This window comes from Monomorium pharaonis, chromosome 6, assembly GCF_013373865.1.
Source record: "Monomorium pharaonis isolate MP-MQ-018 chromosome 6, ASM1337386v2, whole genome shotgun sequence".
In the NCBI taxonomy this organism is placed as follows: Eukaryota; Metazoa; Arthropoda; class Insecta; order Hymenoptera; family Formicidae; genus Monomorium; species Monomorium pharaonis.
Genome location: NC_050472.1, coordinates 3,954,431 through 4,026,519, shown reverse-complemented (window position 1 = coordinate 4,026,519; position 72,089 = coordinate 3,954,431). Strand labels below are relative to the sequence as shown.

The 72,089-nt window shown below is 40.7% G+C and overlaps 4 protein-coding genes across 8 annotated transcripts in view; 1 reads left to right on the top strand and 3 right to left on the bottom strand.

Annotated features, from left to right (window-relative positions):
- LOC105837925 overlaps nt 1-33,738 on the top strand; it is a 93,168-nt gene extending 59,430 nt beyond the window's left edge. The window contains exons 2-4 of the mRNA XM_012683117.3: nt 3,488-3,701; nt 5,825-6,025; nt 6,360-33,738. Coding sequence (XP_012538571.2) covers nt 3,488-3,701; nt 5,825-6,025; nt 6,360-7,201 — 1,257 coding nt within the window. The 3' untranslated portion in view covers nt 7,202-33,738. The remainder of the gene's footprint in view (nt 1-3,487; nt 3,702-5,824; nt 6,026-6,359) is intronic.
- Nucleotides 33,739-38,800: 5,062 nt separating this feature from the next.
- LOC105837924 (cryptochrome-1) lies at nt 38,801-56,840 on the bottom strand. 5 transcript variants are annotated; one of them, XM_036288686.1, is made up of 12 exons: nt 55,495-56,840; nt 54,899-54,997; nt 47,368-47,601; nt 46,320-46,571; nt 45,503-45,687; nt 43,436-43,665; nt 42,557-42,724; nt 42,094-42,234; nt 41,310-41,461; nt 40,462-40,664; nt 40,207-40,233; nt 38,801-39,604 (listed from the first exon to the last, which is right to left on the bottom strand). In XM_036288686.1, the coding sequence occupies exons 3-12, from the start codon at nt 47,583-47,585 to the stop codon at nt 39,450-39,452; spliced, it is 1,731 nt and encodes a 576-aa protein (XP_036144579.1). In that variant the 5' UTR covers nt 47,586-47,601; nt 54,899-54,997; nt 55,495-56,840; the 3' UTR covers nt 38,801-39,449. The 5 variants fall into 5 exon arrangements, with proteins under 5 accessions (XP_036144579.1, XP_012538568.1, XP_012538569.1 ...); XM_012683114.3 differs by having other exon boundaries at nt 54,899-56,840; XM_012683115.3 differs by lacking the exon at nt 54,899-54,997.
- A 5,547-nt stretch (nt 56,841-62,387) lies between these two features.
- On the bottom strand, nt 62,388-67,748 carry LOC105836266. The gene is made up of 4 exons (XM_012680192.3): nt 66,730-67,748; nt 65,424-66,296; nt 64,832-64,960; nt 62,388-64,421 (listed from the first exon to the last, which is right to left on the bottom strand). The coding sequence occupies exons 1-4, from the start codon at nt 67,073-67,075 to the stop codon at nt 63,073-63,075; spliced, it is 2,697 nt and encodes an 898-aa protein (XP_012535646.2). The 5' UTR covers nt 67,076-67,748; the 3' UTR covers nt 62,388-63,072.
- A 145-nt stretch (nt 67,749-67,893) lies between these two features.
- On the bottom strand, nt 67,894-71,701 carry LOC105836267 (translocating chain-associated membrane protein 1). Its single transcript, XM_012680194.3, has 7 exons — nt 71,377-71,701; nt 70,693-70,869; nt 70,494-70,609; nt 70,206-70,418; nt 70,027-70,136; nt 69,646-69,933; nt 67,894-69,537 (listed from the first exon to the last, which is right to left on the bottom strand). Exons 1-7 carry the CDS (start codon nt 71,506-71,508, stop codon nt 69,440-69,442), a joined length of 1,134 nt encoding a protein of 377 aa, XP_012535648.1. The 5' UTR covers nt 71,509-71,701; the 3' UTR covers nt 67,894-69,439.
- Nucleotides 71,702-72,089: the final 388 nt, after the last annotated feature.

Here is a 72,089-nt window from a genome sequence, read left to right as displayed (position 1 = left end):
TGAATTGATTTTCTTTTTCGGCCATCTTTAATGATACACGCGCGAACGATGCGAATGCTCGCATAATTGGATCTGCGAATTTTTTCCCCTCGCGAAACGGGAATATCTGTTCACGAATTGAAAGAGAAGAACGCAACTTGGTTGGGGAAACGTTTTATTTTATTTCGGAGCACGCCCCACCTTCGGAAGCGCAAACCTCTAAATATCATCTTTATCATTCTTGAGTATATTTTAAGAGCGAGCCTTCCAAGGAAGAGTAATCTTCATATAATCCCAGCAGCGGAACGGAAGAGTTTGAGACATCTGAATTATTTATACTTGGCTTTTAAGGCGGTGCAGGGACCCCCTCGGGACACGGGATGAGGCTCTAAGCTGTACTCTGATTAGCCTAAATGATGAGATAAAATCATCACTCTTTTAAATGTGTCTTAAATAATATTTGCGACGTAGTAAATTGCGCATAATCCGGTAGCGGAGCGAAGTATTTTTTTTTTTTTTTTTTTTTTTTTTTAAGTTGGAGATATCTGCATTATTTATAGCCGGCTTTTAAGACGGCGGTGCAAGGCCCCGGCGGGACACAAGACACAAAGCTGGTACTCTGGTTAGCCTATTTATATAAATCCGACCCTGCCCCGTATAGCTTTGCTTATACTTTTGCTACAATACTTCCTGCTCTCCTTGCTCTCCGCGGAGCTCCCCAATGCGCAACCTTTTCCCAACGGAAAAACAGCGACGACGTTTCAACAGCGTTGCTTTTGACATCCACTCGCCTTTCCCCTCCCCCCCGGGCGCGAGGACGAATTTACACCGGCGAATTTAATGAACTTTCTTCAAGGAATAATGCGAAAAGGCTCAGATCTGTCGGGCGTTTCGAGAACGAGACGTTTACCTTCTTTTTTGGTTGATTTAAACATTCAGATTCCCCGTGGCGAAAGATCAATTGCGTCAATCGAGAGAGGCGCGCTGTTCGACTTTGTTCTCGCTCTCAGCAAAGGATTCATCCGGCGGTGATTAATCGCTTACAGCTCGTTTAAAATCAAAAGATTTCGATAAACGGCGGGCGCGCGATTTAAATTCGCGCCGAGGGAAGACCGACGACAAATTTCGTCGCGGATCAAGTTTTCTCTTCCCGGTATGCAGGATGGATCCATTAGAACCTATATATGTCTCTCTCTTTCTCTCTCTCTCTCTCTTCCTCAGGGCTGAAGGTATAAAAGAAGAAGTTCAAAGTTGGGTAACTTTGAAAGGCAGCGCGCATTATGCAAAGAAATTTTTTTCCCCGGGACTATTTTTTCATCCATCATCCGGAGGCAAGAAGTGCCTGCTATTAATTCGCGCCCATCTTTCCCCGCGCGACATAATCGGACAGTTAGAGGCTAATCCTATCGCGTGAAATCATTTCCTGAATTTCAGCAACTTCATTTCTTTTTGTGCCCTCAAATTCCGAGAGACCATTGCGGTACGTTTAATCTAACTTCGGCCAGTTTTCATGGCGGGGCACTCAGCAGAGATTCCGGGGACAGTCCAGCGGTGAATAAAAGATCCTGCGGAGTCGGTATGTAATTATAGCATACGCTCCCGGAAGGGATGCGCCTCAACGTGGCGCTTGAGGTTCGGCTATGTAGGTCAGACACCGACATCCGCTTTATTGCCTATCCCGGCTGACCTTAAAGATCCTTGATATTTCGACAATCCTCGAAAAACACGTGGGTCGCCAGTCTGTCCCGCGAGAGGCAGCTAATTTGGACGGACGGACAGCTAGATCGACATCGACGTCGATGCTACGCCTGCCTCTTCTTCTTTTTCTTTTTCTTCTTCTTACGCGGTGCCCTTTTGCCGTCAACTTCCGTTTTATAAACGGATCCGATCTATTCCCGTGATCTCCTTGGGGACGTCAAGCGATGGAATCATCTTGCAACGAGCTTTTACTCGAATTTCAAGCATATTCGATTTTCGATATGGCTCGCAATTTTTATTTCAACGTATGCTTATGATACGAGTAAGTATGATACGAATGTATCAATTTGCAATCGATGATCTGGTGATAAAACTCGTAGTCGTTGCGAGAATCGCCATACGTTTTATACACAGAAAAATAATGTAATATAGCCAATAACATATGTGATTGCGGGCTGCCAACTACATAAAATACTCAATACAATAATATTTGCTATTAATGCAAGTACAATGTTGATACTGCAATAGCATACATTATTGTATTGAGTATATCTGTAATTGGCAGCCCGCAATAACATATCTTATTGAATATATTACTTGTTTTTTCAATGTAGAGAAGAGTTTCTAACAAATACGCAATGTTGCCTAAATTGTATCATCACAAATTTTATTACAATAATATTTATGTAAGACTGATAATCACAGCGCTAATAATTTTTTAATATGATTAAAAGTGTACTTATTATGAAAATTCAAGCCAGTTTTATTTCCGTGCTTCTATCTTTTCATTATTGTTATTTGTTAATTATTAAATATTTGCTTCTTTTTTCGATAAATGATTAATAAAATAATTAATGGTTTCTATTTTTAATTAGTTTAATTCATAAATATTTTCAATGGTAATACGATTTAGGAGACCCGCGGGTACGATTTGGGCAACTGATAGTCGCCTAAATCATATCTTTTGCATATGTTGCAAAAAAGCTTATAACTAATTTGTTATTGGTGAAGGGTTAAATATAGTAGCAATAGATACCTGAAACATTAAGCTATATTTCCAACGTTTATTACAAATCAATATCAGATGGGAAATGTAATAAAAAATTGTATATATGTATACTTAAGTGGTATATATTCGACAATTCTTTTTCTAAATCTTATAGAACAAAAAATAAATTAAATATCTTTTAGACTGTAAATAAAATATTTTAATCTTGTTACTTTAAAAGTGATTCACTAACGTAGATTAAATCGAATTATTTTAAAGCAAATACAATTATTATCTCGAAAATTATTGCATTACTGTTTACTCATGCATACGTGTTTAACAATGTTTATTTGTAAAAAAGTTACGTTTTTAACAAACGGATGAAAGCTTTATGTTAATAAGAAAGTACATTAATTGAGAGACTAGATGATAATAGCTTGCTTAATACCCTTGAAGTCGTTAGTTTATCCATTTTCCGCTTTCTTATTTTATGCTTTGTAATGTAGTCGCAATATCTTTCGCTTGCGTTAACCGCATCTTGAATAACACAAGAAAGCTGAAATGTAGAAAAGCGTGTATTAAAAAGTCAATAATACAAAATTTTTTACTTAAATTTTATCGTAAGTTTTTTATTTCACTCAGACTAATCAAGGTAAAATTTCGCAGTGGGAATAATTTGTGTAGAGGTGGTTAGACAAATCTTTAATTTCATTTTACATATATTCTCTCTCTCTTTCTCTGTCGTATTTCTCTGTGTATAATAAAATTGTAGAAAATCGTAGGAAAAGATTGACTAACGGTGCACGATGATCTTAATTGCAGGAGGCGTATAGGAAATGGGTGTGCAGCTCCCTGGTGCCTTACTTTGCTCACGACCCGAAAGAGGTGGAAAACTTGGAGGGCAGCTGGACCAGATTAAGGCCCTGCCGATCCATTTGCCAGACCGTGGAGCAACGTTGCCCCTACTTCCTTCCGGGCGATCGTGCCCCCGCATACCCCACACAATACGCCGGCGAGCCCACTTTTCTTTGCAGAGGTAAAAAAAAAGAAGAGCGAAAAAAAGAAAAGCAAAAATGATAATCCGAAACTAAGGAACAGTTGTCGTTTTGAATTTGATCGAAGCGTCCGTTCAATTCGGTTTATTTTTCCGTTTAACGAGCTAAATCTTGAAGAAGGGTACAAATGTTCAGTTGGCACCCTGCTCGCTTCGCAAGTTTGCGACGGATAGCATGAGACACACGGGCAACCGGTATCCGTCACGCCGCCCGTCCGTCCCTCCTCCTGTTCGCGCTCGCACGACGAACGTTCATTTTGCCGTTCATAACGTAGCGTTAAGTCCGCGGCATAGAAATTTACATGAGGATACGCATAAACGGTCGTTGGAGCGTCCTGCATAAGCTCCGCGAAACAATGCGGGCGCTTTATGCCGGGGGGGGGAGGGGACGGAGGGGAGCGGGAAAGAACCATCCCCCGTACTCGTGTAAATTATTATTGCCATTACTGCACCACGTCGTAATATGATCAATGACATTTCAGGCTCGCGCCATAAACCTTCCATAACAAGTAACACGAATTAACCTTCAACCCTCACTCAGCAGATCGGCTCGTCTCTGTATTTCCGAAACGGAATTTTTTTTGCGCGCAGCGTTGTCGCCCGGCGGCACGATACCGGTCTCTCGCTATCTGACGTGTTGTCGTTCTGCCAGCATGAAACGCTTCACTCACCGTCAGCTCCGTTGACTTCGGTAATCTTGACTCTTTACGCTCGTTGCCACGAATATCCCAATACGACTGCGTTGAAAATCATAAAATAACAGCGACAAGTTCGAAATATAGATATTTATTAAGAGATTTATCAATTGGAAAATTTAATGCACAATGATATAACAATGATTAAAACAATAAACAAAGAAATAAATGTACGTGGCAAGGCAATTATATAATGACACACAATGCAATACCGGTTCATATATTTCTCCGTAAATTGAATTGTAATTTTATACGCAGAGATCTCCTCAATTTGCATCGCCGTGGCAGAGCGCGAAGGGTTAATACATCCGAGCATACACACGGGCGGATGTCCGAACCGTCGAAATACCTCCCCTCCCCCCATCCCCGTTTTTCTTTTTTTCCCCATGAGTCGACGCAACAGTCGTAAAACGGCGGAGGTGCGCGCCGCCGCGTTTGGATATAAACTGCGTTAAATGGGACGCGTGCCGCGCGGTTATTGGAGGATTGGACGCTTTATCGGGCTTTATATTTTTTTTTTTCATCCCTTGCACCCGCGCCCAAGATCGCCCGATGTAATCCCAGCTCGAATGCAATTCAACCCTTCACTTCCCGCTGTCGCATTTCCGTAACAACTAGCGGAAATATTTCTTTCTCGCATCTCCTCTTTTTTTTTCTTCTTTCCTCTTGTTGTTTAAATCTTCGCGGCGCAACGGCGAAATTTTAAAGTTTATATCTGACGTAGGCATGATTGCGAGACGTAGAGCCCTCGAGAGATATATGGAGAGCAGCGCAGATTAAAATAAAGAGCGAATTTAGTTTATCCTGTTATTTGCGATGTTTGTCACAGAGGAAAAAAAACGAAAATCTAATTGACAGATATGATAGGCAAGTTGGCACGTCGCTGATTCGCAGTTCCTCGTAAGAGTCGATTGCCAATTAGTTGCGAACGAGAGCCGTCCTTGGACAGATCGATCTTAGATTAATTGATAATACGGCCTTTACAGAAAGTCTGGCGAGTTGTTGTCAGTGGCTACGTGCCAACTAATCCGCTTTTAATCAACCGGATCCGGGCTCCCCGTGTGCGACAAGATCGCATTGAAAATAATAATGCGCGCGTGCGCACAAAGATAGCGCACTGAAATGTTTACGGAATTGCGACTCTTTCACGGTGTTTTTGTGATGTGATATATTATTTGGCATTATTTTACTTATGTGGTTGTTTTTACCTTCTCCTTCTCCTCTTTCGAAAGAAAAAAAAAAAAAACTTGTCAAGACACAATTAAGTTGAGCTTTATACGTGTTCTCCAAAAAATACACCTCCCGCCGCCTTCTTTCCCCGACGAATTTCCTCCCCGTGGCTGGTGAGAAGAACGATCGTTGTACGCGTTCGTCCGTGCACGAGGTCGTTGGAAAATGCAATGATTTCAGACCCGAACATCCTTGAGACCGGCGAACAGGCCGGAAGGTCGTTGCACGGCGTCAGGGACGACGAGTGCTGCTTCTACGTATGCACCGAGGATGCCAAAGAGGGTATCTGCAGCAAATGCGAGGAGCCGTGGAAACATGGCTTAATCGACGACAGGGCGACAGCGCCTCAGTGCGAGAGCCCCCCTCAGCCTGGTTCTACAGGTAGGCGTGAATAGGGTGATTTCGGAATCAACGAACGATTAAAACAATCGCGACGAATTACAGGAATTCTGGAGAAAAATTCCGTCAGGATCAAACATCTTAATTGTTACACTTTTTATTTACAATTTCAAATAGAGTAATTTACGATATTGGTAGACATTTGAATTTATATTTGAATACATTTGCAAATTGGAGATTCGCAAGAGTAGCATTATCCGTATTTGAATAACCTATTATCCAGTTCTCGATATCGAGAGAGGCCGCAGAATTTTCCGTTTTATTTCCGTTTGATCGATATAATCCACGTCGACGCTCGACGTTATTCTGCCCGCAGGTCCGGGCTCGCAGGCGGGCCAACCGGAAACGTCCACGGACAGCGGCGACGACATCGGCACCGCTCCCTCCTCGTCGAGCACCACGGCACCCTCGACCACCGCCGTTGGTCAAAAGGACACGGCGTTCTGCGGCAGCGGCCGCATAGGCTCGATATCGAGCGCGTCCTCGCCGGGCCGGCCGAGCCCGCCGATTGTCCTTCAACTTTTCTGGCTCTGCTGGATCCTGATCACCCTCCCTGCGAACGCGCTGCAGTTCCACAGCACCGTGTCCTGGAGTCCTTCCGGGTTCTTCCCGCTGATCGGTTCCGGCCTGCACCTTTCGGGCGCGGCGCTCGTCCTGAGGAGGGTCTTCAACGATCTTCGCGTTTCCTTCAGTTCACGCACGACCGGGATCTACCGGCTTGCCGTTGTGCGTTGGCTCCTGTTCGTCCTCGGGATACCCGGCCGGGCGGTGATGAAGTGCCGTTGTCGCGGATGGTGGTGGTGGAGGTCCTGGAGGAGGTCCAGCAGCCGGCACTTCCGCTGGAAATTCCTCCGTCGTTTCGGGGTCGCGTCCCGGCGGTCCGTCTTGCGCGACGTGTCGACCGCCATCCTCGAGCTGTTCCTCAAGTTCGCGGCCGAGTGTCGGTGCCGCGATTGGTGGTGGTTGTGGCGTCGGTGGCGGAAGTGCGGATCGACAGGCGAGCAGTACCACACGGGGCTTGTCCCACGGAGAAAACGTCGGGTGACTCGCGGCGGGATGGCACATCGACGACGCGGCAGAAGAAGAGATCTTTCCAGGGTTCTCAGGATGGACGTCGCAAGTTCGACCAAATCGATATCCAGGAAGGACCCGCCATAGAGCGGCCAGCATCGTTCTCCTGGATAACGCAGGATCGTACGGGTTTTCTTCTAACGCGGGGTATCTCCGCGAGAGCTTGTCTCCGCGATGCTCCAAAATAGCACGCAGACTCGATCGAAGCGAAACTCGATCGAGGAAAACACAGATCGACGTAGCGAAACGTCGGGCGAAACACGAGCAAGTATACGAAGGATCAGGGGATGTCCCCGGGATATTGTACGGGTAGAAAGAACACCAGCACTGCGAGGAGAATAGTGGAGGAAGAGGACAGCGAGGTGCGAAAGGAGGATCCAAGGAGGATCAAGTAAAGGAGCGTGGGCCGGTCTCGTCGACGCCTTCGGTTCCGCAGATTAGAGCAAAAAAAAAAGGGGAGGAAAGGGAGATCAACAAAAGAACAACTTCATCACAAAACAACAAGAACAACCGAGGGAAACGTAATGTCTAGAGCTACTAATAAAGATAATAATACAATAATAATGAATAAAACAAAATAATAAATAATAAATAATAATATAGTTAACAATAATGATAATGATGAGAAATAATAATAAAGATTAAATAATGAAGTAAACGATATAAATATATAAATATATAAATATATTATATATACATAAAAAGAGAGAAACGATTGGAGAGTAACGTTACAGTAAATGATAGAATGATAACGACACAATTATTATTATATATTAAATTACGTTACACACCATGCGAGTGAATGAAAAATAATGAGAGAGGAAAGAGACAGAAAGAGAGAGAGAGAGAGAGAGAGAGAGAGAGAGAGAGAGAGAGAGAGAGAGAGAGAGAGAAAGTGTAGGTGTGTGTGTTCGTGTGAAAGAGAAAGAGTGATAAAAGGAGGAGAAAAAGATTAGATGCAGATTCCGATGAAAGCAGACAGATATAGATACACAAAAGTACACATACACATTGGGGTATAAGTCGTTAAACTCTAATGAGCAACATTAAAGAAAGAAAAACCGTAGATAGGTAGTTTCTTCGGCCAGAGAGGGGTATTTTGAACGCATGGGGGAGGAGTGGGAGGGGGGGGATTGGTATATTCTTATATATAGCTGATGTGGACCTGCTGAAGGGTGAAGGAGGAGGAGGAGGAGGAGAAGGAGGATGTAAAAAAACGCGTGGCACGGGAGGATAAGTAAACACGACGTTATCGATTATAATATGTGTTCGTTTAGATATTACTGCAAATAATAATCGTAAATATTAAAACATAGATCTGTAACGAGAACTGAGTCGACGAATGGAGAGGGTGTATGCATGTGTGTGTATGCATACGTGTATATGCATCTGTGCGAATGATAGAACGCGAGATTGGGAAATAAAAAATAAAGGGAAAGCGTGGAGAGAAAGAGGAAGTGAATGACAGGCTGTGAGAGAAATGTAGGAACGAGAACGTGGAAACGTCGGGCGAGAGTCATCGCGGTGGAGGAAGGGATGATCGCCGCGAAGGGCGCGGAGCGGGGTTGAAGGGTAGGGGAGCGAAAATTTTAGAGTCGACTCTTTTTTTCCCGTTCGTCGCGTCGGGGAAGCGAAAATACGCGAAATCCCGAGAAAAACTCTCAGGCTTCCGTCCTGCGTTCCGCATTTCGATCCTCGGGGTGCATCGCCTCGACGCGAGGCGACGCGACGCGATGCGTTCGATTATCGAGATCGACCATGCGGAAGGCGGTGTCGGCGGTGAACGGAGTGAAGATTGGTCCTCGCGCGAAATCACATTGGTGGATTCGTTTCGCGCGAAGAAATGTCAGGAAGTCCTTCGACTTCCTCTTTAGGCTCGCCGTGATTTCAAGCGTCGTCGATTTTTTTCCCCCCCTTCCGAGTGTTTGCGACAGATTTATTACATTTCGAATTCGAATCGACCGTGCTTTCTCCTTTTACGTCCCTGCACTCCATTCTTCATTTCGTTCTTTTCGTTACTAGTCGCATTATCGACTTTTTTTTTTATTCTTTATTTTGCTCGACGATTTCTCCTGGAAACTCGTGCGTGCGCGCTTGGGATATTTCGAGACGTAACATCTAGGGATGTAGTGTGTCTAAAGATAAGATTGCTTCATTTATCGCGAGGATAGAAAGATTGCGAGTCGATTTTGCAGGGTGGGGACGATAAGAATTAATTGGGCCAACGACAAATTCCAAACGAATGCGGAAGGGAGTTCAGGGACGGTCAAAGTTTGGCTGAGTTACGGAAAAGTAAAGATAAAAAAAATAAAATAAAAATCCTACGAATGTCTCCATCGAATTGAAGAGAGATACGAAGGAAGTAGTTTAGGAAACAAAAGTGTACGAAGTTAAAGCCACTCCGTACGACGAGGGAGGAGGGAGAGGGACGGGGAGGGGAAGTACATCGAGGGGATGCGACCGACGAAAAGGAAGGCGAACGACGCAGCGCAGGGTGTAACGAAAGACTGGGATGTAGGATGTAGTAACCAAAGGAAAGTCGAGTTTTCGAGGGGACGGGTCGTTTCGTTTGTGTAACGAGAGACTCGGTGTAACCCTTTCCCGAAGAAGAGAGAGAAAGAGAGGGGGGAAAAAAACAAGATACCGCCGGAGAGTGTCCAACGGCACGGATGCACACATATACACGCGCATACACATACACACGTACATGCGCATGGAACCACCATCCTCGACGTAAAATAAAACAATAGAGCAAGGAAAGAGGATGTCTTCGATCACGTAGAATAGGGCGCGGAACGAGGGGGACGATGTATTCGATCATGTATTGTAAAATAAGAAGCGTGACAAGAGGCAAGGGGGAAGTTCTCGATCCGCGCGGTGCAACGCGGCGAGAGAGGAAGAGACGAAGAGATGAGAGGGGAGTATATAAAAAAGGAGATCACACGATACGCACAAATTCGCCCACCGCCTAAAGAACTCGTTAATTGTTCGTGTTGTTTCTCATTGTTGAGCCGAGCGAAGCCACACGCGAGGCCGGAGACAGGAGTGAAAATGACGGAGAGAAAAAAAAAATAGAAAGGTAGAAGGACCTCGCGAAAGAGAGAGAACCTCCTGAGAAAAATATACCTGTATATATATATACACACATCTGCCATCGTGGAAGAAAACCTCGGACGGTTTCGATCTTGCGGATCGTCCTGTCCTCGATCTTAGGATCGATCGCACACGCGCACGTTCACGTCGCACATTCACGTCCATACACGAATAAAAATAGACTGTACATACATGCAAAACTCGCGCGTTCGCTCGCTGACACGATCGCATTTTGCACGAGACGTGCTGCGGGAAATGTCTCGCGCGTCACACCTGTTCCTATCGGAGATATAACAGGTGATTTGACTCGAGAAATAACACCGAGACGCCGACGGCTCTTTCTGAAAGGAGGTAATCACCCTCTGCCCTCTTTGGCTTGCCCCCCACCCCTCTTTCTCTCTCTCTTTTTTCTCTCTGCATAGATTTCTCATCGCATTTTCTATCTCATCCTCGATCGCGCAAATCCCGTGGAAATAATTGTTAAGAGCTTCTCTATCTCGATCATTTATCTTGGTTTTATACGTAAAAGCACATTTCGTTCGAATTTTTAGTTTAATAGAGATTTAAAGAGAGATACACACACAGAGAGATACATTATTAACAATTATATTTATGTTACAGTAATTATTCACACCTTTGGACTTTTTTGTGAAGAGAATAGAAATTGAAATGCTTGTCATTATTATTATTGTTTAATATCTATCAAATTGAACAATATCTCAAATGTAACATTTAGCCGGGAGAGTTTGAAATAAACGATCGGACAGTTTCACAGTCTCGTTAATAATTAATACTGCATAAATTGCCCGACAGGCAAATACGGTCTAATTACGCCGAAGAGGCGAAGCTCCGAAGAGTATAATTTTGCAATCAACTTCGATCCACGCGAAAAGCTAGAGAATGAAAGAGGATAGAAAAGCCGAGTCGCGCCTTCGTGCTGAGTCAGAACGTCGTGCTTTGATTAATCGTCGTCGAATCCGATTATAATCTGTTACGCCACGGTTTCAAAAAATTGTTGCAAGAGTCCAAAAAATTCATTTATCGCGAATTCTTATTTTAATTTGGAAAAAATCTGTGGCGACAAATGGAATCGAATCGAGAGAGTCAAGAGCCAAATCCATAAACTAATTATTCTTCTAATTTCTAATTTATAATTTTAGAAATTTATTTTTTTCTTCTAAAAGTTATTTCCATGTTAACAATTTTTTCCAATTTCTCTTAGCTTTTTATATGTACATAAATTTTTATACAGAAAATATAACATTTCTGTTAGAAGTACTATTACATTTTTCAGTGAAAATTTTATATTGCAAGGCAAATTGATACATATACATAGCTCTAATATTAAAAATTATATTTATTACACACGATATAATTTACTTATTACACACGATACAAGTTTATTTATTTACCACATAAATCAAAGTTTTATTTAAATTTTTCTAAAATTTGAATATGTTTATCATCTCGAAAAAGCCGGATAATAAATTGTTCGGGAACGTAACTGTGGCAAGTTAGTATCTGCATTTTACGTACGCATCTATATTCATGTAGACATAAGTGCATCATATGGGCGCGGAGAAAATGCCGGGCGGAGGAGAAATTGTTTCGGGGTGAGTTACGATCATCCATCCCGATCGACCGTTTTACTATTTACTCAGTCTAGCGGCGATGCTAAAGAGTTTGCTCGTTTGTACCTACTTTTAAATTATAAAAATTATAAACGCGGGTTGCGCAAGAAAATGCGTGGTGTATATAATTGGAAAACAAATTTAATTCAATTCCATTTCGTTTATTGTGTACTAACGAAATTGAACGACATGCAAAGTAGGCAAGTACACAAAAAAGGTGAGGTTAATTGCGTGCCGCACGCAAGTAAAATCCGGGAAAATGTTGCGACGTTTATTGAAGAACTTAATCCAATTGTACATCCATCGTAATTAGTTTTTTTAAGTAACAAGAATGAACCACTGTTTTAACGAGACGTGCATTATGAAATTAGACATGTAACGTTATTTCTGTTCTGATTAAAAAATCTCCATTTATAGATATAAATATTTAAATATTTCATAATCACAGAAAATATAAATATGCTTTCATAAATACCATGTGTGAGTTTATATATATATATATATAAACAAAGTTATATATATATATATCTATACATATAACTTTGAATCTTGAAGCATTTGCAGACTGATAGTCGGAATCGAACCTGGAATCCACTGACTACAAGTTGGATGTTTTTACTCACAGCCACTCGTCCCAACTATTCCATCGAGGATTAATCGTGATGAAAATTCTGATCATTTTACCGCAGAAATTTCTTCCAGTTAAGGAATACATTTCGCCCAATAGATTATAACGTCTGAGGTCTGTGCGATAAGAACTAAGCAAGAAAATGGGAGATAAAAGCGAATGGTACACGAGTGGATAAATAGCAAACGGTGAAATAGAGTCATCGCTACACAGGAATACCAAAAGAGAGAAAGGCAGAGAGAAACGGAGAGGGAGGAAGTAGAGAAGGAATGAGCGAGAAGAGAAAAGGGAGGGTGGTCATTGTCATCATCGTAATTGCAGGAAAATAGGGTGTGTCCGTCGCACGTCACGGGGCAGAGAGGCAGAGGGAAAGGCGGGAAGGAAAGAGGCGTCCGGCTTCACGCGCGTGTTAATTATGTTGTTAAATATGTTGTCCAATACGTGATTGTTATTCATTTACACTTATAAAAATAGAAATACGAAAAATAAAAGGACATCTAAAAGGAGATTCGTATCCTCGTCGCGAAGAAAGAGAAAGAAGATATATGTATAAATAATATAAATATATAAGAAAATATATAGACATATAATACTATAGATGTATAAACAAAATAGCGAACACAGGAATAAGGAGTTTCTTGGGGGGGGGGGAGGTGGGGGAGAAGGTAAATAGAGAGATAAAGCAAGAAATGAAGGAATCTTATCGATCACGGGTGATCGAGAGTTTTCTTTATCCCCTCGAGAGTTTCCCCTACTTTCGATTTTCTTTCGCGCGTGATTGCATGTAAATACGTATACATCCGCGTATACACGCCTGTGTGCCACACGTATGATGAATATACTTGGCTGTGCGTAGGCGTGTGTATGTATGTATGTATGTATGTATGTGTGTGTGTGTGTGTGTGGTGTGGTATGTGTGTGTGTGTGTGTGGGTATGCGTGTAAATTAGAAAAGAGATGTTGTTTACCGAGCGGCAAACGGCAACGAACGCGTGCATGTGTGTACCAAGCGAGGGACGAAGAAAGCGAGAAAGAAAGAGATATTGCAGCGCCGTGTATGTGAGTATAAGCCGGGATGTGAGAAACGTGGCGAACGAGGTGGAGGTAATCGACCAGGAAGTCCTTCGGATCCGCGCGCGTTTAACTCTCGCTCTGGACTTACAGATGTACCGGGAGAGCTCCTGATATCGAAGCCGATAAATTGCGTCCCGCGGTGTCCGCGATGTCCGATTTGTTCTGAAATTCCTTGGGCAAATGCGCCACGGTAGTCGAGGGTTAAGTGGACAAGTTTCGAGAGGTCACGAAGATCGAAGAGCCCTGGCAGCCTCGTAGCGGGGAAATTTACGCCACCCAGTCCCCGGGACTGGGTTGGACTCTCTCTTTTTTTTTTTTTTTTTCTCTCCAATCTATCTTTGCCGCCGATCCTCTTTGCGGGCGATGGATGTTAAAGAAACATGTCGATCGCACGTCAATTTACCGATATGGGATTCGCACCCTCCTTTCTCTCTCGTCTCCTCTTCCTCTCCCGATATTTTCCATCTTCCTCCCTGTTACCTCGCTCTGCCATCTCGCTTAAAATATTTTTCTAAATTCCATCGGTAAAGAGAACGTCGATCGCGCGCGTTACTTTATACACATACAGCACACACCGATACGTCCCCTTCTTTCTTCGTTTCCGTTTCCCTCATCTCTCGCTCTCGATCGACAGGTCCATTTAAGGACATCAAGGAGAACAGGGAAGAGAGTAGGACGTGGCGGTCCTGCGGTCGTGGCTCGCGCCGCAGACCGGGAATTCCGGGTCCTGGTCCCGGTCACGGTGACACTTCCCGTCGCGCTGCAAAACCGCGTTGCACCAGCCGCTCGTAGCCGTAGCTTAATGATATTACAGTGGATAACGGTATTATAGATAATTCGACACGGACTGGCCCCGCCATGGCCGACTACATTCGCGTTAGGTTCCCCCCTTTCCTTTCTATTCCCTTCCCTTTTGAGCATCCTTGCGCATCGAACGGTCCGCAATTTCTATCAAGTTTTTTCTATCTGCAGTTTCAAGAGTATAAGTCATTTAAGCAATGTGATTAAGATCTAAATATTTAATTTTTGGAATTGAGGCTGTTTCCTGAGTAATTTTTCTTATAATTTGATTGACAGATATATTCAATTTTCGTCCAACTCTCTTCGACATATATATCTTAAAGAGTTTAAAGAAAATTGAGTCCTTCTAAATCAAACGGCTGAATTATCCTTTGTATCTGTTACGATATTGTTTGCCACCTTGAGCCACGTCTACGCAGTACGAACGGCAAATGACGGTGCTGTCTCGACACAGTCCTTGATTAACGGCAATTAACTAACTGCACCGTGGAGCAAACGAGGAGGGGAACCGAAGGGGACGACTTGGCAACCGTCTCGTTGCTCTGAAAGTGATTGAAAAGCAGACGCGAAAAAGCACGGAATGACGTGGAACAACGTGCGCAGCATCTAGAGAGGAGGCTCTCTGTAGCCAATGTCTACCGCATAGTTGTATACGTGTGTATAATACACCGCACGTGTACAGGATGCCTTATCCCGAGTTCCGACGTCGCATATATCTCCGAAAGTCTTAACGGGTCTTGAGCGCCAGAGGCACTCTGAGTGAATATAATTTAAAGCCTACACACGTGCCTTTGCGCTCAAAGACGTTCAAGACAGAAAGAGAGAGAGAGAGAGAAAGAGAAAGAAAATGTAACACCACATGTAAACGCACAAAGGGTATCTATCCGGAAGAAAAAACCCGATAGAGTGTTCACGAAACCCAAATCACCTGCCCCTCATCGTCCTTCTTATCTTTAATACGTCTCGAAATGTGCGACTTCGGAGCTCGAGGCACGGTAATCTGTATCCTCTCTCATACGGTTATATAATATATTTTACATATATTTTGTGTGTGTGTGTGTGTGTGTGTGTGTGTGTGTATGTGTATGTGTATGTGTGTGTGTATGTATATACATAGAGAGCGATGTCAAGTAGGAATACATGAGTCTTAAAAGCCCTCGTAGGTATGTGCGATTTAGCAAGAATGAAAGGGGGGGGGGAGGAGTGTGCATGTGAAGGAGAGTATTACGTAAGGGAAGAGTATTATGTAAGGGCAAAAAAGGGGGGTAAATCGAGGAGAGAGAAAGAGAGGGACGGGGAGCAACTCCGGCGACCTTCGATCGACGCCGCGATACGCGAGGTCAGGAGAAGATTGTGCATAAGCGGATCGATGCTAATTAGTTTATTAATTATTTACTCGCGCGTCGAGCTTGCGGATGGCGCCAAATTAATCATCGGTCTTCCCCGTAACGTAGAAATTTGCGGGAATTTGCTTTGCTGGCCCGCCTGCATTCGTATAGCGCACGATTGTTTGTTTACCCTCTCAGCGTGCTATTAACGCGTTAAACGCCATCAATTGCAACTTTTTGTCGCGGCGAATCTACAGTACGGTTTATTTTTAATCTACACGCGCTCTTAATGCAGAATTGAATCGGAATGGAACGTCGATATCTGTTTTTAAGTAGTGTAAACTTATGGGAGCGCGGAAAGTCAATCTACTCGTAAAGTTTCTCTTTGGAAGAGGAACACGCCGTCGCTGAGAATCGCTATAAAGTATAAAGTTTGCGAAATTCATTCTGCTCGAAAGTAGTACGACATAATGCACATTCGTGAAAAAAAAAAAAAAGATGTCAGACACGATCTCGTGTAATGGGAGACGTGATCGTTCAAAGCGCGAGACATGATTTTCATGTAAAAATGAAATCCCTTCGATCCGCTTGTAATTGGACGCGCGAGTACAGCACGTTCTCTTCTCGTAGATATCGATATCCTTCAGGATAGCTTTGTTTGGCGCCGTCGCGAGTGACACGTTCATCGACGAGCAGTTAACGATTTAACGCTGCTGATTTTTGTCTTTCGTCTTTGCGACACCCACCGCGAGGATCCTCTTTATTATCACTTATCATCATCGTCATCGATCACGTCGATTGACTTCCGGTTGATTTCCTCCTCGTCGACGTGAGAAAAAAACGATCGAGACCTCTGGAAAATGATAAGCAATGTCTTCGGACCAGTCGATTAAAATATTTAAAAAGAAAAATGCGATGGAAAAAAGGGGACAAAAATATATACGAGGAAATCGCAGTGCGGTGCGAGGGACTGCACTTTACCGCGTGTGCAGTGAGAGATTTGCGACTGGGGAAAATCCAGGAAGAAGAAGAAGGTACGGGTGGGAGAGAGGAGAGCGAATGAGAGATGTGAAAAACTCGTTTCGCAGTTTTCTGCGTTATGCGACGCGAAGAACGCGTCGACTACGTCTATACAATGCAGACTAAGGTTGTATTACGTCTATTTTTAGAATAACGAAGGAATTACAGATTCTACATTGAAATTGTTATACAAACAAACTTCACGACGATTTTCTGTCTGACAAAAATTATTTTAACAAGTAGAAATGTGCTCTAATAAAAATGTATCAAAAAATAGTGATAAAGCTCTAAATATTTTATATAAGTATTGTAAGTATTTAAAATGATTTATGTAGAGTTTTATTGCGATGCAGAGATTAGGTCTGGCGATAAACAAAATTTATTAAAAAAAAATTTTTTTTATTTACAGACAGCCAAGCTCAGAATTGGAATAAACTTTTGCATAAATTGTCTTGAAATATTAAAAAATGCTTAAAATATGGATGCAGGTTTAAGATTTCTGTTGTTATTTTTAAAATTTTAGTGGTACAACGATAAAAAATAATAGAAATATAATAAACTATAAAAATGTATTGTTTAAAAATAGAATGTTATAAATACAACTTTTATATGTATGTAGCTTATTTGATGCATGAACATTATCATATTTGTAGAGAAATGGGTGTAATACATTCTTAAAGTCTCGTCCCGTGCGCGCGACGCACTTCGGGAGAGGGGGGGGCAACTCGCGCACGAATTGTAATTCCGCGCGAGTCGCAATTTGGCAGCTCCAGCGCTGCCGCAAGATACAGTCGTATTTATTAAATACGTCGCGATGTGCCGCCCCCCTGAGAAATACCAAATCGCGACACGCGGAGCGCGGAATGTTGATAATTTCGCGGTTGTTACGAAATACAAACGGGTAGAACAAAGTAAAGCCAGAACGCTACGTGGCGACAAGCCGTTTCATTAGGAGGCGACAATAGATTCGAGATACAAAATGTCGAACTTACACATTCTTAGCTTAGGGATTTTTTCAGTGTGCTTTGCGGTTACAAATTGGACGTAGATTTCTAGCGCGATTGTAGCGTCGATTTTATCAGTTCTTCTTTTCTTACGATACTCTATGCGCAAAATGCCACGGTGTGATAGCGACTGCAGCACTCGCTATGAACCCCGGTTTTCCCCCACCCTTCCCCTCCCTCCCTCCCTCACGGTCCCTCACTCGAATAATTTGCATTCCGCTTCTCTCGCGAGCGCCGCGAGAGAGAGGGAGCGGAATTAATATCCCGCCATTGTTCTCTCTCGCGAGCATCTCTCCCATCGGATACAGCCTAATGCGCGCGATTCGTAACTCGACTGTTGAAATTTTAATCACATCCAGCTGTGTTATCCCGCATTGTCTGTTGCCACGATTTCCGCGATAAAAACGCCGAGACAACTCGCGCGCGTTCGTTCCATCCACATTGTCTTCTCGTCGAGCGACGGTTCGAATATTTACGACGCGGTTTTACGACGACTCGAATGCGAGTTCTTGTGGAAGTAGTATAGTCAGCGGATAGGTCCAACTCTCACAAATACCAGGCTCCCCATGCAAAGGGGATCAAGCGCCAGTTTGAACTGTCTTCGACTGAGAGAACGTTTTGGGAAATAAAAATATGTAACGAGGGGAGAGAGAGCGCTGTATATTCGTATTCCGGAAGAATCCAATAGGCTGTGACAGTTAATACCAGTGTAAATATTGTCGCATTACGCCATAAATATTGACGGAAAATATTGTCACATCTTCCTTCCTCGGGGAGGGCATTAGCAGCTTACTTCTTGATTTTATTGGAGAGGTGTCTCCTTCTGGTTATCTTTATATAAAATCCGCTGAAATTGTGCTATATACTTGAAATTTCCCTCCCCCTCTTTCCCCTCGAGCTACACTGTTGTAATAAAAGTACAACATCGCGTCGCGTTGAAGCGGTAAAGAAAGAAGGTATCCACGAACTTCCTTCAAGCGCTCGAGGATCGCGAAGGATTTGTCGTATTGAAGCGGGACCTCGAAGTTTTTGGGCTTCTATTTCAGACTTTATTTTTTCCACTCGTCTCATTCCGATGAATGGCAGCAATCGTAGAGAACCACGGTCACATTCACGCACGCGATGCTTCTAATAAAAAATTTCTATAGTACACCTCATTTTTTCTCTTTTGTGTTTCCCATTTTCTTTCTCAAGTTTTTCCTGGTTCTTCCATTTTGCCTCTTGTCATCTTAATTCGACACGTGCAATTAATTCCTCCTTTACTTATGTAACATGCCAAACGTTCTCGTAATATTATATTTCTGGTTAATTCTATCTTGGCTGCTTCTGTTTACCTTATCGGATTTTTTTTTAGTACAAAAAATATTCTCTCTTTTGTTAGATCTTTTTTACCTTGTTACTTATTGCTCTTATATTTTCTATCTGCCTTCTGATATCCCAAGCTGAAAAAATCTCAGGGCAGAAAATAAATCGCTATTCTGCTCCTCTTTCCCTCTCGCGGGTTAAAATTCTCATTCAGATTTTTACTCCTCCGTGGATTACCTCCCCCCCTTCCCCCCGCAGACCCGCCGTGAAAAATCTATTATCTCGAGCGCGACATTCCGATGCGTATCGAGCAAAATGGTCGTAGTTTCGCGTGTGCGACCATTCTTGCGGTTCTAAAACGTCGCTCTCATTACGATCGTTACGCGTATCGCGGCGGGCAATTTCTCGATAAATAATCGCCTCAACATTTTATTGCCCAAGTCGTAAAACACGGCGACGTGAGATACATCGGAGATGGGCGAGAAAACACACGTACCTTTACGGGGCTGTTTGTTAATAGGCGTGTCTCGCGAGCGGGCAGTATTTCCGAGTCGATTCTCCCCTGATTAAAATGTCAAGGTGTTACTACGCTTTAAATCATACCGATTGCATAAAACAGCGTTACGGCGTTACTTTCGCGGTGAGGAATTCGCTTTTCATTTCGCGCATAAAGACGCTCTCGGTCTCCCACGAGAACCAGCCGTCGCATCATTTCGCGCTCTGAGGTTTCAACAATCGCGCCAAGAACAAGAAGACCGATTCGTTATCGCTCTCCGCGACCGCGAACGCGCCCGGAGACTAATACGAAAGTTGTTTGAATCCTTGAAAAATGGCATCGTTACATTTTTATCATCGAGTGTCATCGAATCTCATAAAGTCGCCGCGCTTTCGTAAATAGAGTCGAGATCCCTGCTCTCCCCCAACTCGGACATATAATAAAATTCCTCTGGTCGGGGACGCGCGATCGTGCTTTACGTTCCGAATTCATACGGCGCGACACTAAAACCGCAGATTTGATCGACCAACGGCGTGGAACTTTAATGAATTGTCGGATCGATAGACCGAAATAGCGGGCACTCGTGTGGAAGAGGTGCAAGAGGAAGTGTACAAATAAAGGCGGACGCGGTTAATAAAGGAATTGCAGGCGGGGTGACAGATATAAAGGAAACGAATGTATAATGACACGGGAAGAGTAGGGAAACTGATTAGCCAATAATTAATCACGTTGCTGAATAATAACGTCCGCGACATCGCTAACGGCGAGCGAGATATGGCGAATAGAGACGTACAACATGACCGCGGCGCCGTCGACAGGAACTACGTACGAGCGCGGTAATGGAGAATAATGGAGAAAGTGCGCACGACGACGCAATCTTCTTTTTAGAGTGTAGAGAAAGAGAGAGAGAGAGAGAGAGAAGGGGGGGGGGATCGGAGGCAAAGGCGCGAAGGAACGAAGGAGGATACATCTTTCGGCGCCGAGGGTTAAACGCCCTTGATATCTCCCGGAGATCGGGAGGTCCCGGCAAGGCTCCTCGCGCTCTCCCCCCCCCCCCTCTCCGTCTTCGTCATCCGAACCACCATTTTTTTTTACGAGCCCGACAGGGTCGCGCGCGAGTCCCGAAAAACATCCCTGGCACCAGCCAAGTTTCGGATTACCTATTCTATGTACGACGGTCTGCTCTTCTCTCGCTCGCTCGCTCGTTCGGTGGGGGTTGCGTTTTACGACGCGTCACGTGCGAAACGAACGAGCGAGCGAGTCCACCCTCTCGACGCGAATCATTCACCCGGGCGTTAAAATAATAACGGCAATAAATCCCGGGCGGAAGGGAAGAATGGTCACGGTAGAGAAGAACGCGCGCGCCGCGAGCAGAGCGACGAGAGAGCGAAAAGGGGTGCAAGGTAGTAGTCGAAAGAGACGAGGCGAAGGAGAAGGCAGTGGCGGCTTAAGGGTTGCGAGAGAGGGTGCGGAGAGCGGTGGCGGCGGCGGCGGCGGCGGCGAGGAGCGGGCTCGGCAAGGGTGAAAGAGTGGTGGTAGGTAGGTCGGAGGAACCAGAGTCGGGGGACCGGTCGGGTTTCGGTCGTGGCGGTCTCTCTCTCTCTCTCTCTCTCTCTCTCTCTCTCTCTCTCTCTCTCTCTCTCTCTCTCTCTCTCTCTCTTGCGGGAGGAACGACGGGAGGGTGGACAGAGGAGGCGAGAGCGAGAGAGAAAGGGAGAGAGGAGACTAGAGTACGTATTGATCTCACACACACACATACACACCTACACAACCCACACACACAGGCTCACTCGGCACACAGCGTCCGCATAAAACAGGCCACCGTCGCCGACGTCGTCCTCGACGACGCCGACGTCCACGTCTTTGCGTCCTGCATTTTTGGAGATCCTTACGAGGCTGATTTCTAATGAGAGACAGACCTCCTACTGTAGGGAGGCGAGGCACGCGCGGGCGCGAGAGAGAGAGAGAGAGAGAGAGAGAAAGAAAAGGAGACGGAAACGAAGCGAGAGGAAAAGAAAGAGAGGGTAGTTTTCACTTCTGAATTGGTCAGCCTCTCGAATCAATAGATTTGATTTGATTTAACTCTTAACTGCTGACGCGGACGATCCGGCCAGCTCCTTTACCTCTCTTTTTTTGCGCTCGTCCATTTTCTAATAAACTTTTTTATTGATATATAACGAGGGAGAGAAAGAGAGAGAAAGAGAGCTCGGACTTTTCTGTTATCTAAGTCTAAGAGCGCTCGTGGAGATTCCTGTAACGCTCGACGATTCTTTCCGGATTCTTTTGACAGCGTTGTAGTCTGCAAGATTGTAATGGACTCGCGTTACCAGTTAAGAGTCTAAAGCTTTGTAGCTTGAATCTAAAGTAATCACGGGAGAATAGAATAACTACGAGTTAGTGAACGTTATCTTCCTGTTTCGCTTCGCTAATTTCGATGTATCGACCCGGATGTGACATCATTAAATTACTCGAGAGACAGATCTAATAGGATTTATCTGGCTTACACCTCAAACTAGTAATCAGATGTTTTTTTCAACATCAATTTAGGTAATTTCGCCTGGAAACTAATTCCGCTCACCGCGTCGCCCGTTTTCTTCGGTTAATGATATCGTCTTTGCTTCTGTAAACTTCGTTATTCGTGATATTACCGCGGCCGACCCAGTTGCGAGGGATCCCGAGCTGGAGCGTAAGGCGGTAGGGGCTGGGGACGCGGGGGAGGGCCAAGATGGAGGAGGGAGGGTCGCAGGAGCGGTCATCTCGCGGAATTTTCGACGGTAACCGCGCGATTGCTTTGACGCGCGAAGAAGTAGAAGAAGACGGCAGCGAAATGTCCCGGCCTCAAAGGGTATCCTAATTTTAGATTAAACGCTCGTATTCCGCTTTTCATCCCTCGGCTTTCCCTCCGCGGCGGAGATGTGCGGGAAAGCGGACCGAGAATAGGAACCGGGGAGAGATGGGGGTTAACGCTGGGGAGCCGCGAATGTGCGCGAGAGTGAGTCGAGCGACCTAAAATTCAATTTCACGCGCCGCGGCTTTTCGTGGCTGCCGCCGCCGCCGTCGTCGTCGTCGTCGTCGTCGTCGGCGCGATGTGTGCCGCCGCCGGCTGTTCCTGCACTTTTTTCCGAAAATCTCGGATGAATGCGTCCCGCGCGCCGAATGTCTCGTCCGGGTCTCGACAAGTTCCTTTAAATTGCCGACGAATTTTCGATCGAGCAAGGAAATTTCCCATTAAGCGACAAAAGTCGTAATTTCTTTAAAGAAACTTTTTTTAAGTGATTGAAGCTATCAAAATAATCATACAAATTTGAGTTTGGTATTCTCTGACTAACGGGACGCAGTTGGAATACGTGAAATGGGAAAATTTTTTGTTGATTCGCATTTTATTTAAAGTTCTATTTGGAATAATATTTTATATTCTATGACCTATATATATATATAAGTGACAGATTTGCGTTGGGATAAAATATTTATATTAAGAACCTTCAATTTCGATTCTGAGAGCAATTTCATGTCGCAGCGAAGTTTCGCGGCGCGAGTTTCCGTGTATCGAGGATAGCGGTATAATGCAAATTCAACGAAACTTGACTGTCATCTTCAAGTGGTCCATAGTCCGATTAATAATAATTCCTTGTGTCAGACTTGGGAAAAATTATGACGGCGCGTTATTACTTTGTCGAAGCTCTGTACCTCCGAGCAATATTGTGGCAAGTTGGAGGAATAAAAATTTCAACTCTTTTGTTGCTACCCAGTCAAAATTATTTTTTTTTTGTAATCCTACATTTAGAAAAATATACAGTGAATAATCGCCGTGAATATCCCTAATATTATTTTCATCTTTAAAACTCTTACTCGTATCGTTATTCGAAGTAAACTTGCGTATCGAAAATCGTCGTACTTATTTGTCGGACAATTGCGATTCTTCGCTCTAAATTTTATAAAATATTCGCTCTGAATATCAGCGAAATGATATTCCCCGGGACTTAACGCTACAGCTCCGAGGTACGAAATCTTTTCGTTTTCGCGCACGGTCGGACGAGCACGGATGACGAGCGGATTTCTCTCGTTTCGACGAGGCCGGAAACGACGAGGGGGAAAGGCGCACTCGGTAAATACTCGTTGCGGAGTAATAACAGCGCTGTCCGCGGATTTCATAATACTCTACGTTATTGCGAAAGGTGTGGTACGCGCGGGCCGTGCCCCGGTCTTATTATCGCTATTAGGTGTCATCATAATGTCGCCCTCGCGATACAATGGAGAGCACGATATTCTCGCCGCGCGTTCTCCCAGCGGCGTAATCACGTAAAACTTTTACCACGATGGCCGCAATATATACGCTGTTTAGCTTACAGAGGTTTAATGTAAAAAAAGCCACTTTAATCTCTCTAACTAATTGTCCGACTACAATGTTGCTTACCGCGCTTTGTTTTAAATTCAATAGAATTAACAGACGGTCATATTCGCCTTGGGTGAAAACCCGAATGGAAAACGAAAAAAGACAAGAAAAGTCGGTGAGTGTTACAGGCAATGGATTTCTAGATACCTGCAGGTTTACGTTTGCGGATGATTGATCGGTCCGTCGAGGAGAAATAACTGTTAATTCAGGTTTAATAAAGTAATCCCGTCAAACTTATTACATCATTGTCAAAACCTTTAATCTGACACGCGGTTTTTACGCTCATCTTCTTATCGCCTCTCTCGCCCACGGTCTACTTCATTAATCACAGCGGATCTCCGCTTATCCTGATTTTATCAATCAGACAGAGATTACGCTCAGCTGGGTTAATAATTATGGAACGAGCATTGATCTTCCGGTTCAGCGACTAATTCAGCGCTCGCGTTGACCGCGTTGTTCTATCTCTTTCGCGAGCCCATAAAGTCGACTCGCAATTATTAATGTGAACCTCAACGCGAACGTCGAACAGTCACGGGAGAAAGTGAAAGCGATTCGATTCGAATTTCCATCGGATTCTCGGGGTGGGGGAACAAGGTGAGGAGAGAACTTTGACACTTTCTTTACGAATCGTCGATTCTCCGAATGGGAAGCGCGTATCATACTCGGTACATTTACAGATACACAATGAAAAAGGAATCGCATTCGCGAATCAAATCTCAGAAATCTAATCGGGAGCTGATGATCAATTTCTCGTTCGGACTACGCGTGCACGTGTCTAGTGAATGTAGAAAAACGAATGACTGTGTATGAGAGAGAGAAAGAGAGAGAGAGAACGAATGGAAGAGAACGAGTGAGAAAGAGAAAGAAAAAAAAAGAGCCACTGCCTTAGCGACAGCAGGATCCGTTAGCAACAAGGCCTTAGAAAGTAACAAACCAGAAACATAATTAGAGTTAAGTAAGTCTGTTGTTGTTAACAAAAAAAAAAGAAACAAAAAAGAAGAAGAAGAAGACGGCGGAGAGAAGGAGGACCGAGAGGAGCGGGGGAAGAAGGAAAAGCATGTGCACTTGCAATTAGTGAGGGAGGAGCGGACGGACGAAGATGTTGAAGGATTGTAAAACTAATTAGCCACCATTGTATCTAAGCGCGTAACACGTAAATATATATATAATGTGTATTATATATATATTATACCTTAACCCCTCGTGTTGTGTGCCCGTTACTTAAGTAGGCCTCTTAAAGCGTAGTTTAACGTAGTGTGTACATATATATTACATATGCTTGTCGCAAAAGAAACCGGGTGTGACAGTGAATTGGAGCGAGCGCGCGGGAGAGAAAGAGAGAATGTGCGCGGAAGGGCCGAAAGCGAGGGTGGGAGAAAGAAGGGCGGCGAACAAGCGAGAGAGGACGACGAATTTTCGGAGTGCGATATCGAAGGAGCGTCGAGGCGTTCGGAGAAACGACGACGCGTTTTCATCTTCCACAAACAGACTTACATCCTCTCCTTTTAATCCCTTTACTGTCTCATTAAAGTACTGACGTCCGACGATTTTTACGTTTGCTGCTTTACCGCGTTTAATTCCTCTTTTTAAAAATCTCAATTAATTTGACGATGACGTCGGTCTCCGGGTCGTTGAAAAGCGGCAAAGCGATCGGTGCCGCAAAAATCAAGGGTTCCCGTCGAAATGTAACACGTTACGAGAGTTGCCTGAGCGTTCGAGCATCGACGAAACCGCGGCCGAGTCCGATTTTGAGTTTGTACGGCAAATTTGCAAATGACTATATTGTGTGCACAGTCGGTAGCGTAGCTGGTTGTAACTGCTGCAACGAGAGAATGGAGTATATTTGATTACAAAACACGGTTAAGGTCTTATTTAATAGAGCGCGCGCGCGCGAGAAACTCTACCGCTGAAAATTCACGTCGACACCCCGACCGGAGGGCGGCCGGCTCTCAAAACAGGGATTGAATTTAACACTTTGCACCCTCGTCGACGCGACAACGTAACGTCGTCCCTATGATAATTGATGCTAACTTTACGGAAAATTGTGCAAAAATGCATACGTTGTTACTTTAATAAGAAGGTTAGGTCGCAATTTATTACGTTCCCTTCACGTTTTTCGTTCGTCAAAATTGATTCCCTGCGAATTTCGATGAATCGCAATAGCGCATTTATTAATTGCTGTGCACGAGTTTAAATTATGTTAATTTTCTAGTTATATTAATGTGGAAATTAATGTCTTTGAAATACGAAACGGGGCTTGTGTCGCAAACGCAGGATGATGCGCGATCGAGATTTTATCGGTTTCGCAGATGTTTGACGATAAAGCAGCTCTCGATGCCGCCTGTGTGATCGTAGCCATATAAAATTACTGATTCATACTCCGGAGACTATTTGCAACTGATTAACACAGAGGAAGTCATCAGGGATTTCATTCAATACTCGTTGCAATTGCGATATTCTGTTTACTCCTGCTTGCTAATTGAACAAATAGTTAAACAAATATATTAAATGGCTCGTATAAAACTTAACAGATAAATGAGTGTAAAAGGCTAATAAAACGAGCAAATGTTATATAATAAATGTCAATTTAATAAAATTATATATTTAAAATACACTGTGGAAGTCACGGAACGACAACTTGTCTAAGTCTTCTTCAGCCGACACATAAATTCAATTAAAATGTATCATTAAGTGACAAGGAGCATGTGACAATAAATCGAAAAATTAATCGAGTTAGTTGACAGTTTGCTCGCGACGCACGCATTCTGAATTCGACGAGGAATTCGGTGCCGTGTCGTTTTTCACGCCGGGACTTAAAGGAAAGAAGAACCGAATTATGCAAATAATCACGGAATCGGAAAAAGGGAAAAGAGTTGCAACTTTTGGGGCAGAAATGAGTTTCGCGGCGTAAGGAAAATGGCATAGAATAATTTGCCTCTGGTGGAAAAAAAAAACCAGTAAAGAAAGAGAGGTTCCGCGGTTTAAAGCTGCAGTTTAAATTTGAAGATATTAAATTGTAGACATTACGCGATTCACGTTCGAAAAACCGTCGTAAAATATGTAATTGCAGCGAGAGAGAGGAGATGGGGGAGTCTCGTATTCTCCTCTAAAAGGAGATACACCTCTTTGATTAGAAAGTACAGAAAGACGCGCAATTATCAAAATTGCAAATTAAATAATTCGAGGATAATTCGCGCCTTAGAAACATCGTGGAGCTCGTCACACGCACTCGGAAGATGATTTCCGCGAGCGCACAATTGACAATTGATTCTGTCGACGCGCGCCCTGCAATTCTCTCCCCGTACACGCCGAAAGATCCCGTGCCTGTTTAATTTATCCGATGAGCCGTGTAATTACTTCGTTAGAGCGCGGAGTAATAATGCAATGAGCAGGCCGCAGAAATGAGGCGCGATTCGCCCGCGGAAGTGAAGACGTTGGATGTTCAGAGATTGTCTGAATGAATAGCGACGTCGGCGGGGAAGTTACGCTCTCTCACAGTCGTATTAAGGCACTCCGACCCGTCTCGTTTCTCATTCTTCCCCCGCGTTTCTCTCCCTATATCCGCCCTATGGATTAATCCGCCGCCTCGGAGCGGGACTTGCTACGGCTTGCGAAATCGATAATATCGGCCACGCTGCGTTTTCGCGGTTCGACATCGCGGCGCGCCTCGATACGCGCTGACGCGGCTGCGACAGGAGGGGGGCTGCGACTCGATTTATTATGCAATGAGAGCGAGTAACCGCGAGTTTAAGCCAGGAAAAATGGCGGTTATTTTGTTGGCATCTTGCGCGGCTCGAAAACTGTTACGTGGCTTCAAAAAAGAAGGATTTTAATTTTAGATACTGAAATGTTTCATTTCCGCCTCCAGTTTTTAAACATTAAAAAATGTTTAAGCTTTAAACATTTGTATGCTTAGATTTAAAATACTAAAACGTTTAAAACTGTTAAATAGCTTTGAACGTTGAAGTTTAAATTTAAATTAAAACATTTAAATATTTAAAAACAGAGGCGGAAATAAAACATTTCTTACTTAAAGTTAAACACCTTTTTTTTTCAATGACAATAATCCGCGAAATATCGTATCCGAAAATGATAGTCTCTCCGGATGAAGAAGAGAAGAATCGTCTTAATTAATTACGTTATCAATTTAATAGTTTATTTTTGTTTAACATTTCTACCCTTCTTGCTTCTTTTTTTTGAATGGGGAATGTCGAGGGATCAAAAAACTTCCTGTTTGAAGCGTCGGGAATTACTATATGGTGGTCACTTCAAGGAAAGTATACGCGTTTGAGGAGACACCATTAGAACATGCTACGGAGATGCGAATGGCGCGTAGGTGGCGATGGGAAGAGGGTTGAAACAACGTCCGGTCGGAAGTGCCCCTTTTTCCTTTCGTCATGGTAGATTTACCATTCCACTTCCACCGCTACTTCCTCATTCCGACAACTTTGGACCGTTATCCACTTTGATCTTAAGCTTTGATCGATAACGTTGAAGATTGATTTACAACGTATTGTAAGTTATTTCAAGCTTAATAATTGGAAGGGAGTAATAGCACACTTTAAAAAATATTTTTATAATTTCCGCAATTTTATGATTCGCCTTTTCTACTATTCATAAACATCTCTGGATAATTCATTGAAAATATTTTTTCTTATTTCATAAGATAAGATTTCAATAAGATAATTTTTTGCAAATTGGTCGACTTGCAAACTTTATTCTACTTTGTGTGTTTTTAATATTTTCCAATTTTGCTATTTCAGCATGATACATTGTTAAATTCATCACGTTCAATTGTATCCAATTTGAATTATTTTTTAATCATTCCCGTGTCACCATTGCTCCTACGCCATGTCGTTTTATTTAACTGAAATAATTGAGTTAAACAATTTAACACGAGAAATTTAATTTGACTGAAATTTAGTTGATTATTTAAGTGCATGTATTATTGAACATTGTTTACTTTGAAACTCAGCAATTCAATCATAGAAATGGGTTGATTAAATGCAGTTGTCATTTTAACCACATGTTTTATGTTAAAATAATAAATGTTGACACACATGGAAATTAAAATTAACTTTACTTTTTAATGAAAACTAAATAATTGAAATGCTATTTAACTCAAGGAATTGGTTTAAACTTGATTCTTTAATATTTGACGGTACGTTTCTTTTATTCGATAAAAAAAATAAAGCGAATCTATGTTATGTAACGTACATATAACACGTAACACCGCAAACATGGAATTTCGGCTATTAAAATTAATTGTTTCTCTAACAACATCGAAAGTGAAAAGAATCCGTTTTGGGCGTGATAGAATAGGTTACTTAGGGTAACGTGAGCTTACGTTACCGGTAGCGGAGTTCGGAGAATTTTGAATCGATCGAAACGGGGCGAGATTTGCGGTCATGGGAATGGCGCGGTGGAAGATGGGAAAATTCCAAGATTCGATCAGCCATCCTTCTCGACCGTCCTTTCCCTCGATTAATTTACTTGTCGAGAAGAAACTTTGGGTGCGACTCTAATCCACCGAGAAGTTCCGCGAGGGAAAAAGCGGACAAATTGTCTCACGTTTATTCGTTAATATTAAATTAATCATCGCCCCCTTAATTCGCCAAGTTCGAGACTCGTAGGATTAACACGACGGAAAGTCGGTAATCGAAGGTCCTCGAAAATGAGAGAATCCCGCTGCCCTCTTTTCATATCTCTCATTTGCCATGACGAAGGCACGACTCGGAAACAAAGTTTGAACGTTTTGAAACATTTTGCAATATTAAATATGATTTTAGCATAACTACAGTCTATGCTGATTGTACAGGAATAAAGTACCATTAATATTCTATATTAAATTCCGATCAGAATTCTCGCTTTATTTGCAGACAATTAAAAAAAAAAAAAAGTTAATCGAATTATTTTGTTGCAACAAATGAGCGATATTTTCTCTTTTATCGCCGCCGCCACGGTTTTCGCGATTGTTTTTCAACGCAACCCCTATTACGTAAAGCGGACGAGAGGACGAGAGGAGAAGTAAAAATTCGATGGGATCCTCGTATTGGACGGTGCGCGCAAAATGAAAACTTCGAAACGAGTTGCCGAGGGAATTCGTGCGCGCGCGGTCCGGCCTCTTCTTTTTTGCCCGTTAATTTGTCGGATTATCGAAAAAGCGCATCCTAAGAGGATTACATTACACAGCGAATTAGAAAAACGTGGAGTTAAATCGCGCCCCTTTGCCCACCCATATCTCGCGTAAACGCGGCCGCCGAAGGCTCGGACGTTGCGGGAGGGACATCTTTGACCGGCTCCTGCATTGAAATAATATTGACGAAGATAAAAGGCACTCTTCGCGCTCCGTTTCGTAGGATCCAGCCCGGCGGCCCTTTGAGGAAGCTAAAGCACCATTGACACCGCTTCCTTGACGTTTAACCGGCGGGTAAAGTACGCGCGGGATTCATCCCGCGTATCCGTCTTTACGCGAGAAATTCAAACGACCCCGCGCGTTTCGAGAACGGAAGATTACATTTCCTAATACTGTAATCTCGCGAATTACAAACATACGAGAGATTAAAGATTCTAATTGAATAATACTGGACAGCGTCCACTTTTTGCAGTTTTCTCTCTCTCTCTCTCTCTCTCTTTTGCGCGCGCGCGCGCTCTGTGTTTGACTCTGACTTTTACCGCTCGTTACACGCATCGGCGCCTCACCGGCTCGTCGTCGTCGTGTACGACACGGCGATTTTCCGCAAAGAGCGATAAGGCCGTGGCGGAAGCGGGCCGCCGTGACACTTCGCCACGGCCATTGAGCCTCGCCGGAAGTCACGTCGACGGCGGGTAAATGAGGCGTATTATGTACGCGACGCTATAGAGCCCGTGTACGATCGGTGTGGTGGTGCCGCCTTTCCCGGCCCGTAACGAGCCAATTCGACGTGGGTTACATTCACTCGTGTATTCGAGATTATCGCCACGATTTCACGAGCGACAGGGAGGGAGGAGATTTTCTTCTCCGTGAAATTCCGTAAACGGATGTATCGTCCCGATGGTACCGGCGATACCGGCCACCACTTCTGTAACCCGAGTCCCCGTAACCTGATTTGTTAGAAGCGGAGTGGCCGGCGATATCTTCGGGCTGAATGATGCTCGATCAACAGAGAAAGAGAAAGAGAGAGAGAGAAAGAGAGAAGTTGATCGCTTCAGAAATGTCTGAAATGATTAATGGCGCTCGCGTAGACGATAATATCGCGAAGAAAGGCGCCCGTCGTTTACTTTTTAAAGTAAACGCGAGTCGGAGAGTAGCGCGGCAGCGGCGACGACGAAATTTCGAAAGGCAAGCACGCGAAAATCCCCCTAGACGGCGGCGGCGGGGGGGGATTCCCTCGAGTTTGCGCTCGAATACTCGGAATAAACAATCTATTGCCATTATCGCGCGTATCGGCGGTTTCGCGGGGAAATTTGTTTATCGGGTAAACACTGATTTATTAACAATCTGATGTTCTTGCGGGTCGGGATAATTAATTGTCGCCCGAAGTCGCTTGACAGTCGCAAGCGCCGACTCGTCGCGCGGAAATCGATGAGCGCGGATCCTCTGCGCGAAGCATCCCGTTTGCGATTTCGCGAGGGTCTCTCCCACGTCGAACTGTCGGATGCGCCAAAGGCGCGGGGCGGTCCGTCGCTAACTAATTGTCGTTTCCGTGTTAAATGGCGATATGTATTGTCGTGTGATATTTTCAAAGGAACTTTTCCAGAAGAGTAAAACTTTCTAGGGAAAAAAAAAAAGAAGAAAATTATGTCTATCGACTGCATTTAATACCGAAACGACGAATGACTCGAGACAGCTTTTCCATCCTTCCTTACCGTAGATTCACGTTTTACCGAACGCTTCGCGGCTCTCCGGGTCTCTTCCAAACGTGTACCCAGGACCACTTTCGTGGAGTTGGACCTCTCTCTCTCTCTCTCGCCATTCCAAGCCCTTCTTCTCCTTCCCTCGGATTTAACGCGAATCGATCGCTCGCGATCTTAGACGAATTGTCTATCACGAATACGTGCCGGCGAGAGAGCTAAATTACTGTCGTTAGTTTTCGTGTGAGAGAGCGGCGCGGGAGCGCATCTCCTATAATCGCGAATTGAGGACGAAGAATTTGTAGTGAATCGTCGTCGTCCTTTTTAACGCACGCGTCCTGATTACGTAAGGCATTGTTAGCCGAGCCGGCGATCGTCGACGGTCCGTGGCGCACCTCCGCCGAGAGATGCGTGTGTATGTGCGTACGTGTGTACTTATGTATGTGCGAAGAAGGTGAAAACAGATTTTTCGCCAACCCTCGTCCGGATCCGCGCGACGCTTGTCAGAAGCCGTTCGCGTGAAGTGAAGACAAAGGCGTCCGAGGATTCTACTCTGGACAACGTTAGTTAGCGCGTACGATCCGAAGAAGAAAAAAAAAAAAGAAGAAATAGCGCGGTAGCGTTGACGATATAAGATTAATAGCCGATTAGCCGATATATTGTCACTAATTTAATTATTGTACACTAATTACTAATCCCGAGCGGGAAAGGGGGAGACCGCGAGTGGGGATGAGAGTGCATAAAGGGTTGCACCGCAAACGACAGGCCGCGCCGGTCCAAACGAGGGTTTCGTCCTAAATGTGCATTCTAAATGGGAGGCCCCGAGCTGCAGTCGGCCTTTCGCCGCGGTACAACGTCGCGGCGAATAAATCGATTTTCTCCCGTGGTGCGCGATCGTCGACGCCCCCGAAGCTCCGCATGTAGTTTGTTGTAATAAAGAGGAATTAATTAGAGAGAGCGCAGATGTGTGCGTATGTTTGTCCAGTACCGTGTTAAGAAAAAAAAAAAAAAAAAAAGAAAAGATGAAAGCGGAATTTCGTTTCGACGAGAGGAGGGGGGGATAGTATCGTTACGCCTGTCTCTCACGTCTGAATTGAATGTCGAGTCCAATTCGATGGATCCTCGGATTCGGGAAATTGCGGAATTTGGAAACTCTCGGATCTTCGGAGTCTTGAATCCCCGGGAATCGTTGATTCTTGCATTCACGAGTCGCAATGAAATTTCTGAATACCTGGATGCCTGGATCTCCGAATCCTTAAATCCTTGGATTCCGAGGTCTCGAGGTATACGAGGAGGTACAAAAATTAATTGTATCGATCTGGCTCCTACCCCGCGCCGAGGTTCTCGAATGTACACGCCTGAACATCCTGAAAGTTTTCGATCCGTGAGACTCTTGGACCTTCTTGTATTACGATATTTCGAGGTCCAAGAATCTGAATGGACCAAGAATCTCGATGGACAACGGACGGTTTCTCATCCTCGAGCTTTCTAGGTCCCGCGATTTCAAGTACACACGGAAATTATTTGCGCGCACGTCGTAATCGGCGTTCGAGAATTATGAATCGAATTTCCGAGGCGAGACATACTTTTCCTAGGACAGGAGGGAAAGAAGGAGAAGTGTCCGAAATTCGTGGTGTATTGTACGCGCTGGTATTTTTTCGGTGTTCCGCGGCGATAAAGTGTAAAATTAGCGACAAGTAATAAACGTAAAAAAGAAAAGAAGGAACGAAGAGATCGCAGTTGGCATCGGTATGTATACATAGAGATATTTACGTAAGCAAAAAAAAAAAAAGAAAACGACGTCGTAATGTGTATAGATAAAAAAAAATAATAATTTTGGGAGCGCGACGCGCGAACGCTGTGACGAGGATGTTACTCATGTTACTATCGCATGACGAATAATGACACACGATTAATTATTATTAACGATTAACAATTAAATATTGTCCCGATTATTAGAGAGACGTGTGGAGATTTATTACTGCGACCACGAAAGCTCGCAAAGAGGAAAAAAAAAAACTTTGATCTTTTATCGCAAGGAGAAACGTAAAACCAAATATATAAGCGTTTGTAAGGCACTTACGTGACACAAAAATAAGTTAACGCGAGGAAGAGTGCGCGAGAGAAAGGAAGGGAGCCGAGAGAATGAAGGAGAAACTGGAAAAAAAGCGAGAAAGTGCATGAGTGCGTGAAAAAAGAATGCAAGAGAAAGAGAGAGAGAGAGAGAGAGAAATAACGTGCGTGAGAAACGTTAGTTCCGTTTTTGAGTGTTGAGAATGTTCATTTGTAATTGTTTAAATCTAATGAGAAATGTACTGTAAAACTATAAGTACTATAGGCACTAAAAATATATCATTTGTTGACATGAAAAAAAAATAAAGGGAAACCGACTGTGTGGCATGAGTTCTGTCCGCTGGGATACGACGAGACAGTATACACGCACACACTGGCAAAACACACACACACACACACACACACACACACACACACACACACACACATACACACACAATATACAATATATATATACGTAATATTGCGGCGCATATTGCGTGTGCGTATACGAATCCCGTGTAATTCATTATTGTACATCTTTCTTTTTCTCGTTTTTTGTTTTTCCCCCTACATGATAACGAAGCCGCGAGAAATATTAGAATTGCGCGCGATGCGTTGTACCGTGCCCCATGGTGGAAGGAAAACAAGGTGTGCTCTTCCCGGGGGTCGAAATTCAGCATGTTCTGCGCAGACATGGCGGAGGTCCAAATAAGCGCCATATTGTGTGTGTATATATATATATATATATATATATATATATATATATACACTTTGTATACGGTGAATATATTTCGTCTTAAAAATCTTTTAAAATGCCTATGTGTAGTGCAATTGGATGCAAAAATAAAAGCGATAGTTCAAAAGGGAAAAATATTCAATTTTTCTCTTATCCAAAGGATGAAGAAACTGCATTAAAATGGATGCAAGTTTCAAAGAAAAAAAAAGTTAACCTGAAAAACGGTACAGTATTTATTTGAATACATATAAATTATAATATTGAGGCATTTCTAATTTTTTTTTCATTTAAATTCCTTTTTGTAGCTCGCATATGCTCTGTCCACTTTACACCAAGCTGTTATAAACCAATGCCAGCTTATTTAGTAAACTGCGAAAACTACTCGCCTAAGAAGAAACTTCGTGATCATGCAATTCCAACAGAAAATTTGCCACTAGTGAATGGAGAAGTGCTGAAGGAAGTGCAAAATCAACAGAATATGATAAATGTTAGTGAAAACAGCAGGTGTGTATCATTTTATTATATAAAATGTTTTCTTATAATGTAAAGATTGTAATTATATTTAAAATTATATTTAAAAGTAATTTCTCTTTTAACAGCAAAAACAGGTTTAGTGAGTCTGAGACTAATTTGATCGACATTTTAACGGAAGATAAAGTAGAAACATGTTTTGTCCAATCTTCACAAGAAAATATTGGGTATGATGTTATTGATTTCATGCGTGTTCACGACTTTATTGCTATACAAGAGATTATTGAATATTGTTTAATATTTTAATTTATTTTACTTTCAGAAGTACAAGTAATGATACAATGATAAGCACACAAATAATAATTCAAGATTTGAAAAAGAAATTAAGTAGAACGAACAAGAAAAACAATTTGCTTATGAAAAAAGTAAAACGATTGCAAACAGAAAAGACAGTTACAAAACGCGTAATAGAAAATGTCCAAAATGCGCTCAAAAAGATATTTACTCCGAAACAAATTGACCTTTTAATGAATAATAAAAGAAAAAGAGTAAAGTGGGGTCTTGAAGACATATCTGCTGCAATAACCTTAAGAAGCATAAGTCCAAAAGCATATCGCTTTTTAAGAGAAAATCACTACCCGCTACCAGGATTATCCACACTTAGGAATTGGGCATCTCGCATGGAGTTAAAAAATGGAATTTTATCTGAAATTATTTTTTTAATGAAGAAAAAAGCGCCATTGTTGCAGTTGCATGAAAGACTTTGCGTTATATGCTTCGATGAAATATATATTTCTCAAAAAATGGAAATAGATAAAAAGAAAGAAAAAGTCATAGGACCACACAAGACAGTACAAGTTGGTATGGTCAGAGGCCTATTTCATAAGTGGAAACAAATTATTTTTTATGACTACGATAAACCTCTTAGTAAGAATATCGTGAATAATGTAATATCAGAATTGTATGAAGCTACTTACATTGTAGTTGCTTTTACATGTGATTTAGGTCCAACAAATACTAAAGTTTTGAATAATATAAACGTAGGAATTGGAAGTTCACAAAATTCTTATTTTCAACATCCATGTAATGACAAGTACAAAGTTTTTGTTTTTAACGATGGACCTCACTTGTTAAAGTTACTAAGGAATCACTTTCTGGATAATGGCTTTTTTGTAAATGAAAAATTTGTTTCAAAAGATTGTGTAGAAGAAGCTTTATCCGTAAATGAAAACAGAGATTTAAAAGTTCTTTTCACAATCACTCAAAGACATTTAGATGTTTCCGGATCAAATAGACAAAAGGTATCTACAGCTGCTAAACTGTTCTCCAAGACAACTGCACGAGCTATTTTATGGTGTGGTAAACATGGATTTTTAAGTCAAGATAATTATGATGTGGCTTCTGAATTTATAGAATTAATAGATGCGTGGTTTGATATATTTAACAGTAAAGTATCCAAAGGATATAGACCTGGTAAAGAGCCTTATGGATTAAATTTAGAGCGTCAGAATGAAATTCTGAATAAAGTGACAAATACAATGCTTACCATGAGAGTTGGCAATCACAAGTCATTACTCCCGTTTCAAAAAGGAGTTATTCTAAATAATAATTCTCTTCAACAGTTGTTGCTGTACTTGCAACAAAATTTTAATACAACAACTTTTAAAATATCTTTTATTTTAACAAACCGATTGACGCAGGATTGTTTAGAAAATCTTTTCTCTTACCTAAGATCTATGGGTGCAACGAATGACCAGCCATCAGCCTTGAATTTTCAGTATAGATTAAGATGGTATATCTTACGAAAACATTCTGCTGATATACTTCCTGAAAAACGAAACACTGAAAAAGATGAGGATTTTGCCTTGATAGATTTCAACGACAGGACAGATGAAATGATGACATATGCCTTAGAATCTACGGTAGGAAAGCAACAAGTTGAAGTTGATGAAGAAGCTGCTTGCTTTAACGCTGAATTCAACGAATTCGATTTTATTGAAGAAGGGTTAGACGGTACGGGTGTATTACTTTATACATAGAATTTAATTGAAAAATATAATTTTGCGTTAATATATTCCATTTGCACAAAATAGAATATATTTATCGTTTCAATATAGTTAAACGTGAAATAAACAGATGTAATCATTTATCATAATATTTGTAGCAAAAATTAATAGTGAGTAGAAGAATATTTGTACTTATTACATTATTGAGTTGACATTTTGCATTTAAAAATCATGCAGCTTCGACGGAAAAGATTATCCTCTATAGAGTATATATAATACAGGATTGAAATTAACATAATTATACATTCTTATTTTATAAGTACATACAATAATTGAATAATATGCGTTATTAATAAAAATTTTTATTGTAAACTTTAAATTTTATAGGTGTCATTTTTTATATTTATTTATACTTTTATTGCATTATTAAAACTTTATTTTTATCTTTAATTACTGTAGATTTTCCTGAAGACAGACAGAGAATGATCGAAGAGATTATTGAAGGTGAAGCTCTTGTCTATATAGCAGGTTATGTAGCTTATAGGTTTCGTCTTCAATATAGTTTTTTGGGAAACTATACAAAAAATGTTCAATTTTCACCGCATAAGCCCGATTGGGTTTCAACATTATCAGATGGTCATTTGATTTATCCCTCTGATCATTTCATTGAAGCAGCGTTTATTATGAATAAAATTTTTGAAGAATTTCACGGAACTACCTTATCTAAAAGTAGATGGATTTTTAAGACTGTAACTAAATTAACAATGGAAAAAGTGCCGAAAGAGTATGGTATACCTGAAGAAGTTATGTTATGTCTTGTTCGTACAAGAACGCACATTACATTACGAGAATTAAATAAAAAGTTAGTATCTGATGTAAAAAACAAACGTTTATACAAAAAAGTTTCAAAATTTATGTACTGAAATACCAGCGTGCCATGTTAATTTTTTGTTGCATTTAAATAAACCTATCTTATATCCATAATATATTATTTATCTTTTTCTCACACATATTTTATATTGTACAATTCATCCTTCCTTTACATTAATTTTAATATTCCTTTATATATCTTTTTTCTTTACTTACAATTAATTATATAAAATAAAATTGCATTATATATAGAACAGGAATAAAATTTTAATCTCATTTGAAAAATTGCGGTCTTAATGTTATTGGCTAATAAATCAATGTCACCGATTTGGACCCACGCGCTCATTGGTTATGCGCAAGAGCACACCTTGTTTTCCTTCCACCATGCCGTGCCCCGTGTTTGTAAACGGAAGAGCGCACCGTCGCGTGACGGAGTCGTCGCGAAAAAAAAAAAAAATTTCTCGATTTACAGGCGAGAGCGAAAACAGCATCGAGCTTCAGTCTTAGCGTTTAAGCGCGCGTGGCCAATAGTGATATACAAAATAGCCGTGACACAGACCGTGTTATCAAACATTTTTGTAGCGGAATATAAAGGCGGCACCCCTTTGTCGAGCTCTGCGTCGAGGATCCACCGGATTGTGGTGCCATTAAAGCGCAAAGTGTGACAGATAGACCATTAAATGTTCATTTTGTCAAGTCCGACCGAAGTTCATTCCACAGCGCTGCGATTACACGTGCGCGCGATGCGTCTCCGTTACGTTTTCCGTCACTTTCCATCCGAGAACGTTATTCAGTTATCTAAAGTTACGTCGGGGATTACGAGGCGCCCGGGGGGAAACGACAAGGGGTTTCGAGACTCCATGGAGAGAAAGAGAGAGAGAGAGAGCGAGAGAGAGTGAGTGAGTTACACCATGAGAAAGGTAAGTGACATTTCATTTACACATAGAGATTTCAACACACGTTTTATTCGTTTATTTACAATTACAATTTACAGCCATAAAAAGTCTAGATTCGCGGTACGATTTTATTAATTATTAATTGAGAATACGTTGCGAGAAGCACTGTTAAAATCGCATAGACGTTGTGTGACAAAATACAAGTTATAATCTATGATAATCTATTTCAGGCGAACATTAGATTCGCTCGTTAACTCTGCCCGTAGCTAAAACACTTATTACCCTTTCTGCAAATATTAAAAAACTAGTGCGATTCTTCGCTGCGTATTTTACGAGGAATTGAATATTTGATATCTGAATTAACCTTTAACGGTAGTCGTCTCAAGGAGTTGAAAAAAAGTATAAAGATTATAAAAATTCTGTATAGATATATATCTGACATCAATATGTATCAAACATGATAGTTTTCTAAATGTGTGGTAGCCAATTCTTAGTGATATCAAAATCAGAAGGGTACCAGTTATGCTAATCGTAACGGATCTTCTTGGGTCCGATTAAGAGTTAGTCGAAATAATTGGATGTATAGAACTCGCGACTCACGATTGAAATTTTTCAGTCGCTTTTAAAAATCTATAAAAGGGTTAACGTCAGCATTATCACGTTAACGGATTAGCCAGGTCATTGTACCGACTGTCACTACTGCTGTTGCTGTTGTTGCTGCTGTTGCTGTTCCGTAGGACTGCTGGTTTCCATCTTCTGCTCATTCTCTCGACTCGTTCTCGGCGAGTCCTGCTTTCTCTTCTGCTCGTCATCGTCCTTTGCCGGCAGTGTCAGCAATACGTTCAGCAAGCCTTGCACAAAGTACGCGTATTGCATTATTAATATCATTATAACGTCTTATCAAGATCGGTTAATATTTTTTTTAAATAAAGTTAATGCTTATAAAATTAACTTAGTTACGTTAAAAGTTACACAAACAAACACCCATTTAGTTAAAAGATTAAATTAGGTAAAATTAAAAATTACTTTCGAAAAGCATTATTTATATTTATTAAATTAGAATAACGTAATATTTTTAAAGTTTGTTTAATTAAAATTGTTACGATATGGATAATCAAATCAATTCGATATTTTTCATTTATAAATTAAGTATAATAAAAAATATTGTTTTTTTATGAAAATATATTTTTTTATAATTTTTCTTATATAGATAAATTGTAACTTGGGTAAAAATAGTCAGTAAGTCAAAGTTTATACGGTTTAAAAAATAACTAGTTAAAGTTAAAATTAACTTATTTAAAATTACCCAAGTTAAATTGAAAGTTATTAACTTTTAACTTTATTTTTTAACTTTTTAACTAGTTATTATTTCAAACTCTGCATTTCATATACGTTATAGTAATTAATTAGTCATATTAATCAATTAATTGTCAATTGAAATCAGTTTACTCACCAATGTTTTCTCCTTTAAATGAGGTTCCTAGTTGCGAAAAGAAGTTCCTGATTAGAATATAGTCGGTGCTTTAAAAATTCGATTCGAGGCTCTCGCTAAGAAAGATTCGCTCTCGAATCGGTCGAAATTTAAGACTATTACTTCCGAAAGAAAGAACCGATATTTGACGAAGATTTGGCCCATTTAAATGAAAAACGAAGCCCATTCCGAGCGCATTGCGGAATTTTCGATCGCGGACGGTCATTCTTTACTCACCATTACCGCGGTACTTATTCAGCTGCTGATACACCTGTTTCATCCGCTCGATGTTGATGCGCGAGCTCTTGCTGTGGTTCACCATCGGCAACGAGTACTCCTTGCCGATGATGCACTTGGCGGCGTGCTGTATACTGAGCGGCGCGTTCCAGGGCTCGTGAATGTACCTGGTCGGGAAGTTCTTCAACACCGGCAGGTAACGTCTGATCATGGGAATAAAATTGATCTTATAATGAAATTATTTTCACATCTGTACCAATTAATTTTTAGATACCTCGGTAAAATGATTTTTTTTCATACACACACAAAACACATACACATACATAACATCATTTGTGAATTCGAGAAAACGAACTAGACAACAGAGAAAATAAATGGAGAGTATTGTGTGCGTTGTTCAGCTTGGTTTTCATAAAAATGCCACAGGGTAAAGATATTAGATTTCCGCAAAAATATTAATTGCTTGATAATCGAACGCGCTGTCGCCGCCGACGATTCGTCACGGTAATCTTTTGCACGATTAAGCTTTAATGGAGCTAAGCTGTTTAATGTTCCATCTATCTTGCGGCTGAATTTCGCCTCTCTCAGATTAACGCCTGATACATTACAAATTAAGATCAATCAAGATTAAAATTTCCATTAGTCCGGCAATCGCGTGAACGTTAATCACTGCACCGATAGCATCGTGCACGAGATCGTTAGCGTAAACGTTATTTTGAAAGGAACGCCAGTTAACGTGCGCCTGTCAAAATTTTTGTCGGAATTTCTCACGCATACATCCCGCTCGCGCAAATTTTTTTTTTTATTATAAAAAGAATTTTTAACAATATACTGCCTTAATCGATTACCTGATATAATCGCCATTCGGATCTGCTTTCCTGCCGAATCGTACGGGGCAGTAGCAATGGAAGAACTGTTGGAAGAACGAACTGCACGATAACCACATCCACATGCCAGCATTCACGGACCAATCGGCGTCTAAGAGGAGCTCGTCGAACACCTGAAAGAAAAATATTAGAAAAATATTCAATGTGAAATGGTTAACAATCAGCGGAGATTTCGCGATTATTTAATTTAATATTAGCATCTGTTCATTAATGTCGCTTAACGCTTTTTAACTATACGCTTTTATAGTTAAATAGATATCTCATTAATTTTATCTTTTACCTATCGTAATATTTACTCTTTCGAAATGAACTTTGATTTTTTTGTGCATTAAAAACAACAGAGATGTAATTAGAAAAAATATCTTGTGTAAAACGATATAATAAATTGAGAAACGATTTCGTGATTATTTAATAGTATCTAATCTTTTACGGGTTTTATACATAATTAAGTAGACATCTAATTTTGTCTTCTATTCCAGTGAACAAAATAAGCTACTGTGTTATATATACGGTCGCTTTGTAAAGCCACCCCCGTTTATTTATTTATTTTTTAAACCGGAGAGATTCATTATACTATCAGAGATGCGCCGCACGTATTTCCGGGAAAAAGACCCTCGCAACAAGAAATATTCTTACGAAGTCTGTATATTAATGATAAGAACAAACGAGTAAAAAGAGACAGAGAATAGTAATTCAACGAGCAACGCGCGTCGATTGAAATGCTAAGCGTGCCGTGACATTTTACCTTCATTCCTTCCTCCCACGACAGCCAAAGGTCGCCCCTGGTCAAAAAGCATGCCACCGCGTGTCTGGCCAGGTGATGTATCCAGCCTTCCTCCCGCAGCTGGGTCATGATCGCATCAATCCACGGAAATCCCGTCTGACCCTACGTAGAAGGAGGGTTTAACGCGATCGTAAAATCTTTCAAATTCCGCGTCGCAATTTTACTACCGCGATAAATACAAGAGTTTACGGAACCGTCATCAAGAAAAAAATGACGACTTTCTTCGCTCGGGGAGCCTTCGGGCTTTTTCGACATATCCCGTCTCTCTAATGCAACAGCTATTTTCAGTTGATTAAATATATGTCTTCGTAACTCCACTAGTCTCGCGAACTGTGGGTTTTTTTTTTTACAAAGTTCTTTATTTTATTACGCTGCGTGAGCAAAATTGCGAGGCGGTATATCAATCGCGCAAAGTATCACTCACGTTCGCCCACTTTGCGAGCGCCTCCACGTTCTTGTCCCACGGTATCTGCACGCAAATCGGATTGCCCTGCATCCGATCGAAGTTCGGATTCTTCGTCGCGGCGCAGTAAAAGAATTCGCGCCAGAGTAGCTGTCCGTGCAACGACAGCGGCGGCACCGCTTTCTTTATCTGTAATATTAACGTTAAAAAAAAAACCCGGAACTAATTATTCGCTTCGAAAATTGTCGAAAAGATAAAAGTGTCGCTTGATAATACGATAAAAAGTAACTTTAACTCTGTCGTTGTTTTCTATTTTCTTAAATATAAGAAATATATTAGTAAATTCGGGATCTATGCAGTTCAGTTACACTTGAAAATTGGAAATGCAAGTACACGTAATATTCATCACTGACATACCACCAAAGAGAATTAGATGTTGAAAAAAAATCAAGGTAAAAAAAAATTGTCGATAGATTCTTCACTAGAAGATACTTTTGAGCAAAATTCTTTTTAATGGCAAAAAAAAAAATGCGGTCTTTTACAGTAGTGAGAATAAAGGAGGAGCGGGAACAGATGAAAAATCTCGTTAATACTAACTGAGAAACGAGAATATTATTCCCTCGTAACTGCGAACTTCTTGTACGGAACAGCTCTTTCGCGACTTCTCGCGGGAGGAAAAATCTCGGGGCGCAATTAACGCGTCCTCCGAAGTTTCGTTTAATTATTACCGCGCGAAGTTTCGCCACGTGAAAAGGAGAGGAGAGATGAGAGCGGGGAGAGAGAGAGAAGCCTTCCCGCGAATAAATTTTGCACGCGACGGTTGTACGTTATCCTCGCATTATCGTTTATGTCCCTCGCAAAAGCGGCTCGGGTCGCGCGCGAAGGAAACCCTCCTCGTACCTTCATGTACAGATCGGTGAGCTGATAGTAGAACAAGCGCGTACTGAGGCAGCCGAATCGCAGATAGGGCGAGAGCCCGGTCTGACTCGGCAGTAAGGACTGCGGTGTCATCTTCGGCCTGCCGAAGCTCGCCACCCACGCCTTCCTCTCGAGGTGACGCTCGAGCCTAGTCAGGGCCTCGCTCTCGCCGCCGACCCACACCGGAGGCAGCAGACTCTCCGTGTCGAAACCTACAATCGGGGGGAGGAAAAAAAGAGGGAGCTTAGCAACATACCCCTCGCATTTTGGCTAACATTCGCGTGCTCATTTCGCGTTAAATCGCGCGCAGCGAAAAAGCGTTCGCGCATTCCTGTTCGGTATACCGAAATACCCCTTTCCCCCTCCCGATTTTAATATTCAAATTAAGGACAAATATTTTCGCAGCTCTTCACACTGAGTATTCAGCAAAATTGCGAGAGCTGCAATTTATTTTGTAACGTCTATTAAATATCTCGATGAATAATCGGGCTTTAATGAAATAAATCCGGAAAATAAAAATTTCATCGTGCCCAATAAAACATATTGCTACTTAATTGCGTCGCGGAAGCTTACAAAAAGTATCGTGTTTTGGATTGTTCAACGCTCAAACGATCTGCCCTCGACAGTTTTATTAAGAAAAAAGTCGGCTCGAAATGCTACACCGACCATGGAAATCTGTCAGTAAAATTAAAGAGTCGTAGACATCCCGCGCGACAAAGTTATACAACGAAGGTCTTGTTCCCCTCGATATTCCCTTCGACGTTGCGGCGAATTGCAGTGGGGGGAGGGGGGGGAAAGCTCGAAAGCCTTCGGGATATACGCGCTGACATTTTGATAACGATGAAAAGGAGAAGAGGATCGAAATGACAGAGTAACGTAGCGACATTTGAAAGTGAGGGACAATGCTAAACTATACCACGGGGCTATACATCAACCTGGGTAAATGGTCTATTACGCTCGGGGGGACTTTAAGACGCCCGGCGCTTAATAATAAGAACAACCAGCCGAGATAATTAATAATCGATCGGATCATTTCGCCGCAGAGTGACGCGAAGTACACATAATACGGTACGAACGCTATACGGATTACAAACGGCAGTGTCGGGCGCGGGGGATGAACTGCCGTTATGCGAAATAATATCCGATTGCTCCCTTACGGACGGCGCATTAATGCTGCATCGACTAATCTGTCGCGAGTGAATTCTCCATGGCGAGCGCGACGGATTAGCGTTTAATCCACAGTTGCCCCGGCCCGGGGATATTCTATATGTTCGAAATACATATCTCCGTTATTGCCAGATATATCGTTGCCCGAAACAACGATCCCCGGTCGGGCGTTCCAGTTTGTACCGAGCCAGTTTGGTAACCTCTGCCATTAAGGGTGGTTTTTAGTTTAGAGAGCGCAAAGAAAGTTTTTATCCTCGGGAATTTGCTTAAAGAGAAGGAACATATTTTTCTACGCCTTTACGCGTGTACATATTTGCTAGGTATCCACAAATTTTGGTGCGGCTAGATATTTATAGTATATTTGTTAATTTTTATGTTGCGTAAATTTGAAAACAGATTTTTCAAGTCGGTTGACACGTTTCTCAGAAACTACTAAAACCATCTGCTTTTATGAATAAGTAAAATATATGTCCGTATTTATCGTAAAGATTATTGCGATATTTATAAATTAATTATTTTTTATACAATCGATTGTGTAAAAAAACAATCGGTAATTGTTAAAACCTTTTTACAATTTAATATTGTTCACTTATCCTGAGCGTAAAAGAATATATGCAGTATTTTTTTTAATATTCTATAAATGGACAACTTTTTGCGCTTTAGAATTTAATTTTAACAACCAAAATTGATTTTTCTTTAATTACTTTTTTTCTATTAATTTTTCTGATTAAATCAAAGTTTGTGAAAAGAAATGCAGTGTCGTTAAAATCGTAGTCTGACATTCTTTCATAACAACGATAGATTATTTTCACGATTTGTTGTTTAACGGTACGAAGAACTTGAAACGTTGAAACCTGTTCGGAAAAATCGATCTTTCCTCACCGAGTTCCTCGAGAGTGGGCACTCCGTAGTGGTCGTCATGGTCGTCTTTTAGGGGCGTATAGGCGCTGCCAATGCAGGCGGCCGTCACCGTCGGTACCGGCGGTTCCGGCGGGTCCATTCCGGCGACGACGTTTTGAAATTGATGATAGGTCAACGGCGGTTTCCCACCATTTCTCTCTATGATCCTGAAACGCGCGACGACGAGAACGTTGGAGTCGCGAAATTGCTTGGGAACAATGGCGAAAGTTGCAACGTAATATTTAATCCTGGCGGGTTTACGCTCAGTCTCCCCTTTAAACACTCGGCTACACGTGTAATTAACTAAAGTCTAATTCAAATGATGTTTATATTTCTTCCTTTCTTTCGAAATGTCTCGTTAAAAACAGTTTCAGAATGCATAATTACAAAGTCGCGAATTTTAATTACGGTTCCGTAGATCACTCGCATGAACTAACAGATAATTTTAATTAAATAAATTTGCATTATCTATCTACATCGTTAAAACTACCTCACTCTAGAACCAAACCAAACCTACCAACAATTAACGAGAATATACTTGTTTTATTTAAACATACGTATGTAGTTTTGCAAAAAAAAAAAAGAGAGACAAATTAAAAAAGAAAGTAAATTAATCAATTTAATCATACATATTTATATCGCGAAAAAAGATTACTAAAAATCTTAGAAAATACACTGTTTGATAACAATTAAAAAAAATTACAATTGAATTATTTCGTCTGCTTTACTAGTATTAAATCTACATTATTAAATTTGACACGATCGGTTAAGTTGACGTTATAAGATTTTTCGAACTCACTCGTCTAGTCTGTATAGAGTATGAGAGGCTCTCTGGACCACCGAGATACCAAGCTCCTTACAGAGGGCCGAGATATTATGATCTCGCACGCGGCCAAATGGCTCCGGATCCTCCTCGAAAGTCAGATTTGTCGTGCCCCATTCCTTAAAGAGCTTGGGGAGCGCGTCGGCCGGCTGTCCCCGGATTACAAACAGCCGGGAATTTAGTTTCCTCAGGGAACAGTCCAGGTCCTCTAAACATTGCAGCAGAAACCTGTCGAATTCCACGGGTGCAGGGTGTCAGGAAAAGCCAATTGATCGCAGACAATTATACATTCAATGATCTTTTAGACAAAATAAAAATTAAAAGAAAATATGCATATAGATTCTAAAAATATGGATTATAATATAAATTCTTAACTAAAAATTAACTACTTTTTAATTGTTGTTTTACAATAAATAGCCGTTTAAAGAATTCGTACATATAAAAATTATAACAAGAAAACGCTGCTTCGTTAAATATTTCCGCTACTATCATAATTCATAAAAATAACGCATTGTAATATACGAACAAGCGTATATGTGCCTTTTGTCATTAACTTATTTTTGACTAATGTTGTCGCTAATGTTCTTCTCGTCAACCGTGATTCAGTAGGATTATTGGCAACATCTAAGCAATTGCTTGGGAAACGGTTACATGACGCTTAATCAACATGACAAATGATCGACAATGAGAACCGTCACGCGAATGTCCGTCGCAGTAATGCAACGAGATTACGCGATGCAACGAAGATCTACGGTCCCGTTTGTGAAACGGTATCGGCCATTATCAGCAAATTAAGTAACCGTAACTTTTTGTCATCGTCGCGATATCATCTAAATCCAAGAGAACAGTTCGACGTGTCATTAGCGCGATGATCATCGTCAACGTTGAAAATATCTGAATATTTTCGACGTTTATTTTGAATCACCAAACGCGTTTCGTTGCATTGATCCGTTTTCAAAATCGATAATTTGTACGCGTCGATCTCGCTTCCGCGATTTGATCGCAGATCATCGCGGACGCTCACCTCCATTTATTGATGCCAACGTTGGTACTTCCGGCGAACCAGGGGTCCAGCACGAAGACACACCGGAAAGTGGACGCCCCCTCGAGACCCTCCTTCAACGAGGGGTTATCGTGCAGCCGGAGTCCCTTACGAAACCAGTGAACCGTGTGCTTCCCGCCGTCGCCTCGAACCCCCGAGGTTACCGCCTGGCCTATTTCGTTGTTACTACTTCCCGTCATCTTTTCTCAGTACACCCTTCGAAAAGTAGACAGCCTCAATTAGTTGACTCAGCACAGTAGGAAGTCATTTCATTACTGTTACACTTGTAGTTACAAATAAATCTATTACGATGTTGTTATTGTAATATTACACTGTTACATATAAATTATCGGGACGTTTATTAATGCAGAATGAGAAATTATTTACGAGCAAGTTTCTTCATGAATTTACTCGTAGCCAAATAAATGTATGATAACTTAGTATGTCATAATTAATTATATTTGTATTGTACAAATTGAGTTTTGGAATCTTCGAATGAAAGATACGTATAGAGTTTGGATGAGTAAAAAAAATTAAATATATATATGATATATACTTTAATAGTTGTTAATTTAAAAATGAAAACGTCGTTTGAAATTAGTTGAGATGTAATAAAGCTTTTTTCATAAAGGCACATAATCGTTCTCCTTCCTTGATTTACTTGAAATTTATAAATTCACTTGACATTCGCTTCAAGATCTCTCTAATCATTGTCGAAAAACGGGCATTTTGTATTTCTTCGCGCTACACGGAGAGAATTTTCTCTTAAAATTTTACTCTCAAAATTTTTAGTAAAATTTACTGAAAGTACAGTAAAGCTTACTAAAGAATATAGTAAAATTCCTCGAGGTCACACATTATCCCACAATTACTAGATTTTGAGGGTAAATTTTAAGAGAAAATTCTCTCCGTGTATCAATGTTTCAAAGAGAGCCAGATGCAGCAATGCTATCTCGAAGTTCGAAGAACTGCGGCGCGGATCAATCCCCCATGGGAGCTCTTACAAATGTATCCCGCCGCTTGTATACTTTCGTTGCAAAACGCGTGCTCTTAGAAGATCCGTCTATCTTCCCTTTTCCTTCACCGCTAGGCCGGAAAATAATTCGTGCGGCAGCTTCGGAGCCGGAAAACTTCCGCTTTGAACCTCGGCGGAGGGTCACGTCGTGCGGAAAATTCGATTTTCTTGAATACCGCCGGATTTTACTTCTGCAGGACGCTCCCTCGGAGAGGCCATACCTTGGTTGGTCCACCTCCGATTTGGCGTTCTGCTATCCGCGAGAATGAGGAATTATTAGCGCTTTGAAGATCATATTTTCAGAAGAATCTGCGGATAATTGTATCTTTTTCTCGTCAATTTCCATTGTCAATTGGTTTACTGCTAGACAATTGTGATGAAAATTTCCGATTTTAATCTAAACGTTCTTAGACGCAATATTTTATATTTATTATATTTATTATATTTTGCGCGGCTTTCTTATTTTTTAACTAACAATTAATAACATCTCTTATTTGACATAAAGAGACACTGTTTTTTTCATAATACATTTAAATGATGAATTTTTATTAAAATAATAAAATCGTAAAGGAAACTCAATTTTTGTAAGATTATACCACTACAAGTTTTATCAGTTATCGGAGATAATTTCGATAACTCATTCTCTTTGACAGATCCTTGACTTTCTCTATTCATATCGCACAGAATTTTCGCCGCGAGACACATCCGACGCACTATCGCGAAACTATTGCAACAACGTGGTTTTGTCGTCGCGTAATGATTCATATGATGCCGTGAACTCCATTGTAAGGCGAAATTAGCGTATCCATTGTGTGCAAGCGCGTGTATATTATTTCAGGATCGGGGCTTACTCAGGATACGGAAAGGATGCTTTTCGGAAAAATTCCTCTTTCGTTCCCCAGGACAAAAGGGGACAGGGAATAAGAATAAATTTATAAGACAGTCGTCAGTTTAGAAGATTAGATGCGCAATCTCCTTCGCGATTTACGTTTCTCCCCAAAGAGATATAAAATGTTATAATTCTAACTTTAACTCTTTACTAACATAAACTCTTTCTTTCTCCCTTCCTCCTCTTTTCTTCCTCTTCTTTTTCTTTGATAAAAACGTTTTATTATTATACAGAGGACCTTTTTTTTTCGGAAAATATTCAATCAGCCGTCACTTCCAGTCTCAAGGAAGGAAAAAGCCCGCAGGTCCGCGATTACATGTCTCTCGACATCGAGGGTAGTTAACGAAATCTCGACGGGGTGGCGGATCGTCTCTACGATATACAGTTGATTTCCCTAGCAACCGAAGGGGCCAGAGCAACACGGGTGCATTAATTTTATCCCGCCAGGCACGTTTATGTCCGCTGCACCAGTGGCGTAGCTAACGGTCTCCGACACGAGGAACGGTGTCATTTTCGATAAAGCCATTAGAAACTCGAAGACTTCAAAAATCATCATACAATTTATATGTACAACATCACGCGTCCCGTCGTCCATAAAAAAGAATAGTTCCCTTTAATTCACTTCGATAATCAGTGCATTCTTCTTTCATTATTAATTGTCAATTATTAATGTCACACGTAGAGGTGAAGATAGAGCAATTTATTATTCCGGGGTGAACGCCGTCAGCAGAGCAAGGTAATCAAGATCGATCCTTTGAAGTTCCTCCGCAGACAGGGACGTAAAGAAAGGGGGAGAGACGCGACAGGAGGCGGGGGTTGAGAGTGACCTGAATGTTGGTTACGCTGCTGCACTGCACGCCGCTGCATGCGAGCTTTCATGCGAGTTCTAGTGTGGCGTCGTTTTCCAGCAACGGCAGCGAAACCGCCACGAGATTAGCCCCGTGGACGCGAGGGCTATCTTTTGGCGCGTTATTCATGAGCCGAAGGGGGCCAGGGGGAGGACGCAACGTTTTGCAGTAATTTATCGTTTGAATTTATTCCGCCCGCGAGAGGCGCAAGGGGGGTTGCTGATGTACATACGAGATGCATTAGTGGGTTAATCAACGTCTTCAAGAGGTATATTTCTTTTAGCATTACGGTGAAAGTCGATCTTCAAGTGGCGTGACAGTTTTATCAAGATTGGTAATTGATTCGATGTATTCAGCTATAGAAAGCATGTACACAGGATTTATGCGAACAGTTCATTTATTCGGATAATGCTCACCGGGGAATGGCGACTTTGCGCTCGAGAGCTCGACACACTTTGAGATAAAAGTGTTTTTGGATTTCTGCCTATAATAGTCTGATAAAATATATATTTTAGTTAGGTACTTTTTAGATGTATAGTTATTACTGTTATTATGTAAGTAATAGTTGTAATTGTCAAAATCTTTTTATTATAAACCATAATTGTTTCTTTGCAATTGATGATTTCTACAGAAACCAAATAGACCAAAAATTACATGGTCAGAGAAAAAGAAAAATACCTTTTCCTTTATACAATTATGATAATTTTTCTTCAGACATAATACATGAACAAAGACTTAGGCTTTAGAGAACTAATGTTTCGAGAAATTCTTTTTAAAAGGGAATATCAAGCACCGACGTTACTGACAGAACAATTTCGCGTAATTAATTTAGATTTGGAAAAAGTAAACTTGCTCGGTTTTTGTAGGAAACTCTTCAAAATTATATGTAGATACAGATACCAAACCCTTTTCTCTCTGTGTAATGGAATATCATTTGTCTTTCCGTCTATCCCGTCTTTATCTACTAGACGGAATAACCGACATACCTGCGCACGGCGACCGATCCGAATCTACTCGCGTTTTGCGGATTCCTTCGCTGGCGAGTCTCTGCCAGTAACCTTAAATTATTACGGACAATTGTACCGGAGTCCCGTTATATCGTCGTCGTGAAGCAGCAACATCGCTGACTCGTCCGTCTTAACTCCACTTAAAGTTCCGATATTACATCATCGCCGTGCCGCATGGAGGCGGCAATATAATCGAAATTTATCGTTTTTTGATGGAATTACCCCACCGTCCTCCAATAACTCCTCCCGAGAAACTTCTCGGAGAGGGAGAGGGTGTGTGTGTATGTATGTGAGCGCACACGTGTGGCACTCAAGACGATACGATACGTCGTAACTCGTCGGCGAACACGATCATCTGCTGCCCTGATCGTCTATACAAGACGTCTGCGAACGTCGGTCGCGTCGCAACACTCCTTCCCGAGGAAACTCGCCTCGCGCGAAAGAGACCACGACAGAAAAGAAACTTTAATTCTGCAACCGCACGGGCGATCGGAAACGGCGAGAAGGCGCTGACTCGTTTCACGTCGCAGGATTATAACTTTAGAATCTCCCGAGGGGCCCCCGGCGACACCGTGCCCTTAAATATTTGCGAACTTTAGCGCACCAGATTTCTGAAGAGGACTTCAAGCATTTCGATGCGCGAGAAGAACGTCGTCGACGCGGGGGATAGGGAAGAGATTCGTTTCTTTCTAAGAAATACTTCTTGGCGACTTGACCGCGCGAAAATGCGCCTCAGATACGCAGGAGTTTTCCTCTTGCACGTGCGCCGCGATGAGAATCAGCATTTGTACGAATAATTCGTATACATGCATGTAAAAAAAAAAAAACGGCACGAACGTCGCCGCACTGAGGAAAAAATGTTGTTAATTTAATTAAATGTTCCAATAAAATTAAATTCTGTCCATTCAAGTATTTATATATTTCAATTAACTATATAAAGACTCGAATTGAAATTTGTGCATTTAAGTTAAATGCATAAATTCTTGAACCGACAAGATTTTAATTTAGTTGGAAGATTTTGTCAAATGAACAATATTTTTTTTTTTCAGGGCGTTGACACGATTGTTCTTTCCTCGGCTTGAGTTTACGATGTAGGCGCGACAACTCTCTTTCGCGCTCTCTCGGCGTCTGCGATAATGCTGATAGAACGGTGCGTACAGCACACCCGCCTTTTTACTGCGATTGCAGCGAAGAATTCCGTTCGGAAATTCGAAACGAAATATGAGCTCAGCTGGCCGTTGCATCGTGTGCACTTATTTCATTTCTGCATAGCTAGCAGCTAGTCCTCGGAATTTTGATATAACCGGCGTAATTCTGATTTTCATAAAAGGTCTCTCAAAGAGACCTCTGGAGCTCCCGAGACTTCCCCTCCTTCCCCCCAAAAAATGTCCTGACAATTACAAAATGCGAAGGATATGACGCAACTGCTCTACTCCACGTGAAAATCAATGTGATAACTTTTTTTATTTTTATCGGGATCGATTAGATTTTATTTTTATTACAAATATTGACACACACACTCTAGAGAAAAGTAGATATTAAACGCTAAAGCGAAAGATATATTTGGAATCCGCTTAAGGGATTTAATATGTATAAGAGTTTTTTTTCGCATTATCCGCTTCGAGAAGCTTTGGAGTTACAGTTTCAGTACTTTCAATAAATCTCACCGTCCGAAAGACTTATCAATTCGACACAGTCTCGTTAACCAGAGGGATAATGGTTGGGAAAGATGGCTGGAGCGATGGTCGGTATTGCGTAAGATCATCGTCATCGATGATGTCTAATTATAGCAGCGGCGATTAACGTCGTTCGCGCGAGCGTGTAAACGCTTGTGTGCCATTAAAGCCACACCGCGATCGAATGCAATTCGCGCCGAACGGCTTATTGTTATCCCCGCTTCCGCGCGGGGGATACATCCCCCTACCACCGAATGGAAAAGTACTCCGCTAACGATTAATACAATCAAGACAGGCGGGATTTTACTTATTGCATATAAATTTAATTAACCACCTGTGGCTCGCGTCGTCGCCCGCGTATAACGTCGTCGTCACCGTCGTTCGCGCGCGATAAATAATTTCTGCCGTTAATCCAGCGAAATTTTACATTTCATTTGATTAACCCTCCACCCTTCTCGCCCTTCCCCTATTTGTTTTGTCGCGCGTTCCGCGCGAATTTTGTCTTCCCCCATCGATTTCGAGCGACGCGTACTTCATTTTCCGCGTCGTTGCCGCCGACATTGTAGTCCGCGGGGTAAATTTTCGCGTGTGCCACGTGAAACACATCTCGAGGGAGAAGAGCGATGGGTATCACGCACGTCGCGTTTCAGGAACTCGTTACATCCCCCCCCCCCATCCCCCCTCGCGACGACGTCCCGCGTGAGGAAGACGCTCGTCGAGTTGTCTCCTGCCGATCGGGTGACGCGGCGATCCTCCGGCTCGGCCGCGCTTCTCGGGGAGGGTACTTTGATGGATCAGCGTGTTTACTCCCGACGACACGACAGTGACTAAACACACGCGTCCGCGTAAGTTCCGTTTCCCGCGTGACAAAACGGCGCCCGTCGTCGCCGGCGCAACGACGACGCGGGCGAGACATTTCGGCAACCCCCTATACACGCGGCTAATTGATAAGGGTCGAGTACCGGGACCAAGTTGGAAACATCCATTCCGGATGAAAGTATCCGCTAGTAAGAGTAAACGAGTCAATAAGTTGAACCCCCGGGGGACGATTAAACACCCCTGTTCTTCTGACCGGTGACCAGTTCCGGATCGGTCCAACGCATTCGAATGACGAAACCCAATGACGAAATCCTCCGCAACATTAACAAAAGTAATAACTTCATAATTAATAACGGAGAATTTTCCTTCGCGAATTCACCCTCGTAAATTTTTTAATATCGTGTTTTCCTCGTGGTAATTAGATGAGAAGGATTATTAATTTTTCACGTAACGATCAATAATTTACGCCGCATACATTATTCACCAATCATACGTCAACATGTTACGGATTGACTGGTTATTTAATATCTTAGAGTTCTCTCGGAGTTCTTTTTTAACATCTCACCGCGCGAGAAATTAATCCTGTCTATTGGACTGTTGACGGCGAGTTAAGCCGAAAGGTCTGTAGAGTTATTTAAATTTATCTAACTCCTATTAATTTTTCAGCCGTGTTCTCAAACTTTAAATCTAGAATTATTAATATCCAGTTTAAATTTGCAAAGAAATCAATTTGAGAATTTGACGATTTGCATCACACTTTTCATGCAGAATCAGATATAAGCAAAAAATTGAAGCGGATTAATCTACAGATTACTTGTCCATTAATCACGGTACGTAGAAGGAAGATAATTTTTGAAAAATAAATTAAAAGTTATAGGCTAAAAGTTATTCGAGAAAATTGTGCAATTTGTATAATTAATTTAATTGCATAATTAAATATATAATAATAAAATATATAATTGAAGGGAAAAAGAGTTATTGCATCAAATTAATCATAAAACCTAAACTCGTGTACGCAATGTGTGTGGCCGAAAAAGAATTATCCATATTTATACCAAGAGAAATATAAAAGTTATTTTTGTTGAGAGCAACTTGTAAATTTTTGCAAAGAAAGTTATTGCTTTATATTTTAAATAGCATTTCCCTTTTTTTATTAATAACGTTCTAAGAAATAATAAATGTGAAATATCACGAGATAAATAATAGGTAATAAATATATAACTCCCACAAAAAAATATCAATTAAAATTTGCAACCTACCACAGAAAAATCACCATAGTTGTATATGAAGTAAACGGCTTAAAGTTGAAAAGTTCTTCGTTTTCTAAAAGTTTAACTTCCCGGACTTGACAGGAAACCCTTCAATTATGATAGATAATATAACGCCTAAGCGCCGAGGAGGGGAAAGACGGGGAATTGTCAAATTGCTCCGATCCGCCGCTACTCGAGCGGATCGCAGAACGCAGCCGCTTTCTCTCTTATTTTTGTGGAAGCGGCCGGTGAAAGCGCGCCGAGTTAAAAGAGCCGGGACATCGCGACGCGCGGGTGATTCCCCGCCGGCGATCGAGCGAGGGCCGCGAAGCCCCACGATCGGATTTCCCTAGATTCAGCGGGCGGGCGAGATCGATCCTTCAAGGAATCTCAAATAGACAAGTAGGCTAATAGTTGAACAGTCCGTCAGCCGCGACACAGCATCGACGGCACTTATTCCCCCCCACCCCTCCCACGTTCCACTCGATTTCGCAAATTCGGGATATCCATTCGCGATTCTAACACCACCACCACCACCATCAATACCACTATCGTTCTTTACAGAGGGCGACCTCTCGTTAATTAAATAACGCGCGACTAATTACTGATTCACTCGTCGGATCGGCGGCGAGCATGCTCGCGCGCTGATCGTCCGCTCGGCACGAACGGTCACACAGCCGATCCTTCCAATTCCAGGAGGCGTGATGACGATAATTCACTGTTTACGCAGAAAACCGTCTCGCACTCGCGAACGCGTTTCCTCCTCGTCGCACGCGCGCGGGCGCGCACATTCTCCAATCTCGCTGGTTCCTTTTTTTTCCTTTTCTTCTTTCTTCTTTCTTTTTTTTTTAATTTTACGCGACCGCGCGAATGGACGAGCGCGACCGAAAAACGCACCGCACCGCGCTAACAGCCGATCACATATGCGAACACGATAGTCGAGGGGGCACGATGGACGAGGGGGCAGCGTGCAGGAGCGCGCGGGGGTAAACGTGCCACGCCGAGTGCAACGTGACCGCCGATCCGCGCCGGATCCAATTGGCCGCGCGGGTCACGTGGTGCTGCGGTCACGTTGCAGCCGCCGTGGCCGCCCGCCACGTAAAGTGCACCTCTCACTCTCGCGAGCGGATGCTTTTCTCCGTCGTCGTCGTCGTCGTCGTCGGCCTGCCCGAGGCCGTATCTCCGCGCGCGCGATGTTTCCCACCGCCTCGTTCCGAGATTGCTCTCTCCCCCTCCCCCCCCCCCTCGCCGTGTGATACTCTTCGGGAGGAGGATCACGGAATTACGCCTTGGAAACCTGCGGATTCTTCCTTCTGAATATCCCCCGAAGGATATAGAAGGATATTCAGTTTTAATTACGTTTTAATTACCGAGGAGTCTTTATTGTATTCTTTTAACTTTTGGCACGTGCGCTAATATTCAATCGACATTGAAAAACGTGGATTCAACATTGAAAAGATCGTAGAAATGTTTAATATTCATTTTTTAATCTTGCAAACATTGCACTTCAACGTCCAGAAACATCCGATATTGTTTTAACATTTATTCAATATATATGTATTGTAAATTTCATGTATATACATGAAATTGCATATGCAAATCGAGATGAGCATGATGGACAGCGCACTGGTCTGTTATGCCGATGGTCCCGGATTCAATTTCGGTTAAAATCGAATTATTTGTTGTTATACGCTTGTTCTCCTGTTCGATAGAATGGCAGCTCGAAATCTCTTTATCTTAGCCGTTCGGAAGCGTCTATTAAACTATAGGTCCCATATCTGTATACAACCTACGTGCACACTACAGATACACGTGATGATAAAGAGAAGCTCAAATCCGACTTGGACTTGTAGTACTATTGATGATGATTATGATGATGATGATGATACGAATTAAATGCGGTTTAAAAAACTGAATAAAATATAAAACATATTTCTAAAAAAAAATTGTCAGAAAATAATATAAAAAACAATATTAATTTCTGTTATTTAAAATTGATTCATTTGCTTTCCTAAATTGTATAATACGTATTCCAATATATAGAATTATTTTTAAAAATCAATACTATCTTTAATTAAAAAATTTTTTGACAGCTCGAAAATAAGTTTTATATTTATTTTATTTCATATTTTTAATAGTGTAAAAGTATAATAATTATTATTGAAGAATGTTACTGTAAATTAAATAGAAACTTTGTATATAAAATTTTCTCAGGATGCTTAACGTTGAATTGAAAAGTTACTAAGGAGAAATCGAAAGAAAATAGATTATCGGTCTTCACTATAAAAATCTGTCTTCACTATATTTTGCAATAAGTTCAAATGACTCTGTACAATCCTTCTAATAATATTTAAAATTAAGTATTTTTGAAGTAAGTGATATTTTTTATGCATTTTAACATGAATGCTATAATTGAAAAAATATATGTAATAAATGAAAAATACCGGTTAACGAATTTGCTTAACGATTCTGTTCATGTTCAATATGTAGATTAACAAATAGAAAGCAAATGCCATCAATGCGTTACGCATTTATGTTTGTTACGTGTTTATCAACAAATAGTTTACATATTTTACATTTTGGATAATCAGTTGATATCGATTTAACGCGCCGTGACTGTGGTACGCGACTATTGATCTGCAAAACCTGGGTTGCGTAACGAACTTGTGTTTGCCCGATTAAAATAGGCTTCGTGTGTTAAATGAAACACATATATTTAACTATTCATCACAGAGAAAGAGCCCATCGATCCGGGACAATGCACCGCTTGACACGCATGAAAATTCAACCGAGACGCCACTTTTACAGTTACAATTGACGTAACGGTACAGTACACACGCCTCTGAATTACGATTTAATTAAATCGCAGTAATTACTAACGAATTGATTACATGAAAAGAAAAGAGTAGCAAGTGACGATCGGATACAAATTCGCGATGGTTGTTGTTCCTTTTAGATAAAGTGAACGTCGTTACGTACAGATGAGAGACATCGTGTTTTGATAAATGATTACGAAAGCGCTTTGAGTGGACAAGCTTGTAAAGCGAAAAATGGTCACATTAATAAGGGCCTGGACGCAACGATGGACTTTCCGATGTAATTCATGTGATAATCACCGGACCTATTCAGGAAAGCTGTAATCGAATTGCGGGTGCAACAATGAGATTATGCAGTTTTATTTCCATCCTGGTCCGCATAATCTCACGGGGCAAAAGTACCCGGATGAGATAAAGAGCCGTTCGCGGAGAATACGGGGCGGTGAGACGTGAAAAAGTGTTGCACGAGAATATCGGCTCGCTATTTCACGGCGATGACGCAACGAGTGTTGGTGCACAAGCTATCGCAATTGTTGCTCGCTAGAAATTATCCGCAAGTCCCATATCTGTGTCGCTGTTTATTTTCAGCGATCCTGCTTCATAAGAATTTCCTTTTTTCTTTTCTAGTGAAGGGATAATTAAAAATTTGCAATTACATATGCCTTATTTTCTATTTGACCCTTTAAATATGCGGTGCAATCATTTAAGCCATCAAAAAATCAAATTAAATAGAAAAAAAATTTGCAAAATAAATCGACTGTCTTTCAATAAGATAATCATGTCATAGTTTATGAATCAGTCGTACATCTCCTGTCTTTGAAGATCTACTAATAATGCATTATTAGTAATAAATGATAAAATTAAAAAATTTAACATTTCTTGTATAAAAATATTATCTATTAGCATTTATTTTTTAAAATATCTTGCAACTTTTAATACATGCAATCGTGAAATTTTATTCTCTATTATACTTTTGTCAAATAATTTCTATTCTTGAAAATTCTAGTGAGAAATGTTATCAAAAGAAACAGAGTACTAAACCTTAAAAAGATGCAGTGTCACATCTCTTAATTAGATCCCTTTCAAGAAGTTCTGTCTCTTATTTTACATATCACAAATGAAACAAGATTTTCTGCTCATGTTGTAACATTCTTGTTATACAACTCGTTACGAATCTCATTGCGTAAGAAAGGCTATTTACCTTCGTGATATATTTTTAACTGATCTATTATACATATCAATTGTTCGTGTTTAAAAAAAAACAATAAATTTATAATTAAAATTATAAAATTTATAAATTATTATATAGATAATATCGCAAAATTACATCATACATCTTTTATTTTCATTGAAAATAATATCGTCAGATCATTATTAGATTGATATATTATCAAATTATATTCTTTGTTCGAAAGGAAATATTACATCTCTAACGTATCCTTATTGCACTTAAATCTCTTTTATTATTCAGAGAAGTTCAGCGAAAAGTTAATCACTTTGAAACACCTTATAATAGATCCTTGATAATCGTTTACTTATTAAAGTGTCGATAATCGTTTTTCATACGGGGGGGATTTTTGCTGCAAATAAACGACGGATACTCTTAGAATAATTACAGTCATTTATTTGTTTTTTCACATATAAAACGTATCAAGAGAAGAACGGCCTGCGATTTTTTGAGGGCTTTCATTACTCTTGCTACATCTTCTATTGCGTAAAACTATATGACATAATATAAAAATGACTCCCTAAAAATTCATAATAAGTATTTCTGTTCATTCATTCGGCGTTATAGATTACGCTCGCTTTAATCTCTTTTTCTTTCTCAATACTCTACTTATTCGTTATCAATACGTAATATTGGACATTATCCTGTTGCTCTATAACTACCTTCTCTATACATTCTCTAAGATTTATTCGATAAATTCCATGCGCTCTTTTTACACTATATATTATTTAGATTAGTTTATATATTGTGATTCCCTAACGATATCATCCGGCCTTGTTTCATCTTCTCGCGCGATTACTTATTACACACATTATTTTTATTAAATTCATATTCACGATATACGCGCGCACATGCCGCATATTTATATATTTATACTTTACTTAAAATTTTTACATTAAAATTCACATAGAGAAAAAAAGACAGCTGAAAGACTATTCCTGCGGCATGCAGAGGATAATAAACGTTTCGCATATTTCTTAATACGACAAATATGTACGTTGCGTTGAAGTAAAATTAGGAATAGAACAAATGTGGAAGGGGTTAAAAGTAGGAGGGGCGATAAAAAACATCTTCTTTTTCACCATAATCGTTTCATACGTTTCCTTTGTTGCTCCTATTTACCGCACCAACGGGGAAACTTTCGAAAGCCTCTCTTTAAATTCGCAAATTCCAGATTTATCGTATAATAACTCGAAACGAAAGACCGCCCCTTCTATTTTTCCAACTGTATTAAAAGAAAAAAATTCGCAAAATTGATTAAAATTATTTCCGACGACAGGTATCTGAATATTTCCCCATTTGTGTTTATCGCTCCCGTACTTGTCTTCTGTATAAGAATATTCTCTGCTTAATAATACATTAAAAAGAACACTATATTTCAATAACGTTCAGCAAAGAATATTTCTCTTCTTGTTGCGATATTTAAAAAAAGGGCTTATGGCTGCGTTACTACACCGAGAGTATCCTTAATTTCTTTTACCATCAGAATAATGATTATTTCATCTATTACAACATGATGTAAAGAACTCGGTCGGTCTGGCTCGCTCGAGTCACGATAGGTGCAATAAATATTTCCGATTACTTTCTAATAAGTTTTTTTAATAGACAACGTTTTCCCGATCAACGGTAAATTTTGATGAGAAAGAGTGCTATCTTCGGAATATATTCGTTACAAATTGAAAGTGTTTGCCCGCTGTTACGAATATGAAATGCGAGCTCGTCTGCGACAGCATTTTACATAAAACACTATCAACAGTAACCGCTAACAATACAGAATTAAGGACGAATTTCAGATGTAAAATACTGCGACAGTATCACAAGTGGGAGGAGCGCGAAAGGCGTGGACGCAACTTTATTGCCATAAATTTTTTTTTTTTTTTTTTTTAAGTTAAAGAAATACGTATACAACATATGATGCAACGTGATACGGGCGAGAAAGAATTCGAGCCTACCGAAAACGAAATTGTGAGCTGAGAAGAAACCGTTACTCGCGAAGTATATCTCTCAAGAACTAGCCTCTGCGTCCGTCGAGTTAAAAGTCCGTCGCACAATCGCGCAAAGCATATAAATTCTCTCTTAATATAACACTTAATTTATAACAATTAATTCGATTGCAGTACAATAATCAAGGCCGTCAAAACTGACAATAGACGATTGCGATATCAAGCGAATCTTATCAAACATATAGTTTCTCTTTTAACGCTATACATAATTATTTAATTACAATCTGCTTCTTCTGACGGTGTATGTGTATAAATCACGTAACAAACTTTACACATTCCCATGAACATTAGTTTAAAATAATTAAGTTTTAAACGATTCTTTATTTCTATTTCCATGCTTAAAAGAAACCGTAGACTCGATTAAACTCTCCTCGATTTTGGCTAATTTTCACGGGAACGGCGCATAGAAATATAAATACACATATATCTCACGATATATATATGTATGTATGTATGATGTATGTATGTATGTATGTATGTATGTATGTATGTATGTATGTATGTATGTATGTATGTATGTATGTATGTATGTATGTATGTATGTATGTATGTAGTATGTATGTATGTATGTATGTATGTATGTATGTATGTATGTATGTATGTATGTATGTATGTATGTATGTATGTATGTATGTATGTATGTATGTATGTATGTATGTATGTATGTATGTATGTATGTATGTATGTATGTATGTATGTATGTATGTATGTATGTATGTATGTATGTATGTATGTATGTATGTATGTATGTATGTATGTATGTATGTATGTATGTATGTATGTATGTATGTATGTATGTATGTATGTATGTATGTATGTATGTATGTATGTATGTATGTATGTATGTATGTATGTATGTATGTATGTATGTATGTATGTATGTATGTATGTATGTATGTATGTATGTATGTATGTATGTATGTATGTATGTATGTATGTATGTATGTATGTATGTATGTATGTATGTATGTATGTATGTATGTATGTATGTATGTATGTATGTATGTATGTATGTATGTATGTATGTATGTATGTATGTATGTATGTATGTATGTATGGTATGTATGTATGTATGTATGTATGTATGTATGTATGTATGTATGTATGTATGTATGTATGTATGTATGTATGTATGTATGTATGTATGTATGTATGTATGTATGTATGTATGTATGTATGTATGTATGTATGTATGTATGTATGTATGTATGTATGTATGTATGTATGTATGTATGTATGATATATATACACATATACATATAAAGCAATTCTCCAACGAAAGTTTCCGTTCGCGTAAGTCGCATAACGAGCGACACGTCAGAGATTATCACCACGCGATTTAGCGTTCTACTGAAAGCGAAGGAACCAAAGGCCAAAGCTGTCAGCGCATAATCGAACTTTCAAAAAAGAAGCCAATAAACTTGCATATACCTAATATTGTTATGGGATTGCTGATAATGAATAGCGACTTAAGTCTACTTAAATGGACAAGCTCTCTTAAAAAGTAAGTATAATCACTGTATAAAACTACAGTTTCAATCTCTCGCTGTTAAAATTACGGACTTGCACTCGACTCTTTTTTTACTCCCAGCCAAATGTAACGTCTCGCGCAAATATTGTCACTCTTCATTTTGATTATAATGCGATACTCTTTTGAAGTTAATAAAAATATAGATACGAGGTGTCCCGGAGTAACTCCAACCTTAATCTTAAATTCTTTCAATGAAAAAAAAACCTGTTGGTCAAGATTTGTTAAAATTTAGGCCAGGCGTTCCAGGACACGTTGTACATGAGCACAAGCTATTTCCCGTCGCTATTTCTCATCGCTATAAACGCGCACGATTGATGCGTTAGGAACAAAAACGGCACGTAGACGTTTCATCGCGTATAGACACCAAAAACGACGACGTTTACAATCCGAAGATCTAAACTGACTGATTTCTTCCCTTTCATAATCCCGCAATCCAGGTACATATTCGATATTCGATACGACGCAAATGATTTGTTAAAAAATACACAACACTATGCAAAAAAGTCGCGATTTCAATCGAATCTCCTTCCGTCAAACATATATGGCTTATAGGAACATCCAATTGTGGAGGATTCTTACGCGCCGTGTGTGTATGTACGACACGATTATCGCGTGCGGGTCTCGTCCTCGCGCGCATCAACTGTGATCTTCATGCGTTTTGGCCTGCGCTTTCCCTTAGTCGCTGCGGTACTCATAACTCGACTGACGACAATCGACTTCCGTTTCGCGGTTTTGCGCACACCTGCACCCGTCCTACGGACCGTCGTTCTTGCCATGGCGTCGATTTCACGCGAATTCACGTCGATAACGTTTCTATCATTTTCGACAACCCTTCTCGAGCGCCTGGTGCGTCCGGCTATTCGTTCCATCTCGTCGTACTCCGCCTGCAAGCGACGTGCCAGTTCAAAATCCTCTCGCTCTTGCAACAGCAATCGCTCCATCCGCTGCTGCTCCTCGATCACTTCCTCATCCGACAGAAGCTTGCCGACGCAAGTGCCGACAGTACGATGGCTCTCCGGGGTGCATTCCTCTGTTTCATCGCAAGACTCCGGCGGCGAGTCGTAATTAAATTTGTTGTTACTCTTGTTATGCACGCTGTTCGATTCACCTGTCACTGAAGGGATCCTCATCAAGTTTCGCGCAGACTTCCTCGGGCTGGACGTGACATCTGTTGCAGGTTCATTCTGCTCTAAATTCCCTGTATTCTGATTTTCAGAACTTTTACTAATTTTTCGCCGCTTCGCCCTGTTCGTAGAACTTCCGTCAATTTCCGTGCTCTCGTGAGATGTCGAGAATGTGGCTTGATCCAGTGTGGGATCCTCGTCTATCCTTTCAGGTAGCGCTCTCTTCCTCGTTGCTGCTCTGCTTCTTTTAGACGCATCCAATTCCATTTCTGGCTCCGATGTCTTCTTCTCCGCGTTTTCTTTTCTCCTCTTAATTCGTTCCGCTATATTTTCGACGGCTACGTCATTGTCATCGTCCCGCTCGCCGGTTTGCAGACTCGTTTTAACAAATGACGAATTAGAGCTCGTCGGATCGTCATCTTCTTCTTTGTCAGTTACGTTCACGGTAGGTTTGATTTCCTTCCTGGCAGTCCGCAGGTTTCTATGCCGTTTAGATTTCGCTACCACACCGTTTCGCGTGTTCGTTCTCCAGGACTTGCGTGCTTTCCTCATGTCCCATTCGTCGTCCAACAGCTTCTTACTCACTTTAGTACCATTGATTATTTTATTTGCATCTTTCGTATAATTTTTGTTGCTATCGAATGATGGTTCGGGTATAAAGTCAAGTCTGCGGATAGCATCATTCGTCTGAGGCTTCGTCGTCGACTTATTCGGAACAATGATTTGAGAATGAACGAGTGACGTCGACGGTTTCTGATCAATCGGTATCTCTGTATTATCCTTCAGACTCTGTGCAGCTTGCTTTTCCTTTGCATCTTGTCTTATTTTACCTGTAACAGCATCTTATAATTCAATATAAAAGTAAAAACTTATGTCTTTACATAATTTTAATTAAAAATGCAATTAATTATATGCATATTACTCATTTGTTACAATATGACAAAATTCGAAAATTGTAATGTTGAATTATCTGCAAAGAAAAAAAAATTATGACGAGAATTGAATACAGTTAATAAAGTAAATGAGTAAAGTTAAATGAATAAAGTTAATGATATTTTTAATCCTCTATAATTAATAAATCACATCGTTATATCAGAATCATATTAAAAAATGATTACAAATTTTTAATAATTTAAGATAGAGAATTTCTATGTCATTTTGGCCAATTATATAATTGCAGCAAATGAGCGATTTATCTGGAATACATGATGATATTTACATGCGAGAATCTGTAATTTACCTCTGAAGGCGCTCCAAGAACATCCGATACGTTTCACGTGTGTCGGTGATGGAGGCTTTGGCACTGCATTACATACTTTCTTTAAGATAGGGATCACTCTAATTAACTTTGGATCTATTTGTCTTCCATCTAAAAGCAGAGGTACACAAAAATAACGTTATTAACCATTTTTTTATATAATTGCAGTGTTCACTCAAATTTTATGAAAAAAATTCTCTGCGAGAATTCTTAAAAGAACTTTTTTAAAGTAACTTTGCAATAAATTTATTTTATTGTCTTTTAATGTTCCTTAATTATACATTTACAAAGAAAAGCCACTAAGTTTTGTACATTAAATATTAAAAAGTACTAAAAAAAGAAATATAATATAAATTAAGTGATGTATGATAATATGAGTTAATAATGTTTTCGACACCAATCTAGCTCATAGAATTCGAAAGGCAATTAAACACATTACGCCGATTTAGAACAATGTATTTTTTCCATTATTATCTATTCTAATTTTTTTCTAAAAATTTCAGATTTTTTTCGGGTTTTTCGAAAATAAATCTTAAAATATCACTTTCTTTCTTTTTTGCTGATAAATACATACCCAAAGAAATTTGCAATTTTGTCCTTGGCACCGTTTTGATCGGTTTAAAATGATGAATCTCCTGGTTTATGCTGTCGTGACTGCCGGAGCTTTCGGCGCTTCCTATCCTCTCGTCGTCATCGGCCAAGGTCATGCATACTTCCACTCCGAGACTCTTTTTCTTGCTGTTCACCACGTCGCTCGGGACTCGTAGCTCCTCCTTAGTCTCCGTCGCATAAGCACTGGACGTGGAGCATCCAGGATCCGCGGGATAATTCGAGGTACAAGGTTGAGTGAACTTGGACACCGTGCTTTGATGCTTCTTTGTGATGACGTTGTAAGCGGGTACTTGTTTCTGGCAACAATACGCAGCCAGATTTTTATGAGCACTGGGCGCACTCGTCGTCTCCTTAGAGCCGCACACGTTGGAGTACATTCCCATCCTGGATAACAACACGTTCATCTGTCTCGTTTTCGAGTTGTCCCTGACAGACTCGGGAAGACCTACGTGCCTGCCTTCCAGGCACGCGGTTGTTCCGATTTGCGGCGTTTCGATATTATTTACACGTATGTTCGCATAGTCAAATTTGTTGGATTCGTTGAAAGCGTAAGTCGACGACACTGACGTTCCCAAGCACTCATTATAACACTTAGCGGAAGCCTCCTTTTGTGCAGCCTGCTGCTTTGCCAGGGTCTTGGCCAGCAGTTGATCCTGCGCGAACTGCGCCAGGAGCAGTTGCTGCTCCTCCGCACGGATCTTCTGAATCAGAGCCTTGCTGGCCATTTCCTCGGCCTGCCTCTGACGACGCATCTCCTCCTCGGCCATTTGAAGTTGAGCCTTGTACTCCCGATGTATCTCCCCGGTTGCACTGAGTATTCTATTTGCCGCATAATCTGTGCAAAAGGAAAACACCTTCCTGCAATATTTTATAACAAAATCATAGCAAGGTACTGTGTTCTTCAATTACTATCATTTTATATCGACAAGCCTTGCTATTAAAAAATAATCACAATCAATCAGTGCTTATCAATGTTCGTATTAAACCAAAAGTTATGTAATTTTTTGAAAAATTGAAAGAAAGAAAACGAAGAAAGCTGATGCCGTGGAATAAAGAAAGTGACAGCATCGACATTACGTAATTCACGGAGACATTTACCAGAAATATGCGAAATGTCATCCGACAGGTAAACAGAACTCGCTTAGGTTATGTTACATTTGTTTATTGCTGGCGCGAGTGTGATGCGTGCGTGCGTACGCGCCAGCACGCGCGCGCGCGCGTGTGCATGCGTACGTGTGGGTGTACATACATATATGCACGATACTCACCAGCGTCGTCGTCCAAGTCCCCCTCCTCGCCATTGTGCTTGTTCTCGACCTCCTTCGGAAACCTGGTTCTGATCAGCTCCCAGAGGCCGTGGTTCACCAGGGTCTCGGACTTGGTGGCGGTGCGCAGCCAGGAGCCGACCCGGACCCGGCACATCGGACAGCTCAGGCTGTTGTGCTCAAACGTACCCCGCAAGCAACGCAGGCAGAGGTTATGTGTGCACGGCAGCGTCACTGGCTCGATCAGGATGCCGCAGCATATCGGGCACTTGAGATCGCGCAGATGCACGTCCGCGGTGGTGCGCGACACCGTCAAATCCACCACCTTCGTCGGCCGTTTCAAATACATCTTCTTCCCATATCCTGCGATCTACAGCGACGACAGCTAACCACTGGTGACAGTGGTGACCACTGGCTTGTAGCTTGCAGGCTTGCACTTGCACCAAGTGTCTACCCCTACCGGCCCTACCGTATCAACTTTCGTCGCGCAACATCGTTGTCTAGTAAATCGCTTATTGACCACTAGATGGACAGTTACGATTCTTTTGAAATTCACTTTAATATATTTCTCACAAGTACTCTTTTATCTATTCTTTACTATCTATACAGGCATCGAGATCTTTGTACTCGGACTAGTGATATGCTAGTTCACATACTATCATCAAAAAAGGGCGGTACTCCATTTACATGAGAGTGAAACTAGGGGTGTTAGAGCCCAAAGTGTGGCTTCTCTCACTCTTTCTTGAAGAGAATAAAGAGCGCTCTCCATTTTTTTTTTATATCAAACTCTTATAAAATTAGTTTTTCAGAAATATATAAAAATCAAGTACTTTTTTAAATTGAATTTTTGTCAATTATTTTCTGATTATACCAACCAAACGCGATTATCTTCTTATAATAAAATTACAGTATAAATAAAACAACACTTTTAAAAAACTGTTTGAATTGAATTTCAAGAAAGAGTGAGAAGCCACACTTTGGGCTCTAACACCCCTCTCAGTTCACTCACCAACTTGCACTGCGACTGACTACTCTAGCGCCTGCCATCGGAGTCCCCTCGCGATACACAATTGTCATCTGCCTTACTCTGAATCGATAGGGCAATGCGCCTTCCTATCCATCGAAATTAGCACGGAGTTTTTTAAAAAATAAGTAACAATTGGATCTGGAAAAATCTATTTTATTTTTTCTTCCATTCTTGAGAGTACTTATGCTAAGTCAGTAATATTAGTTTTAAAAATAGATGTACATAGAAAAACATGCAACTATAAATCTTATTCAATTCACACAATTATTATTTGATACAAGCTAATAGCGAATAAATTTTTTAACGGTCGTTACATATTCCATATTAATATTAGTTTTATTTTTTTTTAATTTCTTAAAAATATATAATCAGAATCTTTTTCTTGTTACATAAGATTGTTGTGCAAAAAATCATATTTTAAAAATAAATACCTGTACAGAAAAGCATAATATATAGTAAAACTTACAACTGTAATCTTATTCAGTTTTAATATTATATTATTTAAAAACCAATAAGTTTTTAAACAATTATATTGTTTAAAATAATATCATTACATATTCCATCTTCTTGAAAAAATCAAAGATCAAAAACACAAAAAAATCATCGATTTGTTACGGTGTTAAATTCTTATCACACGGCTCAAGTAAAATTAAGAATAGAAATTCGACAGGATAAGGTTGCAGAACAGTGGCAATATCAAAAGAAATTAATTCTCAAAAGCTTTTGTTTATGGTTTCTCCTCAGAATAGTAATTTAAAAAAAATATAATTTATAAAGCACATGATACTGTAACAACGAGATTGTTTCTCTTTCCATTGACATATGTATTAAAAAAATAGTAAAACTTACATAACAATATTACAATTCCATAATACGATATGTATATTTTTGTGTAGCATGATTCTTGTAACATATTTCTGGTCCAACATATTATTTCAGTGTATCTTTTGTTTTGTAACTTAATGCTAGTATAATAAATTTATTTTTATTCTATTTAAATATTTTCTTCTAAGGATAAATTCAGAATAACAAGCGAGAGTGATCCAAACTCCAGTCAGTTTTCTCTTCAATCTCTCCTCTGAATCAGCAAGGCAATAGAAGAAAGATTGAAGAGTGAAAACTTGGATAGTTCTATTTTGATCTCAATTCTAAATCATCAAAAGAAATTGGTGCGTCAAAAAATTTATAAAGAATTTCAAATAACAGTAAATAGAGATAAAAATCGTATAAATTCTCATAATTGGATTATAAATAACGCGCGTTTACACATATTCAGAATATGTACGTGCATAAAAAGACAACGTACCAAAGTGTGCAATAATATTCTGCGATTCCATACGAATGCAACATTTATCCCTACAATTCATATGAAAACAATAAAATGGTGAAAAAAACTCATTTGTAGAGTTAAAAATATCGACTGGCATAGCCAACATTATACGCTTATCTCTCATAAAACATTGAAAATATATTTATTTCTACAACTACCAAATACAAAATCTAAGTATCAATTACTTCAGCGTTCTGTTCGACGTGACTTTTGAACGGTAACGTTATGGAAGCTTCGTATTTTTTTGCATTAAGAAGAATGCGCTTTTGTACACCTTGGTGGAACATGTTCGTGCCATGAAGACAAATAAAATTAATAGCCAATCAACCTTGTGATTCCTCCAATTTATTGAGCATCTATTTTGCTTTCGCTGAAGGACGATTTCTCAGATTCTTCTTCGTCGCCTGGTCTACTTCTGGAAGATCGTCGTCCTCGGACAAGGCGGATTTCTTGCCTGCAAACATACAATGCACACACGCATTTTATTTCAATAGAGTAAACAGATAATAAAAATTAAATTGACAATAGCAAAGTATGTAATAATAAATGGAACTGTTTTCACCTTCTCGCTTCTTCGATTTCGGTTTCGATTTCGTCTTTACGACAACAGGCGCGGCATTTTCGCGTGAACGCTTGATCTGCTTCGCAATGAAGACGTATAGGAGGTAGCCTTGGAAGAGCGAGATAACCAATACTGCCGAGAATTGCACTGCGGGAATATTAAAGTTACCGGTGGTATAATCGAACTTAAACTCTTGCTTTCTTAATCCATACAAGAACACTACACATGTAAGCGCGATAGTTGCGACGTGGGCGAATATATAAACCGAATTGGCAACCAGGAATGCTACTGTAACAAGAATCAGACGAATATATTAATAGAGTTGTGCTATAATATACAATGATTCGATTGCAGCTCGAATTATTAATAAAAGCAACTTACATTTTGTTCTCTTTTCTTTTTGACTAATAAAATGAATAAGTCTGGCTGTATGTAGTAAAGCATCTCCCACATAATGGAAAGTTAAAAAGATCAGGGCGAGATGTTGGAAGCTGTGGAGAATAAATATATATTTTAATACAAATTGGATGAAAATAGAATCTATATGTTATAATATTTACTTGAAGAAATAAGCTGCGAATGTAAAGGCTAATCCAATGGTTGCGTGAAAGACGCGTTGCAAAATATCTTCTTTCTTAATTCGTTGAAAATAGAGTTCAGGATAGCAGTGCAGCCAATAAGAAAGCTGACCGATGAAAAATAGTTTTAAGTAGGCGGTCATCGGCATCGGATATTCTTCCCACAACGTCCACACGTTCAGAAGTATATTTTCTCTGAAAGAGAAAAAAACTTGTCATTGAATTGCTTCTTTTATATTTTTCTTCATTTCTAGGGGTCTGCATATCTACCTAATTATAATATCAATGGCCCACAATGCAGACGCTGTATAAAACACTATCAATTGGCTGGACTCGTTGAATTTAGAAAGCTTTACTTTGCTGAGATGAAGCCGCTTAGAAATTTTCTATGGTTAAAAGTTATTTTGTATCAATAAATACATTCTTACATCAAATCTACATCTTGTAGATGTCAGATGAATATACTTACATCAAATATATATTCCTGAAGCACAGCATGTATTATAATAGTTATCAAGAAATAAAAGAACACGGCACATGAATCTTTCCAGCCTGTGGTATATTTTACCACTGCTGTTGGGTCCTCAGTAGTATTGGTCACATTATGGTGAATAGCAATGAACATATAAGCCCATGGTGAAGTAACCTGAAGGAAAACAATCTTATCATATAAAGTTAGGAAAAGGACAGATAACATCTCTATAAAAATATAGAAAGATAATCTAACAAAATGAATTTTAATGTTTCGATAAAGCTCTTTTTTCTGAGATTAATATAAAAAAGCAATTATAATGACATTGGAAATTTATAAATATAATACTGCACATATGTTTACACTTATAAAATTTGCATTAATATATTTAAGTGGGAAATAATTATTTGCACAAATGTAATAAATAAAAATGTATCGCGATGAGTCCAGTTTGTCTTGGCACAAAACAACTTGTAACATATGGTCATCCCGCTTCCCCCGGCATCTCCAAATTTCCACCTGACGCGACACGGAGGTGAGATATCGGAGACGGAAGCCTCGCGAGGAAACTCGGATACCATTCTCTCGTTTTTCCTCGAGCGAACAGCGAGTCAAAGCGGATCTAATGTTCTAACGGGGTCGAGGAGTACAAACAGATGCTGAGATACCGGGCGCACCGACCTGTATCATGAGGCCGATCACGAAGACCATAGCCACGCAGGAGACGATGTCCGCATGGTTCTGTATGATGAACTCGTGACTGAGGATCGGCGGATTCTTGCTCGAGCTCTTGCGTCCCTTCACCGTGACCATCTTGGCCGAGCGGAGCGTGTCTTCACTGAGCGGCGAACGCGGCACGACAGACAGGAGTCACAGCCACAGCAGGAGGAGGACGGACAGAACGGGTGGCCCCACCGCGAAAACCGGGCCACGGCGTTTCACCGCGCGGAAACGTCATGCGCGCGTACGCCATACACACACGCGGCGGCCAACAACGCCGGACAATGTGGCGCTCGCTCACCCGTTGGCACCGCGCGCGTCATACTGATCACCTGCGTTCTCGCGTTTATTCACCAGATGTTTCGGAATGTTTTCTCATTCGTCGCGACCAAACGAACAGATTTGCGATTATTTTTTTCCTTTTCAGCAGGTACGCGGAATTGCGGAGCAGGACGGAGAAGAATTGAGGAGAAGGACTTCGAGGCAGACGCTCGCTTGACTTATAGCGCGATGTACCCAGCGCACCTCGGAAGGTTTTGAATTGAAAGAAAAGTTGCAAATTTAAATCAACACTTCTCTTGAACTGTAAATTGAAAGTTAAAAGAAAAAACAAAAATTTTACTCTTTACAGAGCGCTGATTTTATTGTAAATTGCCCCGCAGCTGTTTTATTAT

Coding starts and splice junctions, on each gene's coding strand:
- LOC105837924 (XM_012683114.3), bottom strand. CDS start 47,585: ATGACGGGAAGTAGTAACAACGAAATAGGCCAGGCGGTAACCTCGGGG. Junction 40,665..41,309: donor CCGAATGGCGATTATATCAG/GTAATCGATTAA, acceptor TCCCATGATCAG/ACGTTACCTGCCGGTGTTGA. Junction 39,605..40,206: donor ATTTAAAGGAGAAAACATTG/GTGAGTAAACTG, acceptor ACTTTGTGCAAG/GCTTGCTGAACGTATTGCTG.
- LOC105836266 (XM_012680192.3), bottom strand. CDS start 67,075: ATGTATTTGAAACGGCCGACGAAGGTGGTGGATTTGACGGTGTCGCGC. Junction 64,961..65,423: donor AAAATTGCAAATTTCTTTGG/GTATGTATTTAT, acceptor CTCTGCTTTTAG/ATGGAAGACAAATAGATCCA. Junction 64,422..64,831: donor TTCTTGGAGCGCCTTCAGAG/GTAAATTACAGA, acceptor ATGCTGTTACAG/GTAAAATAAGACAAGATGCA.
- LOC105836267 (XM_012680194.3), bottom strand. CDS start 71,508: ATGGTCACGGTGAAGGGACGCAAGAGCTCGAGCAAGAATCCGCCGATC. Junction 70,870..71,376: donor TGATCGGCCTCATGATACAG/GTCGGTGCGCCC, acceptor GTTTTCCTTCAG/GTTACTTCACCATGGGCTTA. Junction 69,934..70,026: donor AAAAGAAAAGAGAACAAAAT/GTAAGTTGCTTT, acceptor TTCTTGTTACAG/TAGCATTCCTGGTTGCCAAT.